The sequence below is a fragment of the Notolepis coatsorum genome, assembly GCF_963971535.1.
Source record: "Notolepis coatsorum genome assembly, chromosome: 8".
NCBI classification, from domain to species: domain Eukaryota; kingdom Metazoa; phylum Chordata; class Actinopteri; order Aulopiformes; family Paralepididae; genus Notolepis; species Notolepis coatsorum.
The window spans coordinates 61,960,458-62,032,546 of NC_140172.1; the positions used below are offsets into that span (position 1 = coordinate 61,960,458).

Consider the following 72,089-nt stretch of genomic DNA (forward strand, 5'->3'; position numbering starts at 1 on the left):
ACCGTTTTAAAGTCTTAGTGAATTGATTGATTTATATGAAAACCGATGTATGTATAATTTAGCTAGCTCGCCAACGTTACTGTGATTAAAGCAAACTTTATAACTTTTTCAGGGGGGGCGGGGGGGCCCGTTAGCGGGGCGCCCCGCCAAGGCAATGGTAGGGGAAACACTGACATGATATATAGAGGAGATAGCAAGACAGAGGAGAGAGAGTGGGGGGGAAGAGACATTTTCTGGACAGTCCTAACAGTGAGGTGAGACCATGCCGAAAAGGCATGTGGACCTATAGCACCCTCTTGTGGTAGCAATTTAAGTTATATGCTAGCAATCTAACATTAGCAAATGTATTCTGTCCTGTGGACAAATTCCAACCTGTGAAACTTCAATCTCAGAAAAAATACAGAAACTTTAGGGGAAAAAAGTGATTTTAATCATATCCATTCAAGGTTATGGGGTTCAGATGGAGGGGCAGTTTATTCCGTCTTTATATCTATCACACAACATGACAGTTATAAAATATACAGACAGACCACACGTAAAATCATAAATACACAGACCATAGGAAATCTAGTACACACATTCATACACTTCTAAAACTTGTTATAGTCACATCTGTGCTTTGCATGAAAAAAAGGTATCACACAGCTGTAGTGTTTTTCTAAATCAGTGGTTCTCAAATGTCTGTGACCCCACGACCTTTCCGCACCACCATCAAGCCAAACTTTCAAATCAGTGCATCTCCTGATCCGTGACTCCTAGTCATGAATCTAGTATACAGAGATGCGTCTCCTCGCGGAAGAGATATTTGCCATAAAGAGTGACGAGGTCTGCTATATTTCGGTCATAATTTTTTATCTCCCCTTAGCCTGTTCATCTGATTCTCACCAAACTTGCCGTGTGGAATCTGTGAATGAACATCTTTAAATGTGTCATTTAGATAATCGACAGGCCAAACCATATGACTGCCAGATGCGATCACTTTGGAAAACGCACAGTAAACAGGAAGTGATGAACACGTTTATGTTTACACTTAAATAAACTCGATTTACTTCATATGTCTACACTTAAAGATAGTTTAAGTAAACTCGTATCTGAATGTACTCGTCAACTCAGGCGTAACAGTACTTTATTTGAAAACAGATACATGAATATTCTTTTTCAATATAGGAAGTATATGAATGAGCACTGTTCGATTTGCACCAAACTTGACAAATATGTTTGCTTTACAATAGCAAGGAGGCCCGTGAAGTTGTGAGTAATCTGGTCTCATGGTGGCGCTATTCTCGTAAAAATAAAAACATCAACTACTCCATGACTTGTTCAATCATGGTATTTGAAATGTGTTGTTACTTTCTGATATCCTAGCGTTGTGAGACGTAAAACTATCACCACCATTTACATTTCTCAAAAACAGATTTTGTTTCCTACTCCTCCTATGCTGGTAGGCCAAGCCAAGATTAGGGGTGTGGTCAAAAGGTGGCTTGAGGACACGGACCCTTTCGGGGGTATATATGGCCACTGATGGCAAATATATTGTTTAACTACTAATAAATCACATCTAACAATAAAAAAAAAAATCTCAGATTGTGGGTCGCTAGGACGACATCTCATCAAAAAGGTTCCAAGTGACCATATTCACATAGCTGCCATTTTTGCTCTTATGTCATGCTCAGGTTGGGTTCCCACCCAAGGCGGGAGGGAACAGGGTGGAAAGGAACCCAAACTGAGCAAAACGATCGCCGTGTGAATATGGTCACTGGCCCCGATGCGTATGAATGTCGGGGTCCTTAAGGTGGAAACGTTTGGGAACCGCTGCACTAAGTGATAAATACAACAGTGAGTTCAAATGTAACCTAACATCTCCTTTTGCAGCTTTCACTGAAATAAAGAAAGCCTATTCAGTCTAGTGCACACGTGCCTCTTCTAGTCATTTCCGCTTGAAACGATAATATAATTAGGCTGGTAAACATGATTCACATCAACGACCACAACTCCGGCTCCTGGTCACACACAAGTCAAATGCATTCATTTCAATCTGGACACGATTCAAAGACATTAATAAATATATAGTATTCTGTACAGCAGCATGTGACACAGACACAGTAGTCTCTTGAAACATATCAATATCATACAGTGATCAGAATCTGTCAATAGATGTAGACACCGACCCAGTGCATGGTTCTCAACCATGCCCCCTGGAAACAGAGTCCCCTCAACATGTACGAGCACAGACAGAACGCTGAACCCGCTTTTATCATTCCTGTTCAGGCTGTTTCACTTGATTAATAATAATGGAGGGCGACAGCCTTTAAATAGTGATCATTTAACAAGAAATAAAAGCATCTATACAAAATCTTAGAAATATGTATATGTTTTAAACATCTCTTCATCCTCTGGGAGGGTCCTGATCCCCAGGTTGAGAACCACTGCACTAACTCACAGTTTTCAGTACATGTATATAAATATACAGATATTACACACAAAATGACTCCATTGTGTTCTGCGAGACCTCCTGGTTGGAGGTTTAGTCCCTAGACCAGATTGGTCAGAGGTGTGTGTGTGTACGGTGACTTCCTGAATAAAATAACCTTGACAATGAAACTCCTGTTGAATATGAGGGCCCGATTGGTGGTGCTCCTTTGCTGATGTCGTCTCCCCGGCAACGCGGAAGAATGATCAGGTGAGTTCAGTGGAGGGAGTATACCTCAAGTGACTGGTCACTGACGCCACCGCACCCACATGCAGTGGGTCTGGATGAAGCTGCCGTTTCCCAAGTCATTGTCAAAGTGCTGGGAGGGGGGAAGGCATGGGGTTATTCCTCCAGAAGCTCAAGTCAGTCCATGGGTTACAGAATACAAACAGATGTCCGCTTTTCATTTAAAAAGATTACATTCATTGTATTGTCATTATAAGATAAGATGAAGTAAGATATTCCTTTATTGATCCCTCTGGGGAATTTGGTCGTCATAACAGCATAGGGGAGGGGAGGTACAGGTATGAGCAGGGAAATAGATGAAAGACATACATATAGGCAAAAAAAATCTATCCGAATATAAAAATATGAGAAAAAGAATCAGTATACAGTAACACAAGGTGCAGGTGAGGGTCTGTACCCTAACTGGCATGATATATACTGTATATATTCCATACGTTGTAGTCTGTGCAGGTTTTGGTGGTTAAGAGTCAGACACACTTATAGCCCTTTCACACCGGCAGAGCTCTGTGCTGGTGCCGGGTTCCCGAACCTAATCTTGAACCGGCCGGCGCGTTCAGACCGTAAATAATTGGTTCGGAACCTGAAAAGTCGGTTCTCAACTGGAACCGAAAATGTTTTGGTTTTCCCTTGTGAACCGTGACATCATCAGTGGGGATGTCATATTCTAGGCTGTGAAGACAAGCGAAAACAGCAAACAGCAGAGGTTCGGCATTGCACTCAATGGATCCATTCAATAGGAAGCGATTTGCGACTGATCTCAAAATTTGATTAGATTCAAATGTATTGTTATTATGCACAAGTACAATACACCATCCAACCAGAGTTGTAAATGCTCCAGAAATAAATAAATGCGTGGAGTGAGGCAGCCTGAGCGCGTACTGTATACGTGCAAAATGAATTGTTCCAGCAAAGTAGGCTTCCATTATTCTAATGACTTGTTTTATTGGGTATTATATAGGGGTGGGAATCGCCAGAGACCTCACGATACGATACTATCGCGATACTTGCGGCACGATACGATAGTATCGCGATACGCTGAGTATTGCAAATTTTCATTTTTTTATCAAATTTTATTTATTACCTTTTTTCAACTGCAAAGTAAAACGTTGTCAACATGTTTTATCTAATAAAATAAAGTTCAGTCTGTTCATCTCACTTCAATCATTTTTATTTCAGAACATGGTATTTTCTCAAGCAGACAGATGTAAACACTGTAATCTGTGTTGCATGTACCTGACAAACTGAACTGTTTGTATTACAGTAATATTCCAACTTAACTGAATGCACATGTGTGTGTGTGGACTACTGTACTATTACAGGTATTGAAATGAACAATGCAACTTCCTTATACAAACAAAAAACAAATGTAATTTTAATTTTATGAATAATTAGATATCGATACTTGGCGTCCTTGTATAGATACAGTATCGCCACGCAAAGTATCGCGATACTACTACGTATCGATTTTTTCCCCCACCCCTAGTATTATAGTAGTATGTCCTACTGTAGAACATGACATATTAGCATGACATCTTATTTATACTAAACTACTGCGCAATTGGCTCTTGACAAGTGTAAACTATGGATTATATGGTCACAGTCAACCAGCACCTGCTAAGGGGTCGTACCCTTTAGCTCAACTGGTTAGTGTGGCTGCCTGTGGATTCTATGGTCACAGATTAAAATTTCTTTGTTACACAAGTTTAATTTTTTTTTATTCATTTATGCATTTATTTATCCACTCTGGTTGGATGGTGTATTGTACTTGCTGAATAATGACGATACATTCGATTCTAATCTCATTTTGAGATTTGAGTGGATCAGCATGGTGCAGATGTAATGGCGAACCTTTAAAGCTGTTTTGCACACGGCACATTTTGCCACTGTTGTGTTTACTTCCGCCTGAGTAATGCCCCCCGTTGATGACGGAGGACGGTGGAATGTTGGTTCTGCTTAAATAGGTGCCAGAAAGGACCAAGGTTCAGAGGCTCCAGAACGAAGCCGGAGCTTGAACCGGAGCCCTGCCGGTGTGAAAGCATCCTCAGTGGTCAGACATTCCCAATAGTTCTTGAGTTCTGCAGCCATTTGTGTTCTAGCTGCTGGCAGCACAAGTACAATTTTTACTCTGTGACAGACCACCTTATAACTAAGACATACATTTGTGGCAGAGGCAGAAAATTGATAAAAAATAAACGAGCTGCATAGGTGGCATAATAAACTGTAAACGAGCAGTTCTTTCTACTTTCCATTATTATATATAATACATGTTTGCACCAGTGTTAATTTTGTCAACGAAAATGACTAAATATGGTCGTCAACGAAGCTTTTCTAAATCTAGACTAAAACAAAAAAGACAAAATCGAGACTAAAACTGACTAAGACTAAAATGCTCAGACCTGTAGTTGACTAAAACGACTAAGACTAAAATGAAAAATAAATGAAGGTGACTAAATATGATGAAAACGAAAAAAGGAGCATTTGACACATGACTAAGGCTAAAACAAAAATTTAAATAGCTGCCAAAATTAACACTGGTTTGCACTGAACATTACACCTTGGTCTTTTTGCCATTTTATTATAAAACCAGAGACAAGCGCCTCTCTCTATCGGTCTATCCTACATTATGTGCAACCAGCGTCTGGCGGCCCATTGTGTGGAGCGGACTGGACAAGAAACTATAGGAATTTTCCATTGGTTCTCCCAGTCCACACGACCATTTCTAGCATTTCCATTGGCTATAGTGACAGACATATATATGATAAACAGATATACAGCAGATTAGATGCAGTCCAGAGAAAACAACCAATTTAGATATTTCAAGATTCTATGCTTCACAGTACACACTACAGTGGCAGTGCATGGGGAACAATCTCCTGATTCCGATACAATAAAGAGTCTTTATCACAAACGGATCCAAGATAGTGTTGCGCCCGGCTTTAGAGGGGTAAAAGCCAAATTGTATTTTAAATTTAATGAATTGTAATTCTTATATACCTAATGTAGCACATCTTCTTAAAGCGGATTCAGCTTTTTTCCACGTCAGTTTAATTGCATTGTTACTGTTCACATGTGTGGTGCCGTCACAGTCATATTATAAGTAAAGATAAAGTTTGAATGACTTACTGAACTGGTGTTTTCATTTGATACCACGCTGCTTGTTTGCCATTTCAGCACCAGGCGCTGTCCACAGACTTTATTCATGTTGAGCAAGCGTTACATTGCACCGCGATGCCTATAGCCTACCTGTTATTCACTAGTCTCAACATGGATAAAACAAAGTATAATAAGCATTCTTTAGGTCGGAGGCTGACATTTTTAATGGAGGTCAAGTTTCTCCTGAGCCGTTCAGCCACACAAAGGACTATGTCGGAAGGCAAGGATATTTATGAAAGACGAGGAAGGTTTTCCTTGTTATTTTGAGTTTTAACGAGACGGAAGACGACAGTGTGAGTAATAGCACAGCTCCAGGGCAACGGAACTGCCCCGTGCCACCATCACCACCACCACCACCACCATCACCACCACCACCACCATCATCATCATCACCACCAGCTAAGTACCTAGCTTAGCTTCAGCTTAGCCTAACCTGAAAAGAAATAAAGGAAGATGCCGGGACTCGGCTCTCCCACAGAATGTACTAATTGCTTGGAGATGAGAAAGAGGATTGTAGAGCTGGAGGCTCGGGTTTCTACCCTGTACCAAATACAGCAGGATGAGCAACTCATTGACTCTATTTATGAAGCTACTACAAATATAGCCAACAATACCATGATTGAGAACTGGCCTTTGCTAGTAACTACAGAACAGCACCACCCAAAAGACGGTCCTTGGCACAACCAAGGAGCTAGACCAAAGCAGTGGATCACCGACAAGGATAAAAGGAGAAATAAACGATCCAGGACCTCACCCCCGGTACCGCCAGGAAATAGTTTCAACCTACTCTCGGAAACACGCATATCAACACCCAAGGCAAAGAGACATAGAAGCGTAGCTAACAACGCTAACGAAGAAAACAGCGAGCGTAACGGAGCTCACGCTAACGACGCTAATAGCAAGAATACCGGAGCTCACGCTAACACTAGCGAAGCAAACAGCTGGCATGCCGGAGCTCACGCTAATGCTAACGAAGCACACGCTAACGACGAGACGACGAGGAAAACAGAGCCACTAGCGACACGGCTGGCAAACACGACCCAGACCGAGCGAACGGCTAACAGCGAAGAGACTATCATGCGCCGAGAACGTCGCGGTAGCCAACGCCGAAGGTACGGGACCAGCGTTAACATGAAGGCTAACGAGGCTTCACCAAGGCCACAGGACTGTGGAAAGAACCAGCAGACTAGGCCTAGCCCAAAAACAAACGGCCCCAAAACTGTTGGAAAGAAAAATGCTAACCTCACACAGAAAATAGACTGCATACTGATTGGAGATTCCATAACAAGGTATGTGGAGATGGCAAACACAGAAAATATCTGTCTAGACAATACAACTGTGAAAGAGCTAGCCGAAGAACTTCCAACACTAATCAGACCAGGAATAACAAAAATTGTCATTCACTCTGGATCGTTTGACATCCTGCGAAAGAAGACTGGCACAGAGACTTTGAAAGACGATTTCACACGTTTAATGAACACACTAGACAAACATCAGTCTGTGTACACAAACACTGATGTGTCCATCAGTGGACCAATTGCATGCTTTCGCAGAGGACAGGAAGCATTCAGTCGACTCCTAAATTTTAATTCATGGTTAGGGGCTGCATGTCTCGTACACGGCCTGAAATTCATTGACAACTTCAATGTTTTCTGGAATAACCCAGAACGTTTTCAAAGAAATGGCTTCTTCCCAAATCGCTTAGGTTCAAAGCTCCTATCAGCAAACATGCGTCATGCCTTGATGGCCTCCAAGAATATTAAGCTCACACCAGCACGAGAGATAGTCATGAAGGACACAATCTCACCACGAAGTACAGCACAAGACGTCCCATCCCCCCCCCCCCCCCCCCCCATATCACACAAGGCCATCTCGTCTGATCAAATGTCCCCGAAAGCACAGTGCAGTCAGTACGGTACAGTATAGCACAATTACCATGCCATCTCTAAAAACATACAAGTAATCATAACTAGCCAATGGCATGGTGAAAAATATACGCCACCAATGCGTTTACCTGCTATTAACCTCAGGGCCATCACGGTCAAACCAAAGCAGACCTCCTCTAAAGAAGTCCAACAAATAAAATTAGCTTTCCTAAATGTCAGATCACTGAATAATAAAACATTCTTAGTAAATGATCTGATTAAAGAAAATAACTTAGATTGCATCTGCCTAGTAGAGACATGGCTAAATAATGACACAGCTACATCAATAATGATAGAAGCTTGTCCACCAGACTATAACTTTTTTCAAATACCCAGAAAAAATAAAAGGGGCGGAGGAGTTGCAGCAATCTTCTCCTCAAAACTCTTGTTTAGAATCACAGAACTAGGCGAGTTCATGTCAATGGAATATCTTGCCATTGAACTAAAAACAGAATCAACTATTATTGTCACAATATACCGCCCGCCTAGACACTCACCAATATTTATACAGGAGCTCTCTGAACTGATCTCACTATGTGTTACCGGATATGATAAGGTGATCCTAAATGGAGACCTGAACATCCATTTTAATAAGAAAACAGACTCCAAAACTATGGAACTAAAAAATCTACTGGATAGCTTTGACCTAATACAGCATATAACAAATGCAACTCACCGGCTTGGGAATACACTAGACTTAGTTATAACAACAACTGGGCTAAACATAACAAATATCTCAATAACTGAATTACCTCTCTCCGACCATCACTGTATATTTTTTGATACTCAAATAACCCTTACTAAAACAAAAAAAGAAATCATAGTTAAAAAGAGGCTCCTAAACGACAAAGCTGAATCAAAGTTCATTGATCTTATCAGACTACATGAACCACACAATCATGACAGCTCTCTAAATGAAATGGTAGAAAATCTCAATGATGCAATGTCATCTATATTAAATTCTGTCGCCCCATTAAAAACGAAAAAGAAGAAAACTAGAGCCTCGCCCTGGTTAAACTATAATACGGTCAACAAAGAAAAAAGGAAATGTCGTGCAGCGGAGCGAAAATGGAGAAAAACAAAAACCATCATATGCTGTGATATATACAAAGATGCTTTAACTGCTTATAATAAAACCATCCGCTTAGCAAGGAAAGATTACTTCTCTAAAATCATTACAGAAAATGCTGGAAACTCCAGAATCCTCTTTTCCACTATTAATGTACTACTCAACACTGCCCCTACACCTCCTCAGTCATCAACGGTTAAGTGTGAAGAACTTGCACTATTCTTTAACAACAAAATAACCTTGATCAGGGCCAGCATTACTCATGATGGAAATAAAGTTGATTGCGGCAAACCGTGCAATGTAACCATGAGAAGTTTCACATGCATCACATTAGATGTACTCTGCAAAACTGTCTCAGAATGTAACTCCTCCACCTCAGACATTGACCCTATACCTACAGCTTTCTTCAAACGGGTATTTAATAGTGTTTCAAGCCCTGTGCTAGATATCATAAACACTTCCCTTAGGACTGGTATTTTCCCGGATGCCTTTAAAACAGCAGTTGTAAAGCCATTACTAAAAAAACCTAACTTGGATAGTAATGAAATGGCAAATTATCGTCCAATATCCAACCTACCATTCATTAGTAAAGTACTTGAAAAGATAGTTTCAGTTCAAATAAATTCCTTTCTTGAAGAAAACAACATCTTAGAAGAATTTCAGTCAGGATTCAGAAAATATCATAGCACTGAAACTGCCCTCACCAAAATAATCAGTGACCTCAGACTAAACTCTGACGAGAATAAGATCTCCATCCTTATCCTGTTGGATCTCAGTGCAGCATTTGATACAATCGATCATGATATTCTAATCGATCGTCTTGAAAACCATGTCGGTTTCTCAGACCATGTGCTGGGCTGGTTTAAAACATACATCAGAGGGAGGAAATTCTATGTTAAACTAGGAGATCACATGTCTGATATATACGACAACAACTATGGAGTTGCACAAGGGAGTTGCTTAGGTCCTTTACTCTTCTCCCTTTACATGTTACCGCTGGGTGATATCATCAGAGAACATAATGTAGATTTCCATAGCTATGCGGATGATACACAACTGTACATATCTGCTGAACCAAATGATACAGCGATTAGCTCCATTACAGACTGCTTACTGTCAATAAATAAATGGATGAGTAAGAACTTCCTGAAACTAAACGAGAACAAAACTGAAATTCTAATTATCGGCTCCAAAACTAAAAAAGAAACATTAATAAAGAACCTGGGGGGACTAACCCCTTGGATCAAATCTGAGGTCACTAGTCTTGGGGTTATCATAGATTCAGAACTGAACTTCAATTCTCATATTAGCAAAGTGACGAAAACATCGTTCTTCCATCTCAGAAATATAGCAAAAGTACGACCATTTATTAATCAGAACGATGCTGAGAAGCTAATTCATGCATTCATATCTAGCCGGTTAGACTACTGTAATGCACTTTTCACAGGTCTCCCTAAGAAAACCACAGAGAGGCTTCAGCTAATCCAAAACTCTGCAGCCCGACTGCTAACTAGAACCAAAAGGAGAGAGCACATTAGTCCAGTCCTAGCCGCTTTACACTGGCTTCCCGTAACATTTAGAATTGACTTTAAGGTCCTTCTCCTTACATACAAAGCTCTAAATGGACAGGGACCTAGCTACATCGCCAACACTCTAATAAATTACACACCAGCAAGAACACTGCGATCATCAGCTGCTGGACTACTAGAGGCTCCCAGAAGCAGTCAAAAGAGGATCGGTAATGCAGCCTTTATCAACTATGCCCCAAAACTATGGAACAAACTACCCCAAAACATCAGGGAAGCCAACTCGCTAGACATCTTTAAAAGACAGCTTAAAACCTATCTCTTTGCTCAGGCATTTCACTGATAGTTATCTGCTACCACCTAGTGGCAAGAGGAAACATCAGGGATATCCTGACACAACTTGTATTTATTCTTACCCTGCCTACTCTTTTACACTGCCTATCAAACTCATGTGTCGGTTATTGCACTTTTTACTTCTTACTGATGACTATTTTTAAACTGAATCATTTTAAACTATTCTTATTTATTGCTAGATCCAAATGTGAAACACTGCGGGTTGTGACGCACACACACACAGTCACACACACACAGTCACACACACACACACACAATCACACACAAACACACACACACACCGACATACACACATACACACACACACACAGACACACACACCGACATACACACACACACACACACACACACACACACACAGTCACACACAGACACACACACACAGAGTTGTAGTAGCGTTGTAGTTGTAGATCTAGGTTAACTGTGTCCTGGTAGAGTAGTAGTAGATCTAGGTTAACTGTGTCCTGGAGTGGTAGTTGTAGAGTAGATCTAGGTTAACTGTGTCCTGGAGTAGAGTAGTAGTAGTTGTAGCGTTGTAGTTGTAGATCTAGGTTAACTGTGTCCTGGTAGTTGTAGAGTAGTAGTAGATCTAGGTTAACTGTGTCCTGGTAGATCTAGGTTAACTGTGTCCTGGGGTAGAGTAGTAGTAGAGTAGTAGTAGTTGTAGCGTTGTAGTTGTAGATCTAGGTTAACTGTGTCCTGGTAGTTGTAGAGTAGTAGTAGCTGTAGTAGTAGTAGATCTAGGTTAACTGTGTCCTGGAGTGGTAGTTGTAGAGTAGAGTAGATCTAGGTTAACTGTGTCCTGGAGTGGTAGTTGTAGAGTAGTAGTAGCTGAAGTACAACCACACACACACACACACAACACAATAAACACACATACACACTAAACAACGATGCATACAGGATTATTTATGACTATTTTTAAACTGAATCATTTTATTCTTATTATTTGCTAGATCCAAATGTGAAACACTGTGATTATTTGTTCATGAACTACAGGAGTATTACTGAATAGAGAGCCTATTAAGATGCTAGATCCTAATGTGAAACACTGTGATTTGCCATATCTTGCTATGCTCGCTCATGCCTGTATTTTTTATGTCCGTTCTATTTTATAATTTTTTGACTATTTTTAAACTGAATCATTTTAAACTATTTTTACTATTTGTGTTACTGAAAACTGTAAGCGGAGAGCCTATTGGGATGCTAGATCCTAATGTGAAACACTGTGATTCTACCCGTCTATCTTTTTATGCTCGCTTATGCCTGTATTTTTTACTGTTGTGAAGCACTTTGAACTGCAACCTCTGTATGAAAAGTGCTATACAAATAAAGTTATTATTATTATTATTCTTTAGGTGGTGGTACTTTCTCTGTTTGGACATCATAGCTTAAATATATAGCCTAGACTATAGTCGGTCTGATATATATATATATATATATTAGAGCTGGGCCGTTAACGGCGTTAACGTGCTGCGTTAACGCTATACTAGTATCGCGCGATAATATAATTAACGCATAAAAAAAAAAAAAAAAAAAAATTAGATTTTTTTTATTTTTTTACCTTTATTTACCCAGGGTAGGTTCGCTGAGCACAGATGCTCTTTTTCAGGAACGCCCTGATTCACATTCATACAGTTCCATTCACACCTGGGAGCTGCCCAGTACAACCACAGTTGACACCATTGGCCACTGAGCAACTCCACTGGAGCAGTTGATTCAAGCCATGTCACATAGTTCAAGTTTGAAATGATTATTTCTGTTTTGCTCCTGAGAGTGTGCTAGATACTGTACTGTACTGGTAATATTATTTATTTGTGTTAACTTCTGAATAAAACAACTTATTAAACACAAGTACATCTTATTGAACATTATTTTGATATTTCATTACCAATTATCATAGCAAAACAGCTTTTTCAAACAGTCTGTAATGCATTTTGGAAACGGGAGATGGGCTCATGGTGTAATGGGCCACCTGGCCTGAGAAACATAAGGAGGAAAGAAAAAGTAAGGACTTACTTCTGGTAATTATTTGGGTAGAACACACATATTTTGAATGCCTTCGGCAGTTTTTTTTTTTTTTTTGAGCCATTTTAATCTAGATTAAATCCAGGATTGCAGATAGATTAATCTAGATTAAAAAAATTTATCTATGCCCACCTCTAATATATATATATATATATATAAAAGAATTGTAAATAATCATATTCTCAAAATAATCTGAGCTGGCGGGCCAATTTCGGCCTGCGGGCCGCCTATTGCCGACCACTGCAAGCCCTGCACATCGAACGTCCATGTTCAGTCGGGTGCGTTTGTTATTAACTCCCAGGTGCTCCCGGTTGCCGTGAAAATCTGAATGGCTTGTAATTAGGGATGTTCGATATTGGCTTTTTTACCGATACCGATATTGTCCAACTCTTAATTTCCGATACCGATATCGATATATGCAGGGTCCCCCCCCCCCCCCCCAAAAACGGAATAATTTCAGGCAATTAACATTACATATCTCTTGTTGTGGAATTAACACAACATTATGCATACTTTTGACAATAAATAAAATCAGAATTTGTTCTTACTTGCTTGCCTGGGTAAATAAATGTATAAAAAAAAAATTATAAATATTATAATTTTTTTATCACTTTCGAAAACAGATGCCGATAATTTCCGATATCACATTTTAATGCCAATATCAGCCGATAATATCGGACATCCCTACTTTTAATAGAGTCATGCGGTAATGCAGTATAGAGTAGAGCACTTTAGTCACTTTTGATTCCAATCATTCTCTGGGTGTTGATAATCAAATGAAACATACAGTACATGCGTGTGGAGGTGAGTAACATCTAAAAGACAGTGGTATAGTATGTCCTCCTGAGTATATATGGTTCTTTGTCTTACCTGGAAACGGGGGCAGTGTCGGAGGGCCTGGTTGTTGGTGAGCCTCTTTTTAACAGTTACACAGCTCTCTGGCCTGTGTCGAGCCACCCACCGGTACCTGGCGAAGCTGCCTCACTGTCGTGTCGCCATATTGGATCCCCGAACCCATCCGCTCCGGGTCTAGCTCCCCTACGGAGGGCAAAACGTACAAAACTCAAAATGTACAAGCCGTAATAACAGTATCGCGGCTTCTGTTGAAACACGGGACACCCTGGCCCCACTACTGGCTTATGACCATAATATGTACTTGCATACGTGTAAGTATTATTCTTTCTCTTTATTCACATGTGTAATGTTTGTAAACATGAGGCTAAGAAAGTTCCAAAAATGTTATTTTCAATATGTAACTTTTCAATAATTTAAACATGTAACTTTGCAATAGTTTCAACAACTGTACCTGAGTCTATCTTGGTGAGGATGGTACAAGCACATTTGAGAAAGGCCTCCTCCACGTTCTCTCCAGTGAGAGCACTCGTCTCCAAGAACATCAACTCTGTTTGAAAACAAGACAACAAGCAACAGTACAGAAAGTCACCACCTTGTGAATAGTTCCTATTAGAATGATTTCATACATAGTTCCTATTAGTAGGGATGGGCAAAACTCCCTACTAAAACTAAATTACTATTCGACACAAGTTCAACTCAAGTTCAGAGCTCTGTTACTCTATTTCATTAGCACTAAAAGTGATTGTCCTTTTTTGCATTAGTAACTTCAGAATGTTATCTTTCAAAAGAGACCAGGCTCATGCATGTGCTATAACGCCTGTGGAACAGCCTCCCCATCCAGCTGAGGGCACCACAGAGCCTGGACTCTTTTAAAGCAGGCCTGAAAACCTACCTATTCAAAAAGGCCTTTGACTGTTAGCTTTTATTTTAATTTTCTTGTGCTGTTGTTTTTAAATTGTCTGTTTATACTATGTTTTTAATTAACTATGTTCTATTTTTATCTTACTTTTATTCTGTATTCTATTTTATTTGTTTTACTAATAACTATGTTATTCTTATTTTTTTTAACTATGTTTTAACCCTGTAGTGTGGCACTTTGGGATCCCAGCGAACAAATCCAATCTATTATTATTATTATTATTATTATTATTATTATTATTATTATTATTATTATTATTATTATTATATTATTATTATTATTATTATTATTATTATAACTATAAAGTATAAAGCTAAGCTTTGCAAAAGAAGTATGCAGTCCTCAAGTTCAAGTAAAAGAAATTGCCACTTTTCTGGGTGCCTGTCAAGAGGTTAAAATGATTTCATACACAGTTCCTATTAGAATGATTTCATACATAGTTCCTATTAGTAGGGATGGGCAAAACTCCCTCCTAAAACTAAATGACTATTCGACACAAGTTCAAGTTCAACTCCAGTTCAGACCTCTGTTACTCTATTTCATTAGCACTAAAAGTGATTGTCCTTTTTGCATTAGTATCTTCAGAATGTTATCTTTCAAAAGAAACCAGGCTCATGCATGTGCTATAAGTATAAAGTATAAAGCTAAGCTTTGCAAAAAAAATGTATGCAGTCCTCAAGTTAAAGTAAAAATAATTGGCACTTTTCTGGGTGTCTGTTAACACATCTTGCGCAAAAACGAGTGTACTCGTTATTGCCCACCAATCGAATAATGCCAACAACGAGTTTACTCGTTTTTATGATCGTTATTTCCTTTATTCGCTATTGGCATTCATAATTCATCCAGGAAGGCTCCAGGAGCCAGCTGGACCCTGTCTGATATTTCAACGCCTCACTACCGCCGCCTGGTGGATTTCGGGCGAGTTGCATTCCACTCTAAACCGGATGTGGCGCTCTGTGCATCGGGGAAAAAGCTCCGGCAGAGCCATCTTGTAACGTGGATCATGATACACACTCGAGTGCATGGGATCGCTTTCCATTTATTTCATTGCAATCTATCCGATCAACGTATGGTGTCGTACTAAAGAAAGCCGCTAGTGAGGGGCGGCTAGGTGGCGCAGTGGGCAAGGCGCTCGCCACCAACGCAGGAGATGTTGGGTTCGAGCCCAGCTCTCGGCGTTGCTACCAAGTTTCTTTCAAGCTTGGCTGATCGGTCATACTAATACAATTGGCAGTATTAGGGGGTGGGAAGCTGGTGGGTGGGAATCGGACGTTGTGGACAGCGACTCCTACTGGTCGGTTGGTGCGCCTGCGCAGTAGAATCAGGAAGCGACGAGGGCGGCGTGTCCCTCCCACGCAGACCCTCGCCGCTGAGAGATCGCGCTGTGCAGGTGAAAAGATGCGACGGCTGCCTCCTCGAGTACCGGAGGGGACGCGTGTATCTTTTCCGCAACGGAATTCGGTTTCCGGGTTCCTCTGATTGGCCACTGACCCCACGTGACACTACCCTATTACACGCCCCCCTTATAGGCGCGCGTTATGCGACGCTCTACAGCTCTTTCGCTGACTTCCTGACTTCCTCGCAGAACAGCTGTTTCCGTATTTATAATATTGGAAACGCCGCGCTGTGAGCGCTGTGAAGCACCTCTGTATTAAATGCCGACAGTACCTCTGTATTAAATGCAGACTCATCAATCAATCAATAACAACATTAACGATAACGTTAACGTTAGCATTAGGCTAACGCCAAGCTGTAATGTTACCAGTCTCGCGTCTATCTGCTAACGTTAGCATTAGGTAATAACCGGTTTAAAATGGATGGTGATTACCTCACGTTGTCTATTCTGCTAGCATTAACGTTACTAGTACAAACAATCAAACCAGAACATTGACATCCAACTTATCTTTAGATATTTACTCAACCTCTAATGTTTAACTATGAATGAACACAACACTAACTTACCATCTTTAGATAATAAAGTACTCAACCTCTACTATCTTTAACTATGAACAAACACAACACTCTAACTTACCATCTTTAGATAATAAAGTACTCAACCTCTACTGTCTTTAACTATGAACAAACACAACACTCTAACTTACCATCTTTAGATAATAAAGTACTCAACCGAGTAGAGTGTAGACAAGTACACTCAGTCCTACTGTAAGAGCATGGGTCACTCTGAGCCCCAAGTACACTCAGTCCTACTGTAAGAGCATGGGTCTGAGCCCTAAGTACACTCAGTCCTACTGTAAGAGCATGGGTCTGAGCCCCAAGTACACTATGTCCTACAGACTCCTACTGTAAGAGCATGGGTCTGAGCCCCAAGTACACTCCGTCCTACTGTAAGAGCATGGATCACTCTGAGCCCCAAGTACACTCAGTCCTACTGTAAGAGCATGGGTCTGAGCCCCAAGTACACTCCGTCCTACTGTAAGAGCATGGGTCTGAGCCCCAAGTACACTCCGTCCTACTGTAAGAGCATGGGTCACTCTGAGCCCTAAGTACACTCAGTTCTACTGTAAGAGCATGGGTCACTCTGAGCCCTAAGTACACTCAGTCCTACTGTAAGAGCATGGGTCACTCTGAGCCCCAAGTACACTCAGTCCTATTGTAAGAGCATGGGTCTGAGCCCCAAGTACACTCCGTCCTACTGTAAGAGCATGGGTCTGAGCCCCAAGTACACTCCGTCCTACTGTAAGAGCATGGGTCTGAGCCCCAAGTACACTCCGTCCTACTGTAAGAGCATGGGTCACTCTGAGCCCTAAGTACACTCAGTTCTACTGTAAGAGCATGGGTCACTCTGAGCCCTAAGTACACTCAGTCCTACTGTAAGAGCATGGGTCACTCTGAGCCCTAAGTACACTCAGTCCTACTGTAAGAGCATGGGTCTGAGCCCCAATTACACTCCGTCCTACTGTAAGATCATGGGTCACTCTGAGCCATAAGTACACTCAGTTCTACTGTAAGAGCATGGGTCACTCTGAGCCCTAAGTACACTCAGTCCTACTGTAAGAGCATGGGTCACTCTGAGCCCCAAGTACGCTCAGTCCTACTGTAAGAGCATGGGTCTGAGCCCTAAGCACACTCAGTTCTATATCAGGATCTCCCTGTGAAAGCATACCACGAGAAGACTTTAACTTGAGACGATCTCAGATTGTCACGTCTCCCCATCTTAACATGTGCTACGACCCTGCCATAGACCCGATACAAGCAGCCATAAGCTGCAGCAGAGGTTCAGACCAGTGATTGCCTTGCTGGACAAACCATAAGCCCAGAACATAGAGTGTTGTGTTTGTTCATAGTTAAAGACAGTAGAGGTTGAGTACTTTATTATCTAAAGATGGTAGGTTAGAGTGTTGTGTTTGTTCATAGTTAAAGACAGTAGAGGTTGAGTACTTTATTATCTAAAGATGGTAAGTTAGAGTGTTGTGTTTGTTCATAGTTAAAGACAGTAGAGGTTGAGTACTTTATTATCTAAAGATGGTAAGTTAGAGTGTTGTGTTTGTTCATAGTTAAAGACAGTAGAGGTTGAGTACTTTATTAGCTAAAGATGTTAAGTTAGAGTGTTGTGTTCATTCATAGTTAGACATTAGAGGTTGAGTAAATATCTAAAGATAAGTTAGATGTCAATGTTTTGGTTTGATTGTTTGTACTAGTAACGTTAATGCTAGCAGAATAGACACAATGTGAGGTAATCACCATCAATTTTAAACCGGTTATTACCTAATGCTAACGTTAGCAGATAGACGCGAGACTGGTAACATTACAGCTTGGCGTTAGCCTAATGCTAACGTTAACGTTATCGTTAATGTTGTTATTGATTGATTGATGAGTCGGCATTTAATACAGAGGTGCTGTCGGCATTTAATACAGAGGTGCTTCACAGCGCTCACAGCGCGGCGTTTCCAATATTATAAATACGGAAACAGCTGTTCTGCGAGGAAGTCAGGAAGTCAGCGAAAGAGCTGTAGAGCGTTGCATAACGCACGTCGATAAGGGGGCGTGTAATAGGGTAGGGTCACGTGGGGTCAGTGGCCAATCAGAGGAACCCGGAAACCGAATTCCGTTGCGGAAAAGATACACGCGGAGGGGACGCCTGTAGCTGTTCCGCAACCGTTGCTATTTCCGGGGTAGGCCTGATTGGCCCCGACAGGCACGTGACCCGCCGCGGCCACGCCCCGCGGCAGCCCCAGCGGCAAGCACACTACTGCTGGAGTTCGCTTCGCCTTTCACATCGCTGCCGTTGGCGAAAGCAGGATGAGAGGCGAGAGCGTAGATTTCGCTGTGTATCATTTAATCATTTAACATTTGAAAGGCATACATTGTTGTCATACAGAAGTACAGAATACTTTTATCCAAAATGCTTCTTACTGTTACACTGTTAGAGACTGTGCTAGACAAATGAATGACTAATTCGGTCAGAAATAACGTAACTAATAACGTTAGTAAGCACTGCTTATATGCTTATTATGTCTGCGGGGTACAGTAAACGTTTCTCCCGGTACATTCTGAAGAGCACACCGCTGTATGTTGGAGAACCAGCGGTCTTCCGAAGTTCCGCTCCTCCTCACTCGAGTGAGACTAAAGCCGTGCACAGCTCAGCCCTGTGAGAGGCGAGCAGGAAGGAGATGGGAGTCCTTCCAATCGGAATATGTGGTTTCTTTACACATATGTTGGATTATGAATATGTCTTTATAGCTACAAATGAATGACTAATTCGGTCAGAAAGCAGTAACACAGTTGCAATGTTGTGTTACTGCCGTTCTCGACATAAGCCCCAATAAGACCGTCACCAGAGCTCAGCGATGCCGCTCGCGTGAGCATATTCTCCCCGCTATTTTATTTCATACAACAATGTAAGCCTTTCAAATGTTAAATGATAAATGATAAATGACTGCCGACTGCGGCGCGACGCTGTACATATGTCTCTATACTATTTTATTTCATACAACAATGTATGCCTTTCAAATGTTAAATGATAAATGATTGCATGACTGCCGACTGTGGCGCGACGCTGTACATATGTCTCTATAGTATTTTATTTCATACAACAATGTATGCCTTTCAAATGTTAAATGATAAATGATTGCATGACTGCCGACTGCGGCGCGACGCTGTACATATGTCTCTATACTATTTTATTTCATACAACAATGTATGCCTTTCAAATGTTAAATGATAAATGATTGCATGACTGCCGACTGCGGCGCGATTATTATGACTGATGACTGCGATGTGAAAGGCGCCGCAAACTCCTTCCTAATGCTGCGGGCGGCGTTGAAGGCGGAAAGCGCCTGTGAACCACAGCAGCCTCGTTGCCGCGTCCTGAGGCTGCCGCGGGGCGTGGCCGCGGCGGGTCACGTGCCTGTCGGGGCCAATCAGGCCTACCCCGGAAATAGCAACGGTTGCGGAACAGCTACAGGCGGAGGGGACACGTGATGCAAGGCTTCGTCCACATTGCAGCCGGCTTGTGTGAGGCATGGCCTAACAGCGTTCAAGACAGGGGAGGGTAGAATTGGACGATACGAAATTGGGGACGGGAGAAAAATAGAAAAATGGGGAGAAAAAAAAAAGAAAAAAAAGCCGTTAGTGACAATCAAGGAATCATAAACGACCCCCCCCCCCTTTCCTTCACGCATGATGGAGCATAATGTATGGCGATCATATGCATTTAAATGTTTTAATATAGCGTGTATAGGAACAAAACGCCAATTGATTATGTATAATACGCTTCAGGGCCTATAACGCGCATTCTAGGAATTACTGCTATACTCTAAAAACATACTTATATCCACGACGGTACTAACACGACAATGTATGAATGGAAAAATATAACGTTCCCACATCCGGAACGATAGATACCCGATGTTGAATGGGCCATAGTAATGTCGATATAGCTATAATATTTAAAAAGTTATAGCCCTGCAAAGAAGGTGAGCCACTCCATAGGGTTACAGCACTGGCATAGATGGGCATACTGCGTGGCGCAGAATGTGTTAAGAGGTTGAAATTATTTCATACACAGTTCCTATTAGAATGATTTCATACATAGTTCCTATTAGAATGATTTCATACACAGGTCATATTGTACTGATTTCATACACTGTTAGGCGACGTGTCCACAGCCAGCTTTTTATGAGTTGCCAGCTCCTTTCTGTCATTAATTTCTATGCTAAAGACGCGACAGGCGCGCTCGTTTTCCTAGCGCCGCGCCTCACGTTTTAGCGTTCTCGGCGGCTAGCGTTTTTGGGCGGAGCGCTCCCAGCGCATAAAGTTGAAAATAGTTCAACTTTTGGAGAGGAGCGCCGCTCATCAAGGTAACTTTTTTCGACCAACCAATCAAAATCAAGCAAGTGGCGGAGCCGCGGGAGTCGCGAGACGCTCTGGAAACGCTCTGAGCATGCATATTTATGATTTTCAAATTGGTCCGCCTTGAAAAAAACCTTGTCTGTGGACACGTCGCCTTAGGGAGGTCAAACATTTTCATCACAGAATTTATTTATTTATTTGATTAATAAATCGGTGGCCAATATTTATTTAAATAGCATATCCCACATCTGTGAGATGGTGTACAACATAACAAAATCTAAAAGTTAGTTTTTAGTGGCAACATTTTTTAAAGAATAAATCAGAATCTACACGGTTGTAGTGGAGACTTTGGGAAAAATATCTGGATGCAAAAAACTAAAACCTTGTTGTTGGCTTCTATTTAAAGGGAGTAGCCGTTTGAATGAAAAACACAGATGCCATTTTGACAAGCATTTGTCCAACCAATCATCAACATTGTGTGTGCAGGGGTTGGCTTAAACATTTTAGTGGTTGTTTGATCTACCAATTTAAAGTATGGTTTGGGACTTTTTGTGAGGAGAGTGGCTGTTTCTTTGGGCCAAAACTGCATTCTGAATAGCAGTGGGCAGAGCTCTCATTGCGATTACATTAACGTATACATCTGTATACATTGAATGCGATAACTCAAATTGCTTTCATTCGAATATTTTTTTTTATTTGTGCTGCATATTCACAACCTGGTCACTACTACTGCTTCAACCTCATTATAATTTTTTTGTACTACTACTACTACTACGCCATGGTATGCTAACTAGGCAGCTGCTTTACCATTTTCCTGAGCAAAGCGGGACGCCTCTAGGAAGGTGACCTCTCGCTCAGCCTCCAGGTCCTTCTTGTTTCCGCAGAGAATGATGACGATGTTTGGGCTGGCCAATGTCCGAGCGTCTGTCAACCAGTTGGTAAGGGCATTGTATGTTTCCCGGCTTTGTAACAGGAGAGAAAAAGAAAGAAAGAAGGAAATGTAGCTTTAAAGCAACAATGTAACTGTGGTGCCTGCTGGCCTACCGCCTGTGTTTACAGTATTTTCCTGTACGAGTGTCTGTATGCTTTTCCTTTTTTACATGCAGACTTTCTGCACAGTGAATTCTTGGTTTCTTGGCGGTTGAGGTGGCTGCATATTTGTAGAAAACATCCCACATTCTGTGTGAAAAGAAACTGTCACGACGTGTCTGGTATTGCGAGAAGGCTGACGAGACCATTTGAGGCTGTACCAGAGATACAGAGTGGTGTGTTGAAGCACCGGTGGTAGATATTAGTTTGAACTAATGCCCTCAGGCTGTCGATACAGAGCTTCAACACTGAATAAAAGGGGCTTAGGTAGCTTCGTGCCAACCTCCATCAGAGCCCCCCCCCCAGTTCTATGTATTGTGACTGTACTGTATGTTTGTCTTTTAACCACTGCACAAATGAAGTTCCGAAAGGAAAATAAAGTAATTTGAAGTTGAACACATTGTTCAGAAATAAGAAAATTTACATAACTTCATTATTATTACTGTAGCTATATTTAAAATGTATCAACATTTTCTCATTGTTATTTTGATCAAATTTATCGTGATAATTATTTTGAATTTAATTCAATTAATTGAATCTTTATTCCGAACATGTGACGTTATATATATATATATATATATATATAAGCAACAACAAACCAAAATAGTTCAAACAAACTTAAGATTTCCGAAAAGGAGTAGGAAGAAGTATAAGGCCTGCCGCGATAAGCAATAAATCGATTAATTGCCGCGATAATTAAAATTAATGCAATGATTTTGACGGGCGCGATTAATTGCTATTTGCGCGTTTGTTTTAATGAGGCGGAACCAGTGCCCATTGTCAGTCACTGTCCGTGTTGGGAGGCGGGCCGCTGGCTTTACTACAGAGCAGAGAGCACAGCACAGGAGCTCCGTGGGGCAACACCACATAGCTTAACTACATTTCTCAATAGTGTTGCTCCTTTTAACCAAGTAGCGTTATTTGTAGTGTAACGTTAGCGTTTTAACGTTAGTAGCTAACGTTAAAACTAACTTAAAGTTAGTTGTTCACCAACAATCTCAACATTTGTTTTATCATTAGCTCATGTCGATCTACTAGTAGCATCAGCAAGCTAACGTTAGCTGGCCCCAGTCCACTAGCAGCATGTCGATCTACCAGCAGCATCAGCAAGCTAACGTTAGCTGGCCCCAGTCCACTAGCAGCATGTCGATCTACCAGCAGCATCAGCAAGCTAACGTTAGCTGGCCCCAGCCCATTAGCAGCATGTCGAAGTAGTAGTAGCATCAGCAAGCTAACGTTAGCTGGCCCCAGTCCACCAGCAGCATCAGCAAGCTAGGATAATAACAACAATACTTCCGGTCCGGTCGGTGGGCTTCAAAATAAAAGTCTAAAACACCGGAAAAGACGGAGCGGTGGGCTTCAAAATAAAAGTTTTGGGAAATAAATTTCTCAAAAAAAAATTCTCTAACCGGTCGCAATAATATCGCTTATCGCGATATTTTCGGGGGCAATTAATCGCCCAGCAAAATTTGTTATCGTGGCAGGCCATTCCTACCCCTTCTCTACTGTGATTGTGAATGCACATCTTTCTAAGTAACAATACATTAGGGCTGTCTTAAATACTTCAAAGCTTCGTTCGATGGGCATGGGATTCGAATGGGAAAATAAAATTCGAATATATAAAAAATATATATATATTTGTTTGTTATTTAAGATGAGGTCGGACTCGGCACTGATGAACAGGGCCTCAGATGACTGCTTACAATATTTCATGAAAGCAAAGTGTTTAGTTTGTCTAAGATTTAAAAACTTTACAGCACTGACAAAGTGCTGTACAAGTCCCACAACATAAAAAGAAAATATATATATATATATATATATATATATATTTTTTTTTTTATCTCGAAGCTTCGAATTAAAATCGAATCTCGGCCCCGAAGCTTCGAATGACAAATGTTTTTTCCGAAGGTCAGCCCTACAATACATACACATATCTACACTTAAATTCACTATTCTTTATACGTTTAAATATATGTACCCACAATAATAAAGTCAATAAATAAATAAAATCTATGTAAACACCTGGGGCCTCATTCATCAACGTGTCGTAGAAAATGTTCTATTTCCACACGTAAGCACAGAACTTAGAATCAGTGCACGCACTAGGGCTGGGCGATATGACGATATTATATAAATATCGGGTACAGTTCATTAACGATACACTTTTTCAACGTATCGTGGATATCGTGATGTTTTGCCCAAGAGGATTGTGTCGCGTCAATCTGTCCACACGTTACTCGTTCATATCTCAGCCCGTGCTGAGATATGCCCATTCCGCGGTCTGTTAATAAAGTTTTCAATCAGACAGATGTATGGAAAGGCTTTTATTATAACATTCGTTGTAGTAAAATCATTATGCCTCATTTAGTCATCCTGTTGGCACTGGTCTCCTACTCGACGGCCGCGGGGAGCTAACGTTAGTAGCTTTGTTGACGTTGTTCAGCCACAGGACATTCAGGAAGTAAAAAACTAGGAGCTTGCCGATTGGTGCCAAGAACAGCAGGGCGGGTGCAAGCGCTGTGACGTAATTGGCAGACTCGACTGTCAATCAAAATTATATGTTTCCGTCAGAATGAATGAGTGAAGACTTTGTTAAAGGGTTGCAGAATGGGTACAATACAGTACAGGAGGATGAAGACCAGAAAAAGACTTTCGACTTTTTTACATAAGGGTCCTCCATTTTCAATTCATCAAAACATTTAGAGACATACATATATACAGTAGTTTCATTAAAATGCTATTTATTTATTGATTGATTGATTGATTGATTGATTGAAAACTTTATTAACATATTGCAGAATGGGTACAGTACAGCTCAATACATACAATTGTTAAGGGGATGCAGACCAGAGAAAGACTTTAGTCTTGTTTACATCAGGGTCCCCCATTTTCAATTCATCATATTTCATATCTAAATCATATAATATCTCATTGCTAAATATATGCAATATATAATCTAATAATCTAAATCTAATATATAATATAAAAATGCTAAATGCATGGGTATTTTATTTTGTCTTTAATGTTAGCTTGCAAAATCAAATACTGTCTTGGTAAGCCTCATAATGAATTGTTTGGGGTAAAAAAGAAAAACATCGTGATGTGTATCGTGTATCGCCGAAAGGTCAGAAAATATCGTGATATCATATTTAGGCCATATCGCCCAGCCCTAGCACGCACAGAAATATTGGGATTCATCAACCGTACGTACACAGGTCCTATGCTCCTCCGTGTTGATAAATACCACTTTGTTCTACCGTCAATGCTCGTGCATGATTATCCATATATGGTCATGAAAGTGATGAAACACCCCCCATGGGATGTGAAATAATGGACTGACCCGAGCGGAACTCTGAGAAACTTCACGGAGATTGTTCACTGCTGTCGAACCAAGAAGACACAACGCATGTTATGGGATAAATAAAAGGCGGACTTGTAAACGGTGATGTCAGATATCAACGGCTCCCTAAGACCATTGCTGCAATTCTGCCTGGACAGCTCAAAATACTAATAAAGACCGTTCGTTGACCACTGTTTGGCGTTGGTTGTGTGTCATTATAACCGTGCTGTAATATGAATGCCTTTATTAGTTGTGTTCGATTGGCTATATGATTTTTCTAAAAATCATATACTATTAGGTAGCCTATATGAATTACATATAATAGCAGCCATAGCCTACATTATGCAACAGTAACTTGCGCATACCAGTGTATGCGACGGACCAGTGTATACCTTATATCATATCATATTCATATAATTTTCTACCTGCTGCATATGATTTCTAGAGGCATACTACAATCTATTTTGATGTCAGTATTGGGTAGCCTATATAAACAATAATACGAGAGCATATACAAGAACAATGAATCTCACTGCATGTATGATGTAGCCTGCCTTTCAATACATGAACTTGAATTCCATCATGTTTGTGTGCGGGACTCACAAGGCTGTTGTCACAATGGGTGGTACTGGTACAGTAATAACAGTCTACACAATATCACGATGGACCATGCCATAGCCTATGTTCTATTATGACATGATCTGCGAGACAAATGTTCTAGAATGTTTGATTAAGATATCATACTCTGACAGCATGCCTATGATCAACAAAAACGCGAACTTGAATCCCATCATCATATTTACATAGTCTGTCCACTATCTGGTGTCATTGCAATGCGTTTTTTATTCTTTCTTATACAGGAAGAACACTATATCGTGGGTGTTCATATGACTTGTATTCTGCTTACAGCTTCGAAATTCCACTTGTTTCGTTTAACGTAAAGCCTTTTAAATATAATCAAAACGTTCCCGTGTTTCTGCGGTCTGTGCGCAAAATAATAACGAGTTGAGCTACGCAGAGCGCAGTCAGTCAGTACACCCTGTATATTCCGATACCGCTATATAAACCATGCTGCATTCATTCTGAGAGAAAGATCTATTATTCCAAATGCTATTTATAGGGTTTTGACCATAATTACACTACTGTTGCTATTTTACAATTAACTATAATGAATTACGGTTCATACAGAACATGCCAGTGTTGAAACTAATGCACAGAAGCTAATTTCCTTGTTGTAATAATATATTCTACCACTGGGCGTCAGCTAAGTGTGCTCCGAGCTGTGCGTAGACATAAGCACGGAGTCAAGTTCAAGTTGAAATTGATGAATCCCACTCTTTGCTTAGAAATGGTCGTACGCACAGGTTAAGCACAAATCTGTGCGTAAGACACGTTGATGAATGAGGGCCCTGGTGATTGTCAAAGCCCTTAAGCCCTTCTTCATCCCTGTACCTCTTCAAAACCATCATGTCCTGATAGCTCTTTTTAACTGGTTCATGTTTGGACATTGCTTTAGCTCCACATTCAGACTGTACCAGTTTCACAAAATAAAAATACAAAAACATTCAATTTTGATTATTGTATTGCTTTTGCCCTACAATTGTCTACCACTGTGTCACGATAAGTCCAGGCTGATGACACCCCTGGGCCCTATTCCCCGTACCTGGTTCAACTAAGTAGATCAAAAGTCCCATTATCCAGATTCAATTAACCCGATGTTTGAATCCAGGCTTTCCCCGTTCCTCGAACGCTGATTCTGAATTGATTAACCTTTGGTTTATACCAGTGACACCAGTCATGTTAATCACCCTCTTGTTCATCATCGGATAACAGTGCTTGAACAGATATATGCATTTTCTCAAGTTCATTCATCAAAACGTCAAAGGCTTGCAATTGCTCATTCATTTTCTCAAGTCACGTCCACGTCATCAAATCCGTCAAACAGCGCATCTCCTCCTCAAACATTTTAATCCCAGTTACAATATCACAATAACGTGAGTGACAGTGATACAATTAAACAATCCACATACCGTAATTCCTCTAATAGTAACCCCGGCTTGTATTTGTTTCAACTGTAGCGGGTACCAGGCTTGTATTAGGAGGAGGCCTGTATAAGAGGGAGGCCTATATTTCAAATTTTCAAACGGATCATAATGAATAAATCAACATTTTGTGTCAGTTTGAACCCAGTAAAATGTACTGGGTTCATTTATTGAAACCAAGTACTGTATGAAATAGTAAACAGTGCAATTACAGGTGGTCACTGGTCATTTCAACGTTTTCAAAGTGAAATCAAGTAACTAGCTCAGTATGCAGCTCAGTATATTAGTAACCCGGCTTGTATTAGGAGGCCGGCTTATAATTGCTTAGCTCAAGAGCGCACCCGGCCATTAATAGAGACCCGGCTTGTATTTGAGACCTGGTTACTATTAGAGGAATTACGGTATTCAGATTTGTCGTAATTCACATCACAATCCACGCATAGACGCTTCAATGTATGCTTGAATGAAACACAATCTGGGCGCTCCGTTAAGCAAATACATAAACCGCGGAGAATATGAAACGAATCAGAGCCAAACGCCCGATAGGTTTCATTCATTAAAAATATCCCTGCGGGATTCACATTTGCAATGCGCCGTTATTAAAATAACCACATTGTGTGTATCGTGAGCGCCGTATCCGTATAACCATGACGTGCATTATTTAGGACAAAGTACATCCATAGGCTGAATATGATTTATTATCAGTATTTTAGGTCTATTATTTTACATTTCAAAAGCCCCCTCTAGAAAAACTAAGCACAAAAACATAATTCAGAATGGTATAATGGGATCTAGACTGTGAGGAGAGCTGGCATTTATTTTTGCGAGGGCGTGGCCATGCAGGTTATCCAGTTAACTGAACTTAACCCTGCGCTCGACCAGGTTCAAACTTTTTGATCTGTTGCCATAGTGATTTAGACAATCGCGCGTCGGGGAATCGACAGGTCTAGCTTAAGTCAAGTTATCCTGAAAATTATCCGGCTAACTCAGTTCCTCAGGTACGAGGAACAGGGCCCAGGCCTATGAATCTATGTGTATTGTTATGAGCTTGAAGTAAAGTAGCCACATCTCACCTTGTGATGTCATACACTAGGAGAGCCCCCGCAGCACCTCTGTAGTAACTACGCGTCACAGACCTGAAAGCATAAACAAAATATATATGTAAAAGGTGCTAACATTCAGCCACTTGATGTCGCACTAGAGTACCAGCATGTAATTTATCCAATCAGGTGCACTCCACATGGGTAAATGGGAAGTGGAGAGGGGCTACATGCATGTAAACAACAGCATTCATTTTGGACCTCATAATTAACCGTTTCTGCGCCAATGACGAGTATACTCGTTATAGCCCGGTATAAAACAACAATGTATGAATGGAAAAAATATTACTTTCCCACATCTTGAACGATAGATACCAGATGTCGAATGGGCCATAGTATTGCAGATATAGCTATAATATTTAAATAGTTATAGCCCTGCAAACAAGGTGAGCGACTCCCACCGTTTACAGCGCTGGCGGTAGCTACTATAGGATGCTGATATTGCGTGGCAGCTATTGTGTTAAAATGATAAATTCATTAATCAGTTATTTCTTTAGGGGAAAAGCAATACTTTTATTCTGCACCTTTCTAAAAGCTCTGTGGATGTATTATTAAAAAAAAAGATTACTCTAGACAGAAATGTTATCTATAGCACCTTTAACTCAATGGCCGCCAACAACGATTTAATACGCGTTAGCCCGCCAATCGTTGAACGCAAACCACGTATATATACGTTATTGGATCGTTATTTCTTTTATTCGCCATTTCCATTCATAAACATGCAGATCGCAAAAGTCCAATACCGCCGCCTGCCGCCTTGCGGACACTATTGCACTCCATTTGAAACAATGTGGCTGTGTGTGGGCCGAGTTGCGACGTGCGGGCGGGGTCTAACTAGCCGGGTAAGCCAAGCGCTTATAACACATGCATCGACGAGGGTCGGGCCCCCCCGGATCATGTTCAGTGCTGGATTACGTTGGCAGCTCAATCGACATCAGTACTTGGAATGGCGATCAGATAATTGGAATATTCTCTTCCGGACAGATCCTGGTCAAGGTAAGGACTATATGCAGGGCTGTACGTAAAAATTGTTTGCACATAGCACTGGTGCTACAGAGGTTGATAGTTTTGTAGCACAGGCCAAAATCTTGTAGCACAAGTATAGCACTGGCTCCCCATTGCTGCACGTATCCGCTTCAAGGCCCTCGACCTAGCATACCGTGCGGCAAAGGGAACCGCTCCCGCCTACCTCCGGTCAATGGTCTCTAACTACACACCCTCAAGACCCCTACGCTCTGCATCTTCTGGACGCCTCAGACCTACTCCTATCCAAGCTCCCGGAGGGTCATCAAAGAGAAGCCGCCTATTCTCAGTCCTTGCCCCACAATGGTGGAATGAACTACCCATCCCAGTTAGGACAGCTGAATCCCGTCCAATCTTTCGCCGTCGACTAAAGACTCACTTCTTCAACCATTATCTGAAATGATTAAAAAAAAAGAAAAAATCTAACCCTGACTAACCTTACTGTCATGCACTAACCTACACTGTAACACGCAACACTTGATGAACATTGTTACTCAGCTGATAGAGTTGTACCCTTCTTGCTGTCTTGTCGTACAGAACTTGTAAGTCGCTTTGGATAAAAGCGTCAGCTAAATGACTAAATGTAAATGTAATGTAAATGTATAAAACGTGTTATATTTGTAACAGTCACAAATGTGCCTATTGTATTTGTGTTATTTAGTTGCAGTGCCATGTTTGGCTGTCATTTTCATGCTGACAAGTTGACGTCACACAGCCAGACATGTTACGTGTAAGGAATTATGGGATTTGGTGTTGGATGTATAGACTCTACTAGGGGTGGGAATCACCAGTGTCATCACGATACGATATAGATTCTTTGGACAACGATACGATATTTGCCGATATCTGCCACGATACGATGCGATGCAGGTGCCTGCAATCGATATGAGACGATATCATAAGCCCATTCAACACAATCAGTAACATTTAGATCAACTCAAAAAAGGCAACGAAAATATAATTTGAAAAAAATTAATTTAGCTCTTCCAGACATTTAAATGAAAAAACAATCTATTGTTTTTAATACAAATATAACTCCTGTTCAAGTGCCACGTTTTGATATATTGAGCTTTAAACTTCAAGTAAATTTTTTTGGAACTCACAACTCACAACCTAAAACCCCTTCCTCTCCCAAACCGTTTCTACAATTGTTTTATGATCATGAATTCATTTATTATTATACATTTTTTTATATTTGAATATCAACATTATCCGTCCATCCTCAGTAATCCTCAGTTTACTATAATATACTCCTGACTTCATCGTCTTTCCAAACGCGCACACACACAGAGAAAGGGAGAGTGCCCCCCCCTTTTCCCTTTCCTCAGTCCCCACTTTCGGCTGTTCTCTATGGCTCTGCCTCTGATCAGGATTAGCTTGTTAGCTTACGCTAACGTAACGTTAATTTCGGGCGATGTGGGCATAAAGGAATGGTGACGATGCAAAGCATGTTAGATGCATTTGACCCATTGTGGGAAAAAAAACACCACAGACTTATTTCGGGTCGCAAAAAATAGGCGCACTGCTCTGTAGCCCTGCTCTGCTTTAATGCCAGCAGACATTAGCACGGACTGGGCGGATATGACTCGCCGAGTTGCCACGGGATTTTCTAAATAAGAGTATCGATATGAACCGAACGTTGTTAGCTGCCGGAGCCATAGATATTATGACTGGAGCTGCGCTTGGGGCGGAAATGAGACCCGCCACAGGATTTTCAAAATAAGAGTATCGATATGAACCGAATGCCTATCGCACCAGTGCTACTGAAGTAAATCCATTCATCGCACAGATCGATGTTGCTGTAGCACGTGCAACATATATCTCGCACTGTACAGCCCTGCTATATGGTATCAATATTGCGTTGATCCGATCATTCCTTCCCCGCGATCGGAGCGTGTGTCTGTAATGTACTGTGTAATGTATTCCGTTGGTGACGATCGAAGCATAGAATCCCCCCCCCCCCCCCCCCCCACCCATCTGTTTTTTGCATCTTGACCGGAAGAAACTCAATGACAAGCGACTATTATTAGATCCATAGCTATAATATATAATATAGCTTTAGGCCTGCAAACACAGCCACATATCCCCATGTTAAAAGGCGATGGCATTTCAACGGTAAGGTAAACAGCGACCCCTGGTGCTGAATGAGTTAAATTGAAACAAAAATAATAATAATAAAAAGTCCCCTCTGGGCTGGTTTGTAAAGCAGCTACGAGGCCTTTTTCATCACCTTGCAATAAAAGGGCCATGTGTTGCACAGACCTACAGTAGGGGAAAACATACTCAGCTATAGGGCTATGCAGATTTGACCTTAGGCGCCCCAGATCCTATCAAAGGAATAGGTTCCAAGATTCCAGTGTTGTGATGTAAGCCTTTCCTACAGATATTTCAGTTAATCACTGGGCTCACTGCACCAACGGTCATAGAAAAGAGTAACTGTTCAAACCAGTGGCGTGATGATGCGTCTTCATGGCCCAGTTGGTCAAACTGACCAATCAGCAATCTCGTCCAAATGTTCACCTGAAATGTTGTTTATAAACCTAACCCTAACCTCAGTGGAGAACTTAGGCATCATCCTAACCTCAAATAGATGTTGTGATTTTCAAAGTTTTCCTCAACTAGGGCATCGAGGGGGAGGGGGATATGCCATTTCAAAAAGTGGCTGCCACAGGGCTCATAGGCTAAATCTGTGATGGCTGTAGCCCAAAATACTTGCAGTAAAAGTCCCTGTGTTTATATAATGAACAGTGATGTCCCCTGTGTAAAAACTACAGCTTTAGCTTCCCCACTGTGTCTCCCAAGTCTACTGTGGTAACATCAAACATTACCGGAATCGTTCCTGTCCAGCTGTGTCCCAGATCTGCAACTTCACAGTTTTGCCGGCAACCATCACCACCCGAGAGCCAAACTCAACCCCAATGGTGTGGCTGGAGTCCTGCTTGACTGCACGAGACAAAACACACACAGCCATCAAAATACAGGGACTGACCCCACCCCCCTCTTAAAATGTTTTACTTTTGTTGGCGGACATTAGGGCTGTCCGATTAATTGAGTTTCAATTTAAATTATGATTTTGTCTTCCTATGACCATGAAAACAAAATGAGATAAAACGATTATTGTGCCACATGCCATGTCGCTCTCATTTTGTCTTGTGCTATAAATGCAGTGCACCCTTCCTTCACAGCGGTGCGCTCTGCCCCCCTCAAGCCCAAACAGTAGTTTCCTCTCGTGTTGACAGGGAGGAGGGAGGCACGGTGCGTTTCTCCACTTATGTTGAAACGTCTTTGGTAACTTGTAGAAGATGACAGAAAGGCAGCCTTTGTTCGAGAAGAAAAGTCAAACAAATTCAGTCGTCATCATATGATGTTCTCAAATCAATGAGTAATCGTGTTTAGTAATCGGGATTTCAATATCAATCAAATTCATCGTGATTATGATTTTTGACATAATCAAGCAGCCCTAGTGCACACACAAAAAATATGCATCTTTCCACATAAATTCAACTAGCAATGTTAGTGCTATGGATGAAGCTTACACTTATTCTCTATGAACTGGTGGAGCAGACAGGATTTCCCAGAGCCTGCACTTCCAATCACCAAGAATTTAAAAAGGAAATCTGATAAAGAGAAAGAGAAAACATCAAGAGCATAGTCATTTGAACTGAAAGAAAATGTGTTCTCTGCCATGCATCTGATGGGCCGAAAGCAGCAAAGTCTAGCAGTGGGGCTGCATTGAATTAATTTTCAATGTAGAAAAGTGTATGGAGCAACAAGGTATGTACAAGGTACTGCATACACTCCTCTACATTGGAAATTAATTGAATGAAGCCATGCTGCTAGACTTGGCTGCTTTGGGTGAGAATGGCCCATAACCGCCGCCCCCGTGTTGCTATGACACCATAATTTCCCCAGGGGATCAATAAAGGAAAACACTTTTTTTTTTACGTTGCCAATTGACAAACAAACCATATTTTCTAGACAAAGTCATGTGATCATGCAGATCAACTGTTTATTGTGGACAACATTTTGAATCCATTCCTAACAGACAAAAATCTGAACAAAAGATAATCTTGTCATCTCTCCACGTTGGCTTGTGCAAATGTTACACACTATTTAGGCTACATTGTCCAATCCAGTGAATATACTGTAGCTACAATGTTTAAGAATATTTTATTTGAGTGTTGCTTCAAAAACACCATACTGACTCAGTCTACTGTGAGTGAGATTCATGTAACAGTGGTGCAGAGATTCTCAGTAGCACTTATTTATATATATTTGTATTATTTAATCACATGTACATTCATTGTATATTACTATTGCACTTTACTGTTACATTTGCACTCTGGTTAGATGCCAAACTTATTTTCATTGTACTGTACTTGTGCTGTATAATGACAATACATTTGAATCTAATATAATCTAAAATTCCATTCTAAAGTTTCACTGCGAGGCTCCCCCTTTTGACCAATCAGAGAAGCTCAAGGGGAATTTAGTTGACATCAGCACAAAATGTTATTTCGCTTATTTAGTGGTTACTGGTTAGTCAACATGGTCCTCGGACTGTGTTGAATGAGGACCATTTAGATTCAACCACTATAAGTGCTTATTCCTACTAAATATTCTGAGCTTCTCAGATTTTCTAGCGCAACTATGCAAAGCCTATTGTTTTAATCGACACAGTAGCCACATTGTGGAAGAACGTCTTAATACGTTTCCTTCAGTTCCACTAAATGTTGGCACAGGTCACTTTTCTTATTACTAAGAGCAGTGAGCAGAGCCCAGTGGTTATGTAGGAGTGCTGTGTCATCATACCAATTGTTGTGTTGTTGTCGCTATGGGACTGTTCTGATTAGTTTGTTTTTTAACCCCAGCCATATTTATTTTTACAAAGTAAGTTCTCCACAAACTCAGCCACAGACTCATACCCCCCCCCCCCCACACACACACACATTTTCCCAGGGGGATCAATAAAGTAATATCTTATCTTAAACCAATGCACAGGTCAATGGGGTCAAGCTCCTGTCTGTGCAAGCTGAGGCTCACTGAAATGTACTCCACACAGTGCACACAAAGTGGATTTCAGTGAACCTCAAGACAAGAGCTTGACTCCGATTGACTTTGCGTTGGTTTGTGGCTAACTATGTGGAGCTAATATGAAGAACACCATGGGTTGTGTCGTGTGCTGAGAAAGGACTCTTCATCAACATCATCATTGGTGAGTAATAAATTAGGCTAGGGCTAATAAACGAGAACTATCCCTTTAAGTGCGTAGGTTTTAATGACCATACCACGTCATCATTACAATGATCAGTTCCCACAATTATGTCTCATGAATGAATGAATGAATGAATGAATGAATGAATGAATGAATGAATGAAAACTTTATTTAACAGATTGCAGAATGGGTACAATACAGTACGGCTCAATACACACAATTGTTAAGGGGATGCAGACCTGAGAAAGACGTTTGTCTTGTTTCCATCAGGGTCCCCCGGCATTTTCAATTCATATAGACATTTATGACATACACAACATACATGACATTTATGGCATAGGGACATATAGGTATTTAGTACCGATACATTTGTGACTTAAACGGTATTCAAATATACAGTACTGTTACCCCTAGATCCTGACAGAGTATATACATATGATGGGGAGGGGACTGTACATTAGGAGGGGGTGGGTGGGTGGGAGAGAAATATACATACGGCGGGGAGGGAATATATACATGCGGTGGGGAGGGAATATATACATGCGGTGGGGAGGAGACTGTCTATTAGGAGGTGGTGGGGGTTTTGGGCATTTACGGTGGCCAGTTTCGAATTGCAGCCTCCCGTAGGTGCTCTTAAAGCGGTTTTGAATGTGGGTAGTGATTCACATTCTTTAACATCTTGGGGTAGGGCGTTCCACATTGATGTGGCATAATTGCGAAACGTGTTTAGTCCCTTGTTTGAGCCGAATCTGGGTTTAACATGATTTGTTGAGCTTCCTCTGGTGTAGTGGTTGTGGTATTCACTGACCTTTGGTAAGTATTTTGACATGTACATGCATGGTACCTTAGTCGTATAGTGTATCTTGTAGACCAGGCCCATTGCAAGTTGCTGTACTCTGTAGTCTACTCTAAGCCATCCTAGGTTGTCAAAGTGGGCAGGGGTGAGGTGGGTTCTGGGGGTAAGGTCAAGTAGTAGTTTGACCAGTTTGTTTTGTGATGTTTGTAATTTTGTTTTAAGCGTGAGAGCATGCACCTGGAAGGGTTGAGAAATCAATGAGCTAGCTAGGCCAACTGTAATCGAAATCATCCTAACCCGAAATAATTAGTTAGCCAAGAATAAACATGTCACAAGTTATCCCTTTTAATATGGGTGTGTTGTCAACAGTGGGCGTATACTTCCACCATGTTAGGCTACTGACAAGCACTGCAAATTGAGTGCCAATTCGCTATAACTTACAACTATATAGTAAATAAATGACGTTGAGGGTAGAGGGAACAACGTCTTGTTACGGATATTATCGTTAGATCGCAGTTATAAAAACAAAAACAGGCAGTGGATGAATGGAGGCTAGCAGTAGCAGCAAGTAATGCTGAATATCACGTTTCTTACCATACGTTTCTGTCATTTCCCTCGATTGCTTCGAGCTTCTCTTCTGATACGTGGTTACGTTTTAAAATCTGTTAAACAGTCAGTTGTGTTTGACAGCTAAACTGAAACTGTAGCGTGGGTTATTTTGTTTGCAAATCAGGCTCAGCTCCACGACAGACGCATGTTTCTTTTACTTCAAAAATTTGAGGCAGACGAGATGCATCCCAAGCTTATTGCTGCCCCCCACAGGACGTTGAGAGTATGGCCATTGGGGAAATTCTGGCGTCATAGCAGCATGGGGGGGGGGGGGGGGGGCGGAGGGCATGATACACGTCATATGTTGTAGTTATAGCCCAGCTCCAGGTATATTAAATGCCTATTCTTCACATTGATATCACAAGATGTGGTTTGGCTAAAGGTGATGCCGTTCAAGCTTAAAGCCAGGGCTGCCATCTAATTAGATGAGGTTTACGTACACACTCTACAGTAGCCTGCGTCTTCACAGAACACCTGCAAAGAGCAGCTCTTGGCAAAGAACACAAATGTTAGCGATTTAAATCATAATAGACCTATATGATAGAAGTTACTGTGGGATGATGTACAATTCTTATCTCCACATGCAGTTCGTTTTGCAGTTTTGTTTTGGACTTATACTATATTATATAATATATTACTACTTGTACAATAAGTAAATTACTTATGATAGCATGTACAATTGTGCTGTATATACTGCATATACATATTTATATATTTACATTTACCACATATACATCTGTCTGAATATACCTGCATATAATCCTTATACCTACTCATACACCTGCATATTATAGCCCATATAACTCTGCATGATAACATGTACAATAATGGTGTATATATACAGTTTTATTTTAATATACAGTATTGTCATGAACCAGCGGCTCCAGTCCTGTGTCTCCCCTACCCCTGTTTTTCTACTGTCTGTCCCTGTCTGTGTGTCAGCTGAGGCGAGCAGCTTCCTGCAGCCCATATATGGGCAGCTTCCTGTAATCAACTGATTCCACTCACCTGCTCAGCAACCACACCTGCCGGCCATCTACTCATCATCAGCCTTGCAGGTTGCAGTATACCCCGGTTCTTCAGTCACTCTTTGTCAGGTCGTTAACTCAGCTACTTGGCAGTGATGTTTTTCAGGCCTCTCTTTTTGGAAATTATTCCTCTACAGCTTTTGTCAGTTTTTCTGTGTTTTTTTGTGCTTGGCTCATTCTGTGTTTCATTTGCCTCATGAGGATCACTATTACCTGCCTGCCTTCTCCAATAGTATCCAGCTGCACAGCCGGAGAGCAACGCTCTCAGGGCCGCGCTGTGAGGGCCACGCTGTGAGGGCCGCTCAGCAGCGCCACCCACCCAATGGCTGAATTGGAGTATTGCGACTGGACTGCGATGAACATAGCAGCAAATGACGGCATCCTCTCATGTTCCAATTAGACTTCTCATATCAATAGGGGTTGACAACTTCATATCAATAGGGGTTAGCTTTGTCAACAACACAGGGAAGTTCTACAAACAGGCCAGAGGATGTATACGAGTAAATTAACTATACTTCATAACATGTATTTTTCTTTTCTTTTTTGCTCACACAATATATTTTGTAATTTTTTTATCTACTTTTTCTCCCAATTTTTCTATTTTTCTCCCATCCCCAATTTCGTATTGTCCAATTTTACCCTCCCCTGTCTCGAACGTTGTTAGGCCATGCCTCCCACTGGTCGGCTGCAATGTGGACGAAGCCTTGCATCACATGTCCCCTCCAGTACACGAGGAGGCAGCCGGCGCATCTTTTCACCTGCACAGTGCGATCTCTCAGCGGCGAGGGTCTGCGTGAGGGTCCCCGTTGCTTCCTGATTCTGCTGTACGGGCGCACCAACCGACCTGTAGGAGTCGCTGTCCACAACGTCCGATCCCCACCCACCAGCTTCCCACCCCCTAATATTAGTATGAACGACCAGCCAAGCTGGTAGCAACGCAGAGAGCTGGGCTCGAACCCAGCATCTCCTGCGTTAGTGGCGAGCACCTTGCCCACTGCGCCACTTAGCCGCCTTGCTCACACAATATCTGAATGAATGAATGCGTTTATTTATTTCGAACATAAATAAAAAAAATAAATAAATAAAAAAAATAAAGTAATAAAACAATGAAGTAATAAACAGATTAAAAAACAAACAAGCAAAACAGTAATGTTCGAAAAGGAGTAGGATGAAGTGTAAACATATGTGTTCCTACCCCTCACATGTCTTGTGCACGCAGAGACCAAGCTGCAATACTCCAACCAATTCAGCCATTGGGTGGGTGGCGCTGCTGAGCGGCCCTCACAGCGTGGCCGTCACAGCGCGGCCCTGAGAGCGTTGCTCTACGGCTGTGCAGCTGGACCCTTCTCGCCTTCTCTGCTACAACTTCACCACCCCCAACCTCCCCCCGTTCCTGAAATAAAATATCTTCTATATCACTACACCGGTTCCTGACAGGCAGCGAGCGAGCGAACTGGAGACGAAATCGCGCTGATATGACGCGGCGCGTGTCCGTGTGTGTGTGTGTGTGTGTGTGTGTTACCTGGAACAGGGGGCAAAGCAGCCTGCGATTCTCGACCAATAAAAAGTGTTTAGGGGCGGGACTCGGCTGCGTAATCGTTCAACTAGAGACACAGCGAGCGAATATTTGAGGGGTGAACGGCATCGCTGCTCAGTTCGCTGTCGCTCGCGGCAGGTCAGGATAGTCTGATTGAAACGAATACATTTTAATCACCTTTTCTCGCTCGCTCGCGTCGCTCTATGTCAGGAAGGGGTGCTAGTGTCCGACTGCATTTTGGGTCCCCCAGTCCTGTTCCTGACACAGTTCCAGAGGCTTGTAATTTAGACAATAAATGTTGTTATTATGTTACTTATTTGTATACTGTTGTTTGGATTAATCTTCCAGTTTAAAAAAAACCTACAATATTTACGTCTATGTTTTAGAGGCTTGTAATTTAGATAAACGTTATTATTGGTGTGATGTATACGGCTGTGGGTGTTTGACTACCTCACCATTCCTACTCCTGCCCTCTAGGGGGAGGGCGAGCACTTCTTAAGGTGACAGCTCAGGCCGCTTTGGGCGTTGTTGTTACGGCAATAAAGCTAGCTACAGCCATGGTCTGTGGTACCTGTGAACAGCGTATTCCGTGTGACTGATTAATATGCTACCATTGTCCGGGGACACATATATAATAAATTGGCGACGAGTACGGTTCATCCAGTGACTGCACCTTAATGACGGAACGGGTTGACGAGGAAACCACGCTAACGCCGGCTAGCGAAGGAGCTAACGTCGGCATATCTACTGGGGAATCACACAGAGAGATGGCTGGTATCATCGGGCATATCGTGGCTTTTGATGAATCGAAGGAGCAGTGGGCGACTTATGTGGAATGGTTTGAACATTTTGTGGCTGCAAATGACATTTCCAATGAGAAGACTGGCTCCCGGTGTTTTTGAGTCTAATAGGATCAACAACATACGGATTACTGCGCAACTTAATTGCTCCGGATAAACCGGGGGATATAAATTATGCTCAGACTGTGCGAGTATTGCAAGCCCATTTTTCTCCCAAGCCCATTGTGATTGCGGAAAGATTCCGTTTCCATAAAAGACATCAATCAGAGGGGGAGACAATCGGCCAGTATATTGCAGATTTGAAAAAGCTGTGGAGCACTGCGAGTTTGGCGCGTACCTGGCCGAGAAACGTGCGTGGCCAATCAGAGCGCAAAACGGGAAAGCGGAAGGACAAGCCACTTGCTTAAAGTATAGAAGCGGACGGGTTCGTGTGTTGTCTCATCAGCGAGTCCATACAGAAGAGACTATTAACCGAGAATGCCCTCACCTATCACAAAGCAGTGGACATCGCCGTTGCTATGGAAACAGTGTCGAGGGAGGCCCAACAACTCAGCAGCTCCGTAAAGGTGAATGCATGTCTCTCTCATCTACACCTGGGAGAAAATGCACCCGGTGTGGAAGGACCAACCATATCCATATGGAGAGTGACTGCTTCTACAAGGACCAGACCTGTCACCGCTGCGGTAAGAGGGGCCACATTGCACGTACATGCAGAGAGAGCAAGCAGGAAAATAAAGCAGCAAGTAACACAAGGTGGGAACAAAAAGACAGAGGGGGAATTAACACAAGGTGGGAGCAAAGAGACAGGTCAAAAAGGCGGATAAATAAGATGAACGCCAGGGAGAAGCAGAGCGATACAGAGTCTGATTCAGATGTGGAATTAACCCTGCACAGGGTGGATGCAGCAGATGATATATCTCAGCAGGGCAGTTCAGCCTCATCAGTAATTTGGGTCAGGCCAAAAGTGGAGGGGCAAATGATTGACATGGAGCTAGACACGGGGGCAGCCGTTTCACTTATGTCAGAGAAATTGTATAGTGAAAAATTCAGTCATATTCGCCTGCGCCACACCCACACCCACACCCTGCTGAAGTGATCGCACCAGTGGGGGTGGTAAAGGTGAAGGTTCAAATTAACAGAGAACAAGCACGGCTCCCACTATATGTGGTGAAAGGCAATGCACCCCCCTTATTCGGCCGTGAGTGGCTGAGAAGAGTGAGACTGGACTGGAGAGCCATAAAAACAGTTAGATCAGGACAACGCATGCAGGGGAACACGCTGGAAGCAGTGTTAATGAGGCATGCCAATGTATTTAAGGACGAACTGGGGACATTGAAGGGCTTTGAAGTAGCTCTGACACTCAAGCCAGAACATCAGCCGAAGTTCTGTCAGGCCCGGGTGGTTCCCTATGCACTTAGGCCAAAGGTGGACGCTGAGCTAGAGCGCCTGCAACTGCTAAATGTGATTTCGCCTGTGCAGTTCAGTGAATGGGTGACCCCCATTGTGCCTATCACTAAGAAGAATGGGGGTGTGCGCATCTGCGGGGATTTTAAAGTGACTGTGAACCCGGCCCTCTGTGCTGAACATTATCCAATACCCCGGATAGAGGATATGTTCGCTTCCCTAGCGGGGGGGCAGCGGTTCAGCAAACTGGATCTGGCTCATGCATACTTGCAGGTGCCGGTGCAGGAGAGTTCACGCAAATATCTCACTATCACAGAGCTATCCCATCGATGGCGGCTGCAAGACTACAGCGATGGGCCCTAATATTAGCTGCTCTCAACTACACGATTCAGTACAGGGGGACAAGGGGATGTTCTGCTATAACCGACTGCCTTTCAGCATAACGTCAGCGCCCTCTATCTTTCAGCGTTTATGGATCAAGTCCTTCAGGAGCTTCCCAATGTGCACTGTTTTTTGGATGACATCTTAGTAACGGGATGTAATGATGCAGAGCATCTGAAGAATCTGGAAGTGGTGCTGGGTCGATTGGAGAAGTTTGGTCTCAGGGCGCAGCAAGGAAAATGTGAGTTTTTCAAGGACTCACTGGAATACCTGGGACATTATATTGACGCCACAGGCCTTCATAAATCCCCAGAAAAGCTCAGGGCGATTGCTGAGGCCCCAGCCCCGACAAATGTTGGCCAGCTGCACTCCTTCCTGGGATTATTATGGTCGGTTTGTTCAAAACATGGCAACGACACTCAGCCCCCTTCACGCATTACTACACAAGGGGACACCATGGAAATGGTCACAGGAGTGTGGGAAGGCATTCTGCTCAGCTAAGGATCAACTGCTCTCGGAGCGGGTATTGACACATTACAATCCCCAACTGCCAATCATACTGGCATGTGATGCCTCGCCCTATGGCGTGGGCGCAGTGATTTCGCATGTGATGCCAGGGGGTCAAGAGAGGCCCATAGCGTTTGCCTCCAGGACATTGAATAAAGCAGAGCAAAATGATGCTCAGATTGAGAGGGAGGCCCTGGGGATCATATTCAAGTTTCAAGTTTCAAGTTTCTTTAATAGTTGTCATACAGAAGTACAGAATACTTTCATACAAAATGCTTCTTACTGTTACGCTCCAGAGACTGTGCTAGACAAGATAGTATCAAATAACATAGTATAGCATGTAATTTAGAAGTAGAAAATGAGGTCACAGTGTTCAGTATATGTACAATGTTCGATGCAGAATAGACGTAACTGAGTTACCATATAATATACAATACTATGCAGTGTACTAATGTACAGTACTATATAGTGCAAAGCAGAAATGGGATGAGGTACAATTTAGGTACAATTTACAGTAAGGTGTACGAGTTGTAGTGCAATCCTTCATCAATAAATATAAAGTGTGGGGAGTGGGTGCTACAGTGTGTTTGTTTAAAGTGAGTGTGTGCTATAAAGTGTGTGGAGTGGGTGCTACAGTGTGTTTGTTTAAAGTGAGTGTGTGCGTGTGGATGTGTGTGCTATGTGTGTTTGATGGTTGTTGTTGTGTAGTGTTCATTGTTCGTTTAGCAGCCTGATGGCCTGGGGATAGAAGCTTCTTCTGAGTCTTTCTGTGCTCGCCTTGAGACTCCGGTATCGCTTGCCTGACCGCAGCAGTTCAAAGAGGCAGTTGTTCGGGTGACTGGAGTCTTTAATGATTCTCTTAGCCTTGCCCCTGCAACGCTTGTTGTAAATGTTCTGGAGGGTGGGGAGCCCCCCTCCAATTGTGCGTTCGGCTGAACGTGTCACTCTTTGTAGTCTGCTTCGGTCTTGTGCAGTGCTATTCCCAAACCAGGAGGTGATGTTGCCAGTCAGGATGCTCTCTAATGTACATGAGTAGAAGTTCTTAAGGATCTTCTGACTGACTTGGAACTTCCTTAGGCGCCTGAGGAAGTAGAGGCGTTGTCGTGCCTTCTTCACAACACTGTCGAGATATGCAAAAAATTTAATCTCACCAAGTCCTCATATTATTTTTACGCACAGTTATTGGCATGTTTGAAGGCTCACGGTGTTCCATTAACACTTTGGTTGCCTAAGGTTAAATTAATGATATACCATAGATTGCCAGCGCTATTTGTCTATGGAGAAAGTCCCCTTCTTTGCAGGGCTATAACTTTTTAAATTCTATTGCTACATTGCCATTATTAGGGCCCATTCAAAGTCCTATATGTATTGTTCATTGTGTAGCAACGTTAAACTTTTTCATTCACATATTCATAGTAAAGTATGGTCTAATGTATAAGTATGTTTTCATCTCTTTCTGCAGCTTTCTCCAGAACGTGATATATAGCCCCAAATGCATTATATTGATGATGAAATACAGTTTGATGGCAATCAGCGCGATATAAAAAATTCCAACTAGACGTACTTCTAGAAGTTACTACACGTCATCTGATGTTGACCGGATGGGCGAGGGGGCGTTTATAATTCCGTGGGCAGCGTTATACCAATCATCTAATGTGGGTCAAATGTTGATAATATCAGTTATTATCGAAGACGGTAACGTTACACGCTGAAACTCACCCCAGTCTCCGCGCGCCGTTGGGCGATCATCGTCGAGTAGAAATGTTATCATTATGGGATATATTATTACCCGGTCCATCTCCAGCTTGTATAATGGTATATACGTCCAAATCATGTTGTTTATCGAGTTATTGGCAATCGATCGCTATGTAGAGTGACGAGCTAGAGTCACGGGACATGTACCGAGTGGCCGGAAGCAATACGGACGTCTAGCAAAACCTCTAATGCGCTTCCTGTTAAGCGCTTGCGCCGATCGGCCACCAGATGGCGCTCCTGAACCGCCAGAGAGCTCAGTGGGTCCTGCTGGTGGATCTCAGGCCAGCGGAGGGACATTATGAATCCGATCGCAGATTTTTGAAATATTGATATAAAGACGACGTACAGCGTCCCCCGGCAACTTTAGCATGGCCAGCAAAGACGTCTAAAGACGGCTCCCGGCAGTCAAAGTGTTAAGGATACCAATTGTACACCACAGATACCACAAATTCTTCTATGAAAGAGAGACATCGAGAGGTTTTGTTTCAGATTTTTATCATCAATTACTAACGGCCTCGTATGAAACCCTACATCTAGACTCAGTCTGGAGGAGGGATATACCAGACCTGGAGATAGACTTTGACTGGCAAGAAGCCTGGGCAAATGTACGCCTTGCATCAAGGAACCCGGACCATCAACAAATCAATCTTAACTATATTCACAGGACATACTTAACTCCTATAAGACTGAACAAAATGGGTCTTAAACAAGACTCCAAATGCTCCTTATGTACAAATGGGGACGAAGGGACATTTATGCACATGTACTGGGACTGCCCACCAGTTAAGATATTTTGGAAAGAAGTGACCCAGCAATTGTCAAATCTCTTAACTCTGGATATACCTGTACACCCCTCTGTATTACTGCTGAATGATGTCTTTGAGCATGCAGTACCTCCACAGCTAAAGAGATTGGTTTTATCCGGTATCACAGTGGCTAAAAAGCTGATAGCATCACGATGGTTTCAACCGGAAAAAATGTGCCGTAAGGTCTGGATTCTTACATATCTCGATGTGATTTATCAAGAAATATCAACAGCTAGAATTTTGGGTCTCAATGAATCCAAAATGGCAATGTGGTTAGAAGTGGTGGAGAGAATAAAAGCCAGCATATAATGGTAGTGTCTGGTTAGGAACAAATTATAATGGTTGGATTATCCAATGGGGGGTCCGGGAGAGGGGGGTACGAGCTGGAGCATATGTGTATTTGTATATCCTATTGTGTGTTGTCATGTTTGTTTATGTGTTTGTTTAAAAAATAATAAAAAAATAAAATACAAAAAAATTTGTGTGGTCCATGTCAAGTCCTCGGATATGTAGGCTCCGAGGTACTTAAAGCTGTTGACTCTCTCAACCGGTGCCCCGTCGATGCTGAGGGGGCTGTAGTCCTTGACCCCGGACCTCCTGAAGTCCACAATCATCTCCTTTGTTTTGCTGACGTTCAGGGAGAGGCTGTTTTCCTGGCACCATCCCGCCAGGACCTTGACCTCTTCCAGGTAGGCCCTCTCGTCGTTGGCAGAGATCAGGCCCACCACCACTGTGTCGTCAGCAAATTTGATGATTGTATTGCTACTCCGCTGAGCCACACAGTCGTGTGTGTACAGGGAGTAGAGGAGGGGACTCCTCTGGCATGCGCAAGTTCCACGCCTATCTGTACGGGCGCCATTTTACCCTGCTCACAGACCACAGGCCCCTGACTACAATATTGAGCCCCTGTAAAGCTATCCCATCGATGGCGGCTGCAAGACTACAGCGATGGGCCCTAATATTAGCTGCTCTCAACTACACGATTCAGTACAGGGGGGCAGCGGAACATGGCAATGCAGACGGCCTCTCACGCCTGCCACTGCAGATTGACGCTCAAATAGAACAACAGGCCAGAGTGTGTCAGTCATGTTGTTGTTGTTGTTGTTGTTGTTGTTGTTGTTGTTGTTGTTGTTGTTGTTGTTGTTGTTGTTGTTATGGCAATAAAGCTAGCTACAGCCATGGTCTGTGGTACCTGTGAACAGCGTATTCCGTGTGATTAATATGCTACCATTGTCCGGGGACACATATATAATAATTGGGTTACTGACATTCTGACTATTTGGTGATGTAGTTTACCACTATGGTGATAGAAACCAAAGCTATGTTTACATTACTATAATTCACTATTTATTCTTAGGTAAAAAAAAATCTGCCATTTTGGGGTCGGTACCGACCCCGTCGGGTGGAACAGGTTGCTCTTGCAATTTCAATAATCCAGAATTAATAAATAATATGTTGGTGTGTTCTCGATATCTGCTTTACAAATAATCTAATAGCTCTCTTCTGTAGGAGATACAGTGGTTTTATATTACTCTTACAGGTGTTACCCCATACTTCCACACAGTAATTAAGGTAAGGCAATATGAGTGCACAGTACAATGTTCGCATTGCTTTGTTATCTAATACATATTTAACTTTATTCACAATAAAAATACTCGTAGAAATTTGTTTCCTTACGTGTGCAATATGAGGTTTTTTCCAGGTCAAACCTTCGTCCAGCAATAGGCCCCCTACCCCAAAAAAAACTCAGTTCTGTAACCCTTTCAATATTAACTCCATCTATTGACAATACACCATTTTCCTCTTTTTTTCTTTTGCGAAAGATCATAAACTTTGTTTTGTTCACATTTAATGATTTTGGTTTATTTTCCTTAAACCATTTCTTGAGTTTGTCCATTTCCTGCACAATAATGCTTGCTAAAGCTTTTAAATCATATCCTGAGCTGTAAACATTTGTGTCGTCCGCAAATAATACACATTTCAATAGTTTTGAGTTTTGACACTTCACACATGTCATTTGATATATAAAATAAACAGTTTAGGTCCTAAAACGGAACCTTATTGCCAAACTTATTTTCATTGTACTGTACTTGTGCTGTATGACAATACATTTCAATGTAATCTAATCTAAAAACATAATGTACATTATGTACATTTGTTCCTGTGGTTGATTAGTACTTTATTTACATTTTCTGATGAGACCGTGTTGATATTTAATATCTTTCATAATCACTATACTGTATCCCTGTAACGAAGGTTATCCTATAACCCTAGTTATATGAATACTGGCTGAGTGTCTCGCTCTAGCCTTATTGAGATATATCATCTTTCGTGCACATATTGTGCGCGTGTTGAAAACTTTCACATGCACCCGCATCTGCCCGTGTGAAAAACATCCAAGGGTCCTCAGGTCGCTCAGCCAGTATTCATATAACTAGGGTTATAGGATAACCTTCGTTATATTTCATCCTGGCTTTCGCGTCTCGCTCTAGCCTTATTGAGATCAAAAGGGTAGAGCGGACACGCAGCCACGTCAAATGCACCCCCTGAGGGCCCATATGCCCACCAACAGGGAGGAGGGGAGTCCCGTCCACCCGCCCGTCCTAACGAGGGGGGGGGGGGGGGGGGGCAGTCAACTCCGACCAATATGCAAAAAAGGGACCAGCCACCCTAGGATGCACAACACGAGTGGGACTGCGTGTGCGGTCCACACCCACACACTCCTGCCAGGTGCAGGAGAACCAAAGTACAGCAGGGGCAATGCCCGCGCACCACCAACGTAACAGGTGTTGCTCAGACAACACTACATCACACACTCCTGCTAGCCCACCTGGTGGTGGGGCGCAGGAGAAGTCCCAGTACTCAGGACTGCCTGGGAGACAGAGCCCCCAGTCATGTCCATGAGGTAAACCCTGACAAAAAGACCCGGGGAGGACCAGGAGGCCGCAGCGCAGATGTCCTCCACCGAGGCCCCCCCCCCAGCAGGGCAGCAGAGGCTGCCACTCCACGAGTGAAGTGTGCCCCGACGCCTGCGGGGGGAACCCATCCGGCCAAAGTGTAGCAGAGGGCAATGTGACAGGCGTTGCTTGGACAGCGCCTCACCTGCGTGGGAGCCACCGTAACAGACTAGCAGTTGACCGGTAGCCCCGAGGTCCTGCGTGCACCTAAGGTACACTGTCAGCGCATGGACAGGACACAACAGGTGAAGGCTTGCCTCCAACTCACCTGCGTGAGGGGGAGGGTGAAACGCATGTAGCACAATATCCCTGGAGCGATAAGAGCTCCGGATATTCCCCGGCACAAAGGCCGGAGTAGGCCTCAGAGTCGCTCTGCTAACCAGTTGTCGTAGCAGCGGGGCGCAGAGGAGGTCCCAGCCCCAGGCCACACAAGGCGGACTTACCGCAGAGTCCGGGGGCCAGGACCCCCAGAAAAGGGGCCTGGTGAGGTCAACGAGGCCGCGGCATCGAGACCTCTCCAGGTGTTCACTGGTGACACCACCCTCTACACCGCCAGCGTATCGGACAGGGCCTACACCCTACAGGTGAAGGCCCTTCTCCGCCTGGCACGCAGCGAATACCCCCTGAGGAAGAGGCTCTGAAAACTCCCGGAGGAGGAGGCTCTGTAAGGAGGTCCCCTCCTGAAGAACCCCCAGAGGAGGCTCTGAAACTCCCTGAGGAAGAGGCTCCGAGGAGGCTTCCCCCCCACAACCTTGTGGGGTCAGCTGGCTCACCAGATAGACAACACTCCAAGGAGGTTGATCCCTTAATCCGGGCCAACAGGTAACAAGAGCAGAACTCGACCTGCGCCCGGAGGACTGCGAACTACACAGGCATGACTAAAAGGGCTGACTGCAAGAACAGTATCCCGGCGGGAAGGGTGTTTGGTATGCCGTGCACAATGTCACAATCTCATGGGGCCACGAACCTCGCAGAGTCACGGTCCACCAACTCCGCCAGTGAACTGACCCCGCCACGAACCCTGACCCTGCCAATCTATTAATCCCGGGTTTTAGAGAAAGAGTTTGACACAATTGGCAGACGTCATAAAACATGCAGGGGCATACTCTTAGGGAGCCGGGGTCAAATCCCAACAGAAAAGGGTTGCTCCCATAACCCATTAAAGAACCTTAAAACACAACTGCGCGTATACACAGGCTATACAATGCAGTTCAAGGTGTTTCAGGCTCAAACAAGGGTTAACCCAGGCCAACAGGTAACGAGGGCAAGGCCCGACCTGGGCGTGGAGGACCGAGAACTACACAGGGATGCATAGAGGAGCTGACTGATAATAAGCAGCCCCTCGACAGCCCCTCCCATCCCCCGGTCGAGCAGGGAGGGAGGGGTGAAAAGAATGGAGTTTACAACTCGTAGTGGCATTTATATGACACACAACATTCATGACATCAACCGCTGTGACGTTCGGCCCGCCCTGGCATTTTCCCCCCGGAAAAGCTCAGGACCCTTCAGGGCAATCAGAACGTATCTGCGACCCGGCGGGCAATGGGTTAAACTGATCCGGTCCGGCGTGACCAGGACGAGTCCCGCGCCCTGTCACGTCGCCACCTTAGGTACACGTGTCGATCAAAAACATCACAAGGGGCGCCACCAAGACGGTCAGCACACGAACGCACAGCCCACGGTGGCCCACCTAACGGGCGTGAAACCCCCCGCCAATGTTTGATCTACCCTGTCATTTCCCCCCAGAGATGCACGCAAGTCTTCAAGTCCTATAGTGTGCTTGTGCTCGGTAGAGATAAAAAAAAACGTCCCGGCCGACCGCATAAAAAAACGCAGGTTTTATGTTGTTGGACAAACCAGGGCGCGCCAGTCCCGAAGGTGGATTCAATCATTGAAAAACACCCTGGGCCAGCTCTGATACCGGTCTTGTAAGACCAAACGCTGATTTATGAACAGCGTGTATGCTCGTGAAAAACCCGAGAACGGTCACAGCGAGTTTCTAACAAGAAAAAGCCCCACAACGTCTCTCCTCGCAGTCTGGGACGACCAGCAGGGAGCTGGTCCCGAAAGACACAGACATGGGTTTCTACATAACGAGCCTGGGAATAAACCGCGTCAATTCCGCTCCTTATGTGAGAGGGGAAGACATCGGGCTTATCCCAGAGAGACCTCAACGTGAGTGAAACAATTGAAAAAGGTTTATTTAACAGATTGGAGAATGGGCATAACAGCCCAATATACACAACCGTTAAAAGAAAGCAGAGCAGGACAACAGCCTCGACTGCACCACGTTACCTCCCATTTACAATGTCAGTGGCCTGCAGTGCAGGTCCTGTAACTCACGGATACACCTCTCGGCCAATAAGAAAACGCGAAGCCTGTGACGTCTTCAATGGCCTGCTTTGTCAACAGAGATTGAATCTCGTCGGCCAGGGCTGTCCCTGCCGTGGACTCTGACAATAGAGTCTGTATCAAACCCAAAAACGGAGGGTGGGGGTCTGCAAACTGTAACACAAGCCCCACCCTCAATGTTCTCTCCATCCACACCGACATGTGGCACTTCTGTAGCCACACATGGTAAAAATCGCAAAGCGGCCTTGCTGCCAACTGCCGCCGGCACGCTAAAAATCGTAGATAGGTGGCCCGGCCCCTCCCGCTGTGCATTGCAAACCCTGGCTTCGCCGACAGCATAAGCAAGGTATCTCGTGGGGTTGGGATTCTGCACCCTGACTCTCCAACGAGGCAATTGCACCCAAGGGGGGACCCCGACAGAAAGGGTGGTCTGAAACGGGGGGAACGACAGTCATCACTCCTGGTGAATGAGGTGGCTCCCCCGCTGAGCATTGACCCGTTTTAGCAAAGCGATTAGCTTGCTGGGGATGGCCTGCCATACGGCTGGACATGCATGATGTATGGCCCTCACTCTGTCTAGGGTGAAAACCCCCCACACACTGTAGCCCTGTAGTGATATTACTATCACCCAAATTACGCGTGCCTGCCGCACTGCCGCTGCTAGGACTGGTAGTCCGAATGGAGGGAGGCACAAGCGTAATACCCGGCCTGGCGAGGGCGGGCCGGGGGAACCCACGCTGTGACCCCACAGGCCAATGGTTCCCACTATTTTTTTAAATATTTTTTTAGAGACAGGGGACCTGCTCCGTCATCACATACAACACCAGGCTCACCAAGCGCACACGGCGAGGGAGCCTGTCACATACAAAGGTCTGAATACCATATAGAATATACCTGGAGCGGGCTGTATGTGAACACCAGCCCGTCCAGTCAGGTGCTTTAAGCACTGGTCCCGGCAGGCAAGTAATAAACAAAGGCGTTTTCAAATGGCAAATGATATTTATTGTAGCGGGACATGAAACCCACTGCTTTTCCCAAGGGGAAAAGGATGTTTATTTTTGTGGGGATTTAAACCCATAACACACACAAAGGGAAAAAGGGTAAGGGGAGAACAAACAAGGTAAGTATAAATAAACAAACTAAATCAGCGTCCACCGACACTAACCAACCAGCCAGAGGTTGGTACTGGGAACCACCCAGCAAAACGTACCAAAGGTACAAGTCCACACAAAGTGGCAATGGCATACAGTTTACAAATACATATATATATACAGTTTCACTTAAATGGAACAATGGCAAAATGGCAGTAGAGTATCACTCCACACTCAGTGGAAATAGGCATAAAGGCCAACAAGAGAATACTCACTCAAGTAGAGAAGTGGCACAGAGGCCAACAATATATATATATTAACACACAGTACTTGGTCCACACAAAGTGGTAAATAAGCACAGTATCGTTCCACAACAGTGGCAAACAATGGCAACCCCACTCCACTCTGGTCACTGGCAATTGACAGAATGAGGCGCCCTGTATGTGTGTCATCCTCCAGGTTATATCCCACTCATCCCAACTGACTGCCCGCAGGTGCACTCGAGCAGGTGCAATCAGCCCAATCAGTGAGACGAGTGGCATCTGGGAAGGGGAGAAAGAAGAAAGGGTTTAGGAGATGACACATCACACACACAAACAAAATAACACACAGGGTGCATTCCAAGAGGGGAGCCCGGTGAGCTATAGCTCCCCTAGATCAGACATCAGCTCCCCTGGGGGTCTCTAAAGCTCCCCTGGGAGCTGTATCATCATCGTGTATAATAATAAACGTATGCTATTTTGGATGTATGATTAATGATTTGCGTGTAGTGGCTACTTACTGGGACATAATTCACCGTTTCACGGCATTCTAGCCTTTTGTGGTGTTTACTACATCTCCCATGACCCTTAGCGGGGGATGACGTAGTTAAAGAGAGACAGTGAAAGTTGAATGGGTGTTGTTTGTGCGACAGTAGAGTGCGTAATAAACTAGCGTTTTTGCATCGGAACACGACTCCGTCTACGCTATCATTACTGCATTCCTACAATTGTGACCCTTGGACGTATTTCGGAGATTATATCGAACATGTCAACTGAACAACAGAACGCAGATCGCAGAACTTTGAACGCAGTTTCACTCAAGCTGCGCAGAGTGCCAACGCTTGGTTCGCGCAAGCCGAAGCCCAATTCGCTCTCAGGAATATTACCGCGGATGCCACCAAGTACTACTATGTGGTAGCAGCCCTTACGAATTCAACGGCAGCGAGAGTGGTGAGTTTGCTGGAAAACCCACCTACACATGACAAATATGTGACTATAAAAACACGCTCTGAGTTTTTTTCCGCTGAGAGGCGCGCCGCGCAACCCCCCCCCCCTTCCCCCCCCCCCCCCCCCCCCCCCCCGACGGGGCTCACCCAAAGATGATGCTATGGATCGCACACTGATAACACATACTACATATACTAACCTGAACAACCCACGTACGTGACAGAGCCTCTCTACCTTTCCTGACAGTACAACATTCTCATAGACAGACCCAGGCCTAGCTAGCTGCTGGGTATCAGCCCCTGTCTTCATGAGAAGCGATATGTCGGGCCGCCTACGCTTCACTGCGAAAACGCGGCCCGACGCCAGAGGGGACAGAACAGAGCCCTGTGTCCCGTAACGTAACGGCGGGGGGAGTGAACGGAGAGCGTGCTAGACACAGCGAGATGGCGATGGTTACTCCTTGAAAAGAGGCGCGTCCATCTAATTAAGCCGATCCCTCGGCCGCCGGGGTCTGTCAGCACCGTGAGAGCCTGTCACCTTGTGTACAGGTTGTCTCGGGCGGGGGACACATGGCCACCGGTCGGGGGTCTCGCAGTAGCCTCTGACGAGACCATGCTCCAGTGTCGGCGCCATGGGGGGTCATTCGCGGGCCATGCCCCCCCAGATGGCGCACTGTGCCCCTCCAAACGTCATGGGCAATTGTTATAAAAAAATTAAATAATTAAACATACATTTTTTTTTATTATAGTAAAAGTCAGATGTTTTCCTTTATAAATAGGCTATTTAGCCTATTATTAAACGAAATTAAACAAAAAAAGTCTTAAAAGAAGTGTATGTTTGAGCGCACGCTGATTGGTGTGTGTGTTTGAATTTGTTATTGCGTAATTGGTCACGTTGAGTTGATGGGTAGGGTAGTCAGAGCGTGACTGCGTGACTTGAGTGAGCGTGAAAAGTACAATAGAGTCAGTGGGTAAAATATAACACTTGGAGACGGACATAAAATGGATATATACGAAAATGGTTGCATGCCATGCATGGTGGGGCAGGGGGGGCACCTAAGGCTTCTTCACGGCCTCCTCCCTGGTGACGGTCCTCCAACATCTAACGTTGAAGATCTTTCGGTAAGTGAGGCGTCATGAAGACGAAGTCTGCCAAGAAGCGCCCGGTGCTGCCGCTGCAGCTGCATCTGTCACAGCAGAAGCTAGCGTGGTCTATAATCATAATATGTCATCATAATAATAATAATGGATAATATAATGGATCGCCTATAATTGAGGCAGAGTTTGAAGTTGCAAAAGACCTCACGCGAAAGTGGGACACCGTCCTGAGGAGATTCAGTGCCACGACTCGCCGCCTCCAACTCTTCTAATGGGTAAGTCATACAGTACGACTCATACTGTTTAATTTAAGCCGCCGTGCCCCTTGTTATTATTAATAATACTTTCACTTGTTAATGAATTTAAGCCCAGCCTCGGGCTATTTCATACTGTTTAATTTGTGTGTGTGAGACGTGAGTGTGTTTGTGACGTCACGTGAGAGAGAGAAAGAGAGAGAGAGACATGTCTTATCTCTTATGCGCACTCATGTTTTGAAACGTGTGTTGGTTCGCGGGAAATTCGTTTTCTGACGCCTATATTTTATTTATGTATGCCCCCCCGCTGGTACAATATGCCCTCCCATTAAGTTGGTCCTAGCGCCGACTCTGCCATGCTCTCACCCCTGGCTGTGAGGTGTGGGGCGGCGTGGGGCCCTGGCTATAGGCCGCCCGCGCCTCCGCTGACAAACCAAAAAGCCCATCCACAGAGAGGGGAGCCCTGAGGAGGATAATTCTCCTCTCCTCCTCCAGGGGAGACTGCTCTAACCACAGGTGTCTGTGAACAAGGGTCGACAGTGTCCTCACTCTCCCTGTGGTTATAGCTTGCGGCTGCATCAAAAACTGTGTAACCTCAAAACCCTGAGCAAGGGTCTTGACCAGTGGCGTCGTTAGCCCTGGGCTTCCGGGGCTTTAGCCCCGGATGTTTTTCTCCTAGCCCCGGATCTAAAAAAAAAAAGAAAAAAAAAAAATGTGTTTACATTTTTTTTTTACCTTTTTTTTTTTTTTACTTTTTTTTTTTTTTTTATGTCAGCATCCCCATTGTCTGTGCTGAATGTTTGTTAGTGTTTGGTATTTTTTTTGGTTTTTAGTACTTTTAAACATTTTTAGTAAGTAGTTTTCATTTGATCCTATAATTCTTTCATTCACCGATTTGTGGACTTTTTTTTTAGTGTCCTGAAAGGCGCCTTATAAATCAAATGCATTATTATTATTATTATTATCATCCAGGAGGGAAAAGACACTTTGGATAGTAGGGACTGCATCTCTGCGTGTCCTGACCAGGAAACACTTTGCAACTGTGATCTCCTCTGGCAATAGTTGGATATTGTAATGTGTGGCGAGGGGTTGCAGCAATTCCACTGAGAGAAACTGGTCTGAGGCTGGATAACATGCCTGTATGCCTCTCATAAATTGTTATCCAACTCATGAGAACCTGCTCTCAAGCTCTTGCAGCATTCTGTCGACGACTGGATAGAACAGTCTCTGTCTCAGCTGATCTCCTGAGCTGAGGTCTGAGCTTGTGCCACAAGATGACTCAACTACATACTCGTCCATCCTTTTCTGCTTCCTCCTTTGGCTGGTAGTATGTTCCTCAATCCAAAGGCCATTACATATGGCCTTTGTCCTGTCATACATGTCCACTGCCATCTCTGATGTGCGATAACCTTTGAGTGTGTCCTGCACTGTGCTTTTAAATAGTACAGATATTGAAGATGTGCACTTTAACGCAGCAGCACCTGGAGCCATCCATACCCATGTCCAGTGTCCTATAATAAGCTTTAATCGAACCTCGGATAGTCCGGTTGGTTTGGGGTGGTGTGAAAGCTCATTCACTCTTGCAAGTGAACCCTGCTGCGGTTCATTTGAGATGTGAATGCAAAGCGGACCAAAGGCAGGAAAAGACCCAAAAATCGAATCTTTTTTTAATGAGAAGACTGAAACATATGTATATAATGAAACACACAATAGTTTTTTTTTCGATTGCCTAAGCATGATTTTGAAAACGGGGCCCGGTGTTTCAAAACACACAATTAGCACAACCACACACACAATTATCAGAACACCTCAGATCCTTTGCTAAATTAAACACTTGTCAAAACCATACACTAATTTTGTTACCATATGAAACACACGTTACATAATGACTTAATTCTGTTTGAACCAGTTACACACACTGCTGTGCTTAACCTAAAACACATTTAGCAATTCTACTTCTCAGTGATTAGAGTACTGTAAGTGAAGTACGCAGATAATGTGCAAATATACAATAAATTCACCAAACACTACACAAGACCAATGCTGTAGACTGATGAAAATATAATTTATTTATCTACATATACCCAAATCAATGATGCAGACTGATGAAAAAAATAACATTTTCTCTCCATATAACCAAATCAGTCAACATTTCAACATGGAGAATCACAACAATACATGTCCCAGTTTTCATGCTACTATGTGCATAACACTGTAAGCTCAGCAAATATCAGACAAACATAAAATACTGTATCCAGTACAGGTTAAAATTACAGTAACACAATTTTTTTTTTGAAAAAATGTAAACAGAAAATACTAGACATTATCTCTTTGCCTAGCTGGATCTGGCAAGATACTTTTTTGTTGTGATTCTCCATGTTGACTGATTTGGGAAAATGGGAGAAAATGTATATTTTCATCAGTCTGCATCATTGGTTGTCTTGTGTAGTGTTTGGTGAATGTATTGTATATTTTCACGTTCTCTGTGTACAGTACTTCACTCTCCTTCCATTTTGGTTGAAGACAGGTGAACTCACCTGCTGCATTTTTATAGTGCTTAAACCTGATTGTGTATCTACAATTAACTGTGTTTTTATTTTGTTATTGGTGTATATGTGTATGTATGTACAGTATATGTATATATATTATATGTATATATATATGTGTATATATGTATATTTGTACTCCTGTTGGGGCTTCTTGGACCAGATCAATGTTTTATCTGGCTAAATAAATAAATAAATAAGAAACTGATGATTTGGTCCTGTTAACTTTGAATTTTCTAGGGACTGCCCATATCTCTCTCATGGACCTGGACCTCACTTTGAGAACCTCTAATGATTCTAGTTATTCAGTATTCATCTCTAATTAATCTAAAATTGCGTATTTCTGTGCTTAAAAAAAAAAAAAAAAAAAAAAAGGGGGGGGGGGGGGGGGGGTGACCCCCCCCTCCACCCCCCTGGGCTGAAGCCCCCAATGTTTTCTAACCCTAAAAACGCCCCTGGTCTTGACGTCGGCCGTCTCCAAGACCCCATCGCCCGACACCATTTTATACAGAAAAGCAGCCAACTGAGCAATGTTATTAGTTGCCACTAATTCTGTACTGCGGTGATATAAGCTTCATCAGCCCATTCAGCCACCTGCCGGGCTGACTCGCCCCTTGGCGTCGGCTTCCGGGCGGGGTGCCACTCTACCATGTTTGGGCAGAGGACCGACACCAACTGCTTCCCTAAGCGTGGCACACCGGTCCTAAGCCCCTTTCTTGCCATCAGGCCGTCTACCTGTGTAAAAGGTATAGCCTCGGCTAAACCCTTAACGTTACACTGTAAAAAATGTATGTTTTTTCACAGGAAATTCACTGTATTATTTTACAGATTACTTTTGTTTTTTATACTTTAAGTGTAAATGCCATGAAAATATAGTAAATGACCTTTTATCAAAATATTAACCATTAGTAAAGGTCGTAATCTGTAAATGTATTTGATTTGACTAGGGCTGACCCCTATTAATCGATTAGTCTACTAATCGGTCGAAAGGAGTCGTAGTCGACTGGCCAACCTCTTAGTCGAATATAATAAAAAAAAAAAAAAAAAAAAAAAAAGAAAAAATCATTCTTTCCAAAAGAAAAGAGGCATAGAAGTGTGGCTAACGCTAATGGCACGCATACCAGAGGCTAACTGCCTACAAAAACAGGCACAGAGGCACTGAAAGAGGATTTCACCCATCTAATGAACACACTAGACTAGACAAATATCAAGATGTATCCATCAGTGGACCAATTGCATGCTTTTGCAGAGGACAAGAAGCCTTCAGTCGATTCCTTCAGACATTAAGCACCCCCACAGCCCAAATGGAATGATAAAAAAAATAATAATAAATAAGAAAATGTTTACAAAATATTATATATATAGTCGACTAACGGCTAATTTTGGCCAATCCTAATCGACCATCCAAATCCTTAGTCGGGGACAGCCCTAGATTTTACAGTAATTTGACAGTAGTATATGGCAACCATTGATGCCAGACATTTACCGTTTTCTTGCAGCTTTATTCCTTACAGTGTAGACACCATCTGCGATGTAATGGTTAAGTGGAGGAACCCCGAGCAGAGCCTTGGCGTTCCCCGCACGGGAGTGGAGCCCCGAAAGCAACAGCATTTAGCATTAGTGGCGCGTGCCATGATACTGGGAAAAGCACTCAATAACGTTACTAGTGCTGTCAGGCGATTAAAAAAATGTATCTAATTAATTACAGGATTTGTAATTAATTAATCTAATTAATCGCATAACCATTTTATGCCTGATATTCTATATTCTATAATCATATTTCAAATGGCATTTGTCCAGATGGCAGAATTCAGTACTGTATCTACAAAACCTTCTGTTTAATCATCTTCCATCTATTAATTTGCTTAGATTTTTCAGGTCTGGTCAATTTGAGCATGGCGTTATTCACAGTCAAAGATACAAAAAAATTTATTGATATTCTCATTTGGTTCATTACAATTGACTCAAAATAAAATTTTCATTCAATCAATCACCGCGCAGATTGATTGATTGAATGAAAATGTTATTAACAGATTGCAGAATGGGTACAATACAGTACACACAATTGTTAAGGGGATGCAGACCAGAGAAAGACTTTCGTCTTGTTTACATCAGGATCCCCCATTTTCAATTCATAATGAATTGTAAGTAAGGGTGCAACTTGCTCAGTGCAAACCATTTTTTGTGGATCTAGCCCACAGTATTTCTAACACTGGGAATACATTCCCTGAGATTCATAGATGTCCGTAGAATCAGATACCAAGAACATGCAAATGGACCATATTAAAAAAAAATCTGTAAATGTGTATTCTACATTCTTATGGAATGAATGAGATACAAAAAAAATAAAAATAAAAAAAATATATATAATATATAAAAAAAAATATTGTAATTAATTTTTAGTTAATTTTCATAACGCGATAATTTGCTGTTAATTAATTAATCTAATTAACGCGATAAACTGACAGCCCTAAACGTTACACATTGTGCGCGTTCACCTGAGTACACAGCCCCCCCGTGCTGCACACACTGCCCGTTCGTCTCAAGGGACAGCGGGCGGCAGTGTTAACACTAGAGGATGCCGTCACCAACCCTACCTTAGCACGACTCAGCTCGACTACTGACTGTCGTGCGAAGTTCACCCGACCACTGTCACGGAACTGTGAAGAAGTCCAGCGTCAAGCCGATATCCTGGACACGCTGAGGAAAAACCCGGGGGGCTGGGGAATTCCAGCGGTAATCCGACGTGCTTTAATTCCTAAACTAAACAACAAATGTCCACTGCTGACAGGTGCCTATGAGCAAGAAGTCACGCGTGAAAACAGATGAGAAGGGTATGAGTGTGACCACAGCCTGTGTTTTATGGAAACATGGGAGCAGGCGTGGCCACGGGCAGATGTGGGTGCATGTCAAAGTTTTCAACACGCGCACAATATGTGCACGAAAGATGATATATCTCAATAAGGCTAGAGCGAGATGCGAAAGCCAGGATGAAATATAACACCTTTGAAATGGAGGCAGTACAGCTGGAATCTGGAAAGAAACACAGCTAATTATGATCACTTTTTATTTTTATTAAAATGAGAATGCAATATACAAGAAGTTAACATTCATGTCCCTCCCCAGTCATCCAAGTCCAAACCCCAATTTAAAGCAAATAAATAAATAAATACACTACTCTGAATACAAATGAAAATGGTATCACAGGTGAGGGGGGGAAATGGCACGTTTTAATTTGAAAAAGAATGTTACATCTTTGAGCTGCTGAAGAAATCAGAGGGACATTTTCGGGGGAGCTTTCAAGAAAGTAGAATTCTGCGTCACACAGACAGCGATGCAGATGCAACGATACCAGTTTATTTAGAAGGTAAAAGAAGTTTTCTGAAACTCAGAATCAGGCAATCAATGCCCGGTTGTAGGTAGATCAATCTGAAGAACCTGAGAAAGGGTTTTGGGATACAGTCCCAACAGCTTTCTGGTCTTGCATTAGGGGCACAAACATATACAATCACATTGTGTGTTAAGACATCTGTCACATAATTATCATAATTTTTTAATACATTTCATACAATCTGGACTGGACTGAAGACACGACGGACTCTATTGAAGGACGTACTGTAAACTATGAGTCCAAAACAAGCACAAACAGTTTAACATTATACTCTCATTCCACCAATTGTAAGAGAAGTCTACATCCTGCCGCTTCCTTCACTGGCAGCTCTTGTATTATTGAACAAATGTTTATCAAGTTATGTGAAACACATACAGACAGACATTAGAGATTTATAATTTAAGAGATAAGTGATAAGGTATGTAAAAAACAATGTTGTGATTGCTCGGGGAAATGCTACCCTTGTGGGCCCCTGGCGCCTATTCTGTGCTTTTTGAGTTTTTTTGTGTGTGTTTGTGTGCACAGCGGTGGCTGTGTTGATGATTATGTCATGAAATTGGGTCCATATCGTCATTTTACATATATTTTCAATATGTCAAAATATTATGATTTGAAATGCTCTAAAAAAAAGTTATTGATATAGGGTGCCTCCAGGTTGCGAGGAGAGTGAGCAGCATGCAGTACCACTTCCTTCTCCCCTCCTCCTCCTCCTCACTCTGGTATCAACCGTGTCACACAGCTGAATCACGGATCCCTCTGATGGGTGCCCGCCCCCTCGGCTCATTGCTGAGCTCGCTCTATGCGGAAGGGGGCTGGCGCTTCAATAGACAGCGCTTGTGTCTTCAGAATCTACCGGCAGAACGTGTACTGTACGCCCGCTGGACATATTAACAATAACCAGTGGTTACTAATGTTAGCGTCTCAGCTATTTCTGACCGAATTAGTCAATCATTTGTATATATAAGGACAGAATCTCATTCACAGGGACTTTGTGCAGGTTTCCCACGCTGGAATATGGGGTCTAAAACGTATATAAATATGAAGAATATGCCGTTTTCTGCGTTTTTTTCTCATAAAAACACACTTACTATCAAACAAACAAGAATATAAGTGGTTAAAATTCGGAAATATTTGTAATCTTTTATAGATATCTTGAGGTTAGGCTCTTAGTGGTAATCGTGGGGAAGAAAATGTTTTAAAAATATTAAAAATTAAAAATTATATGTAGGGATGTCCGATATTATCGGCCTACCGATATTATCGGCCGATATCGGCATTAAAATGTGATATTGGAAAATATCGGTATCGCTTTCAATTTTTTTTTTTTTTTTTTTTTTACATTTCTATAACCTTTATTTACCCAGGCAAGCAAGTAAGAACCAATTCTGATTTTATTTATTGTCAAAAGTATGCATAATGTTGTGTTAATTCCACAACAAGAGATATAATGTTAATTACCTGAAATGATTAAGTTTTTTGCGGTGGGAAACCCTGCATATATCGGTATCGGTTGATATCGGTTGATATCGGTATCGGAAATTAAGAGTTGGACAATATCGGTATAGGTAAAAAAGCCAATATCGAGCATCCCTAATTATATGACATTGAACTTGGTGCACTTTTGTGCTCTAAGCCTCATGAGATCAGCCGGCGCCAAGCCTGCACAAGGGTTAAGACAAAGGTCTGTCTGATTTGAAAGTAGAATTAGGAGGGATCTAAGAATTTATTTAAAAAGACAAAAAAAGGGAAACAAATTAAGAATTCAACGTACAAATCTTTACAGCGTTGACTATCAAACAAAATGTGATCAAATGGAGGTCTGATCTCTATTTTGGGGTCCTTGACATGAAATTATTTGAGAACTCTATGAGAACCAATCAGGATGGATTACATCTTGCTCCCGTAAACAAACATGTTGGCAAACTGGAGAAGAATTGCCCAAGCGAGGTGTCATCATTCCAGACATTTCCAGCTCTTGTTTCTTGTCCCTGGCGTGTTTTACTTTGACTTCTGTTTGGGTTTGGGGGCAGGTGCAGGTGCAGGTGTGGGTGTGGGAGCGGGGTCAGGTGCAGGTGCAGCAGCAGTAGAGGGTAGCTTATCACACAGCTTAGTAAACCTGCAAACCAAAAGGACATAGGTTAAAGGACCTACATTATGGCAAATGTGCTTACCGTCTTCTCCAGAGTCAGATAAGAAGATAGATACCAATCTCCTCTCTGTGCGTTTAGTAGAAAGCTATCCGGCTGCAAGCTAGCCTAGCTTAGCACAAATTAATGGAAGTGGATACGGACCAGCTAGCCTATGCATTGGCCAAAAACACCTTTCCCGGAGTTTCTAAGCTATTCATTTGTGCTAAGCTAGGCTAGCTTGCAGTCGGATAGCTTTCTACTGAATGCAGAGATAGATTTGTATCTATCGTCTTGTCTGACTCTGGAGAAGACGGTAAGCAGATTTCCCGTAATGTTGCAGTGTTCCTTTAAATTACACCCAACAAAACATTTTCATAATAGCAACTTTTTTTTAACCTGAGCAGTGGTCTATATCTACATGCATATTTTTCTAAGGAATCACTATCAGTGTTACCATCAAAAGCTCCAATATTCTGCTTACATCTTCTTTTTCTTGTGAGAAAAGTTACGTGACAGAATTTCAACCTCTTATTCTAAAGCTAACACTTTCAGGTATAGGCTAACTGCTAAATTGTTCCCAATAAAATGAATATTCAACCTCCAAAGGTCATAGTGTACATGTGTTGTTGTATAGCAACTACAAACTGAGAACTACCGTATTATAAAGCTAAATTGTAAATGTGCTTACTGCTTAGTGTGATACACCTGTAGAATTTTCCAAAACTTTTATCTTATCTTGTCATTAGGCCAAATTCTCTTTCATGAGCCAATATACATTTCCATTAGTCATTACCTGCTGTTTTCTTAAGATTAGCAGTAAAAAAAAAAAAAAAAAAAAAAAAACAGAAAAGATTACTGTAAAATAGAAATTCCATTAATCTAGGTCAATCTCCATTGTAATGCTTACGTTTTTCTGATTTTCTTCAGGAAATTCCTCACTGCTCTAAGCATCCTCCGAATACGCACCTGTCACAAACAAGGAAGTGTGGGTTAAGTCACAGGCATAATGTAATGTGTAAAAAAAAAAAAAATACTATAAATCTAAAAGCCTCGTTAACAACCAACCATGTTGCTCCTAACAGAAGATTTGAGAACCACTGGTTTATTGACTAATGTAGCTAACCCAAACAAGTTAGTGTGATATCTGATAGACTAATGTAGCCAACTGTGTTGGAAATTAGCCAAAGCTGAATAACTTACTCAGTCAGAAGAGACCTGGTTAATACAGTTTATTAACTCAGGGAAGGTGAGAAAGGAAGGAATGGGGTATAGGGATGTGGATAGGAAGGAAAGATGGAAGAGAGAATTAATTGAAAATGGGGGACCCTGGTGGAAACGAGACAAACGTCTTTCTCTGGTTTGCATCCCCTTAACAATTGTGTGTATTGAGCCATACTGTATTGTACCCATTCTGCAATCTGTTAAATAAAGTTTTCATTCATTCATTCATTCATTCAGAGAGGGGAAGGAATGGGGGGAGGAATGATGGTACGAAGGAAAGATGGGTGAGAGAGATCAAAGAGAGGGGGGAAGGGAGTTTGATCTACCACACTAACCCAAACAACTTTAGTGTGATATCTGATAGACTAATGTAGCTAACCCAAATACATTAGTGTGATGTCTGATAGACTAATGTAACTAACCCAAACAAGTTAGTGTGATATCTGATAGACTAGTAACCCAAACAAGTTAGTGTGATATCTGATAGACATGTAAAATGTTTGGAAATGCACAAATACAAACCGCTGTTTTTATCTTTTAGATAACGCTAAGCTAGCTTTCAATATAACAAGGTGTTGAAGTGCCACAAAGTGACCCTTTTTGTATATTGACATCCTGTTCTCTCTCTCTGTCTTGTGGCACTTGTATGATGTAATATATTAAGCTTTAACATATATATATAGAGGATTAAATATAAGTATGTATTATTAAGCTTGATAACAAGACGAGTAGGCCTCTGATATGACAGATGTCTTTTTGTATTCTTTCTCCCTACTTGTGTAAAACTGTATAACTATAACTATAGACTATAAGACTATAAAACTGTAACTTGTATAACTACTATATCTTATATACCCTAAAGAATGGGTCACTCTTATATACCCTAAAGAAATGGATAGAAAAAAACCTCTTGTTAGTTACTATGTAAGCTGCTGGAATGTGGATACAGTGTGCTGACCTTGGCTTCAGTAAGGAAAATGCACTACGCTGGCTGCAGCGGTTAACCCGTGAAAAGCCATAAATACTTTTAACTACATTTTAACTACATGGGTGATGTGTAAATATAATTAGTATATGTTTATTGTATATACTAAAGTACTGGATATATATATATATATATATATATATATATATATATATATATATATATATATATATATATATATATATATATATATATTGTATATTGTTCTCCAGGGCCTTCCAATCATGACAGTACAGGTTGTTCATTCTGTACAACTTGTACTGTAGGCTCTCTCTGTCACTTGTATGATGTACTATTTTGATTATGATGTAAATGATTAAGCTTTATTGTATATATCTGTATAATATCTATAAAACTCAGAGCAGTGAAATTGTGCTGTTCTCTGTTAGAGTGGTTAGGAATGTGCTCCCCTCCCTGTATGACCTTGTGGGCCTCTGCTAGCCTGCTAGGTACAGATGGAGACTTAGGGATTTTCCACGGTACCGTACTGTTTCAGTAAAACTTACTATTACTTTTTAAGTTACTACCCAGTGGAGTAGACATGAGCCAATGGCAAAGATACACGTTGAAAGAAGGAGTGTCTGTGCTTACTATATGACGCTACGGACCTGTGTATATAAGGTTCTGCCTGCTCGCTCTGGGGGAGATCGAGATTTTTTTAGCACCAGGCAAGGTTGAGCGGTGTATTGGAACCTAGCCTGGACGTTTTTCAGAGCATTCCTCCCCATGAAGGTGCTCTTTAGATTTGAAGAGCTATGCTAAGCTCTTAGCTAAATCTTTTAGATGATTTAAACCAAGAGAGTTTTCTTTGTCTGCTTGAGAAAGATGTTGCTGTACAAAGACAGTATCTTTGTAGCTTACTTTTTCTAATTAAACCAACTTTGTTAAAATACTTTTATCCAACTCGTGGACTGCGTTTCTTGTGCTGCTCTATCACGATGTTTCGAGACGCTGGCCGCGCCCTGCGTTCATCTGAGGTAACGGTATAATTATATTCTGGAAGCCATACAGATCAAATCAATTGCTGGTTACTGCTTTTAGCTAAAGTTATATAAATGATATAATATATATATATATATATATTTATATTTTGCTTGCGAGTACCAGTATCTCTGTATCCGACAGGCCCATCAGATTTATGGGGATTTGGGAGTTTCAGCATGCAGGACGCTGTGATGCTTAAACGGCCAAGTCACTGATTTATGGGTTTGTCAAACTGATCGGAGGTTCTGGGGCTTACAAATGATTATTAATATTATTACGCTAATATTACACTATTATTACTAAGTACTACCTATTACATAGTATTGCTGTCAATATGACAATTCGATGGAAGGAGTTTTTCCCAGACATATGTAGCAGTCTGGAAAATATGGTATATTATTCAGAACTGCTGACTGTGTTTATATCCCTTTTTGTACACAAAGACATTCTAACTAGTGTCATTGATTCACACGAACAATGACACAAACGTCCCCGTCCGAAGAGCATTGGAATACGGATTATAAATGACAGTACTGATTCATATACTACAGTGCGTCTCCCCTTGTGACTGGCAGGCGGGACCAGCAGGGGGCAGTAGCAGGCAGAGAGTGGCGGAGAGAGCTGAGAGCTGATAAAGGGAGGAGCCCAGCGGAAGTCGGTCTCTTCGGCCGTGAACTTGACAACGAGAGGACACAGCTAACGGGAGCTCTGGATAGCCCCGTTGCTGACGTTTATGCCGGAGTGCCCCGGGAGAGGACAACGGGTGATAGGAAGTACTGGCTAGTGGATACGATATCCTAGCAGTACCAGTGGTATGATATGAACAATAAGTGCAGAGTCAGGCACTAACAGTCGAGTTATACCTAGTTACAGTGAGCGGTATAGGTAGCATGCGGCTAAGGATCACAGTAGTATTGCTCGTGTTATACTTAGTTACAGTGACGGTATAGTCTGCGTGCCAGAGACGTGCGGGACCTCCAAGCAGTCTGCCCGGGCGTCAACAGCTGTTTGCACCGGAGTGCTGCAGCACACCTGCTCCAGGCTGCCTGCAGGACACGGGGAGTTCTTTACCACCAGCAGAGGTCGTCATCGCCAGCACCAGCTCAGCCAGCGCTGCCTCTCTGCTAGCTCCGCCTGCTGACATCCTCGCGAGAGCGTTCAACGCCATCTTGCCTCCCGGACAACAGTGGAGTGGCGAGGCGGCCATTTCGGATGAGTACAAACGAGCATTGATGCTCCCGATTCCATATACAGTATACAGTGTGGTGCTGCCCGCGGGCGAAGTTAACGTTGTTAACCACAGTTCAATAGGGGTACCCCGAACAATATATACCGGTATTAGCATAGGACTTTTGCAAGGTATTTTGTGGGCTCACTCTTTTATTTTATTCCTTTTCTTTGAGCGTGATAAGGCGTGTATTTCCTAAATAATTCCTGTTCTGTGAATCCCTTTATTCTCTTCCCTATGCTCCCCCCTTCCTTCCCCATATTATCAACCGGAGACAGTAAGAGTGTAATTCCTTAGAGAAGGTAAATACTGTGTTCAGCCCAGACGTGGGCAGTGTTTAGTCTGGGTACCTGAGAGCACTTGGTGCCTGGGTGTAATATTATAATTGACTCATGTCATTGATTCATGCCATTGATTCATGCCAGTAATTATTGTATGGATACCCATGGTGCAGTAATCACCAGACGTAGCATTGTTGTAACTAGGCTGAGTTACAATACAGTCATCCAGAACGGGAGCACTGTGTGTGTGTCTTTCATTATTTCTAACCCTAACCCTAACCCTTTGATACGGGTAATATATGTAATCGTAACCCCTTGCTATTCTACCTTTTCCATTTCCATTGTAAGGGTTCTGGTGTCACTAAGGGAGGGTACTGCTTGCGGGGGGAACCAAGTTATTTCGCTACCATCCGGTCATTGGGTGTGGGAGGGCAAAAGGGGCAACTGTGGAGAGTGAGGGTGTGTTGGGGAGTACTGCTGACTGCTCCAGAGAGAGGGAGGAAGACCAGAGTACCGGACCAGGTTTGTAAACCCTGGGCCTCATCCATCCCCACTGCCAGCCTCCAGTTGACGCTCCGGACCCCAAAGACGGAGGTGCAGCTGGCCAGAGTGCTACTGTGTCTCGCTACCTATTGACCGCACATCACCGTTCCCACGAAGCAGGGATAATCCACCCTGCTACACATACATTCGGTTTATTACAAACAAAGAAGAGGTTAACAACTCTTCTATGCTTATATTTCATATGAACTGCATACAACTAACTAGTGACTATGAAATAAGCGTGATTAGGATTAGTAATTGACTCGAGAACTTGGCGAGTTTAGCACCTCGCTGGGGGATATCGAGCGGCCACAGGGTTCTATCTCGAATAGGAGTTGAGATAGATAGAGACACCTGTAGCTCTTAACACAAGGGTTTTCAAGATTTTTAACTGACCAGTGTTGTCTTCCTGCAACAACTTACTGTACACGCCTCACAGGATTTCAGAGAGAGATTTCTGTTTCAGTGGTACAAACAAGCACTTTCGCTGATAAAAAAAAAGAAAGAAAAATAGAGCACCCTCAAATCACAAATTCAGTTGTACTTCAGTGTACTCAAGTAATTGATTGATTACTCACGCCCATCCCTAGTTATTGGTGCACTGACATCAAGCTTTCTGTAGCTTTCATGGTGTTGTATGATTATGTAATCTTTGTCTTAGAGCAATTGTCTTAATAATAGGCTACTACTAAAGTTTTTATTTCAAATTAAATGTAATGTTTGCAGTATAGTCATAAAATGCAGTGCAATTAAAGTCAATTTAGGCAGTAGTGTTCCAGGAAGAACAGCAGGGACCACCCAAATATGTCTGGGGGCTGACATCTTAAGTTATTTTCAGTCCAAGTCGCATTTGTTTCATCATGGCAGCGTCCAGTAAACAGACCGTTGAAATGTTGAGACGTTGGACCATTTCAACAACCTCAGGGTAAGTGTTTGACAACATTTTTGCCTGGATTTTACGCTTAAGTGAAATGCTTCTGAGTAAGTAAAATAAAATTACATGACATGGCCAGTGAGATCAAAAGTTTATTTCAGTCTATGTTAATTTGCCCGGCTGTGATATGAAGTGAGCAAAGGTAGTGGTACATACTGTATACAGCTGGGCGTCACCCTTGACTCCACACTTTCATTTCACTCCCACATCAAATCTGTCACCAAGTCTGCCTTCTACCACCTCAGGAACATCTCCCGTCTCCGACCCTCACTCTCAGACTCTGTGGCGGAGACCCTGATCCACTCATTTGTCACCTCCCGGTTGGACTACTGTAATGGAGTCCTGTTCGGGGTACCCAGCAAAGCCCTGGACAGGCTCCAGTATGTCCAGAACTCAGCTGCCAGGGTTCTCACTCACACCAAGCCCTGGCAGCACATCACCCCCACCCTCATCCATCTCCACTGGCTTCCAGTCAGGTTCCGCATCACCTTCAAACTCCTGCTCCTCACCTACAAATCCCTCCATGCCCTCGCCCCCCGGTACCTGTCTGATCTCCTCCACCAGTACACTCCATCCCGGAACCTACGATCCTCTGATCTAGGTCTCCTCTCCATCCCTCGCACCAGGTTACGGACTTTTGGGGACAGAGCCTTCAGCGTGGCGTCCCCTACCCTCTGGAACTCTCTCCCCCCCGAAATCCGCAACGCCCCAACCCTGGACACCTTCAAATCCGCTCTAAAAACACACCTCTTCACCAAGGCTTTCCCCATCAGTTAGTTTTAGATTAAATTAGGTCCATTATCCCCTACTTTCCCTCATCCCCTCTTCCCCCTCCCCCCCTACTTTCCTTGCCCTATTTTTTGTCCTGATTGTAAAGCGACCTTGGGTTCTATGAAAGGCGCTATATAAATTGTATTTATTATTATTATTATTATTATTACAGCTGGGAACCAGCTCATTGTCTATGAGGAGCTAGTCAAGATGAGAAGCATGTTCAGCCACAGACTCATACCCCCCCGACACACCACTAACCACGTTGGCTAGTCCGTTGTACCAGCGGCCATCAGGATCCACAACAGTGGGCAGGGACCACTGCCAGCAGCCGGAGAACTACTAGGAATGTCTGATCTCTGAGTGTGTCTGACTCCCACCTAAACTGCACGGACTACAACTTATAACGAATAACGTATATCACGCCAGTTAGGGTACCTTATGTATACTGCACCTGTGTATACTTTACTTGTATATATTTAGATTCTAGTGTTTATTGTAACCATATATATACATTTTTTATCCACTTTTTCTCCTCCTGTTTTTCTGTGTTTTTTTCTCCCATCCCAATTTAGTCGTTATGCCAATTCCCCCCTCCCCTTCCTGGTCGTTGCTCGCATGTGCCCCCCACTGGTCGGTCTAGGGAGCCCTGAAGTCTATCAGATGCTTCCTCCGAGACATATAGGAGACAGCCAGCAGCATCTTTTCACCTGCCAGCGCGGACTCTCATTGGTGAGGTGTAACGTGTGGGAGGTCACACTACCCTCGCCATCTCCCTCCCTCACTGTGCAGGCGCCCTGACCGACCTGTAGGAGTTGCTGTTTACAACAACCAGAATACCACCCCAGCGGCTTTCCTCCCGCTGACTCTGCCAATTGAGCCAGTATGGCGGCCGGCCAAGCAGCGCTGACAGCCGGATTCGATACCACGTTGGTGACGAGCGCTTAGTCCGCTGCGCCACCCAGCCGCCTGTAACTATATTTCTTGTAATGTATAATAGGACTGATGGGGCATACAGACCCTCATCTGCACTTTTGATCACACTGTCTGAGAGAGCCGCCATCCAACCCAGCCCACCCAGGGACGCCATCCCCAAGGAAGTGGAGCAGAGGACCACGAAGGAGACTGACCAAGGAGACACTGATGAAGAGGAGATCAACCCTTGACAGCCTGAGAGAAGACACCTACGAGTTCAGAGTCATCACCATCAACGAGATTGCGCCTGCTGCGCCACCCCGGCACTGCAGAACACGGCAGACCAAACCCATCACCTACAGAAAGGAGATGGAGCCCCGACCATCAAAGTGGACTTCCATGACCAGATTGCCATCTGTGTGAGAGAGAGCATCCTACAGACAGGCCGCTACACCAGCAAACCCTCGCCCCTCTAGTACCGCGATGACGAGGAACGGGGGGACCAACCACCACACAGCACGTTCAAGACCACCCTACAGCCATGTCTCTAGGCCTGATAAAGGTCAAGCGTGAGCACAGTGGCAGACATGTGATGGTGGTGAAGAACAACATAGACTCCAGGGAAAGAGTCTGCAAGGCCACTATAGTTGACCGCCCCACTGCTACAGGTGACCCTTGACAGGGAATGGACGGCGACCAGTGAATGTTCCCGACTGCATCGTCAAGAAGAGACACATCATCAGAGACCTGTGGACCAAGAGACGTCTGAACACACATTGTCCACATTGTTATGTATGTATTTAATTTTTACTGTGTTACTGTTTGGCCCTGCCACACGACAGACCGAGAACCGATGATCAACACGACACAGCAACTGTCAGATTCACAAACAAGAACTGTTTCACAGAGTTCATATGTATCTGGAAAAATGTTGACTAGGAATATGATGAAATACAATCAGTAAGATTGCATTAACCAATTTTATAATGGCAATGAGAAATGATCACAGAGTCACATTGCAAAATGGTATTGTTAAACAGGGCAGAACCAGTTGAGTTGTTCCAAGACACCAAGTTTGTTTTGACCATTGATAGTATGCACCACAGAACAATGCAGAACGATTATCATAATCACCTTTTATATCAGTTTTATTAACCACTAGGTTAACGGTTTTCAATTTTATTTTGACACATTAGCCACTAAGGTAATGTCTATTGTAAATATTACTATGTTTGTATGTGTACAACCATGATCTTAGCTCCCATAGATATTATCATGAAGACACATAATTACCACTTAAATGTCTGAGTCACGACATGAACGACTGGAGGTATGCCAGATATGTGCACAACCAGAGCTTCTAATGATTATGTTATTTGTTGTTTGATATCAGAGTTGAGGACCAATCATCGATATAGGTATTTGAGCGGTTAAATCAGACCATTATTAATAAAAGAAATGGTTATATCTATTCCCACATCTCTGATATCAAAATAACACAGACCGCAGTCCAGTCGATCATGTCATGAATCATTTATGTAAATAATTCTATTTTTAAACTGTTATGCCAACCAATAGATCACATTGGCCAAAATTTTAATTTAGTTTAATTGTTTTCTATTTTTTCATTATCTGATAACCGATGGATTACATCGGTCCCATTCTTTTACCATACCTATTCACTTTTACCTGTTCCAAACAATCCTGGTATATTATACATTAATCTCACCCACATTATAATAGAGAAAAGTGAGTATTGTGGTATAATATAATGTCCTCATGTAAAGACATTCCCCTCCCCTCTCCCCAATCCTGTATCCCCCCCCCCACTTGACCTATCAAATGGGACCACCTCCCCCCCTTGTTAACTATATAATGCTCCTCCCGAGAACAAACCAGGTCTTCTCACCTGGGTCATTTCACCTGATCACCTGGGGCGAAGCCCTCAGCCATTCTCTCTATGTACTCATGTATATTTCTATCTGTCTGGATAATAAACCTTATTATCTTGACCTCGGTTGACTGAGAACATTCTTCTTCATCCCACAATTTATATCCTCTACAATTATCATGCCCATACCTGTACCTCCCCTCCCCATGGTGCTATGATGCCTGAATTTCCCAAAGGGGATCAATCAAGGCATATCTTATCTTATTGTTTCTAGGCTAGAAGTTATGTTTTTGTTGGTCACACTAAGGGGAAAATATCAATACATTTCTGAATAAAAGAAAAACATACTGTACATAGAATTAACTATTTATCTGGAATGCCCTCCAACTGACTCTAAAGTTGGAGGTTCTTCCTTTTCTTGCTGCATTTCAAAGTATCAACTTGTACTGTAACTGTCTTAGCTGATTTATTATAGTTTATTCTTCTTTGTTGTGCCTATATATGTATGAATCTACTGATAACTATCTATTGTTTTGTAAGCTCATAGTGACTGTAAATAAGGGTAACCTCAGTGTCTTATGAGTTGAAATAAAGGTTTGAAATGAAATGATAAATCTCACCTGTTGCTTTTTATACAGTAACGGAAGAGAGAACATTGCGATCACAGCTGAAAAACAAGGACAGAGTTGCCGTTAGCAAAAATAGAATCACTGTCATGGTGAGACATAGAGGAAATGGTGGTGGGACCCAAATGCAGACAGTCAGACGAGGAAGCAGGCAGAACAAGGTGGGTAGTGAAAATAGGATCTTTACTGAGCATGTGAACACAAACTGAAACATAGACTGGAACTACAGTAAACTACAAAAACTACAAAAACAGAGTGGAGAATAACACGAGCAAACCAAACATAAACTAGACTATAAACAAATACTTAGCATGGTGTGAAGTAGCATGGCAACAAATCCAATAGTACAGGAACATAGACAGAAACAGAGTAAACAGCAACAGGAGACAGCATACA

At 42.7% G+C, this 72,089-nt stretch overlaps 2 protein-coding genes across 2 annotated transcripts in view; both read right to left on the reverse strand.

Annotated features, from left to right (window-relative positions):
• Positions 1 to 457: 457 nt before the first annotated feature.
• LOC311232988 (ras-related protein Rab-4B) lies at positions 458 to 36,195 on the reverse strand. The gene is made up of 8 exons (XM_084319836.1): positions 36,057 to 36,195; positions 32,988 to 33,068; positions 32,280 to 32,394; positions 28,402 to 28,464; positions 21,665 to 21,819; positions 14,078 to 14,173; positions 13,642 to 13,809; positions 458 to 2,789 (listed from the first exon to the last, which is right to left on the reverse strand). Exons 1-7 carry the CDS (start codon positions 36,070 to 36,072, stop codon positions 13,691 to 13,693), a joined length of 645 nt encoding a protein of 214 aa, XP_084175962.1. The 5' UTR covers positions 36,073 to 36,195; the 3' UTR covers positions 458 to 2,789; positions 13,642 to 13,690.
• Positions 36,196 to 58,984: 22,789 nt separating this feature from the next.
• rtn2b (reticulon 2b) overlaps positions 58,985 to 72,089 on the reverse strand; it is a 68,013-nt gene continuing 54,908 nt past the window's right edge. Inside the window, exons 5-7 of the mRNA XM_084320840.1 lie at positions 71,688 to 71,734; positions 62,222 to 62,280; positions 58,985 to 61,301 (exon numbers count right to left, since the gene is read on the reverse strand). Of these exons, the coding sequence (XP_084176966.1) occupies positions 61,184 to 61,301; positions 62,222 to 62,280; positions 71,688 to 71,734 (224 nt within the window). The 3' untranslated portion in view covers positions 58,985 to 61,183. The remainder of the gene's footprint in view (positions 61,302 to 62,221; positions 62,281 to 71,687; positions 71,735 to 72,089) is intronic.

What these genes read in the sequence shown, in the direction of transcription:
- LOC311232988 (XM_084319836.1), bottom strand. An exon ending in GCTGGACAGGAACGATTCCG is followed by an intron (nt 28,465 to 32,279) that starts GTAATGTTTGAT and finishes TTATGCTTTCAG; the next exon opens with GTCTGTGACGCGTAGTTACT. An exon ending in CCTCACCAAGATAGACTCAG is followed by an intron (nt 13,810 to 14,077) that starts GTACAGTTGTTG and finishes TGCCCTCCGTAG; the next exon opens with GGGAGCTAGACCCGGAGCGG.